Here is a 69,141-nt window from a genome sequence, read left to right on the forward strand (position 1 = left end):
AATTTGTGATGAACCATGGGATGTTCAGAATCATTCTCAGACATTTGTTCTGGATTCTCTGCAATTTCATAATATTTGTGTCTGTGGTGTGGCTCCATGCAGGAGAAGCATAGGTGATGACAGGGTGTATTACCATCTTGTAGATAAGTAACTTGGTTTGTATATCGAGTTTGCTTCTGCAATTGATCATGGGGTAAAGCTGAGCAATTACTTTAAATGTCTTCGAGACTCTGAGCTTAATATGTTTGCTGAATTGCAGATGTTTATCTAGTTGCACCCCAAGATTTTATTATTTTACTTATGTCTGCCATGGAATCTTAACTCTTAAGAGATCAATGTCCTCCTTTTTGTGAATCTTCTTTCTGGAAAATAGTACGGCAGAACTTTTTGGGGGATTTACTTGGATTCACCAGTCTTCCAACCACTTCTCCAATGTATTGATGTTAGTCTTCTGATTGCCAGTTGGGTCTGAAAGATCTTGCTAATATTGCAGTGTCATCTCCATATAGTGCAGCGATAGTTGTTCTCGGGTTTTGTGGAATGTCAGCTGTGTAGATTGAAAACAGAAGCGGGGCCAGAAGAGAGCCCTGAAGAACACTTCCCATGATTTTACGTTCGGTTGATATTATTTCATTGATTATGATTTCCATATATCTATCTTTGAAGTATGCATGGATTATTTTTGTTAACTTTATTGGGTTGTTAAATTTTATAACTTTATAAAGAAGGCCCTGATGCCACACTTTATCGAACGCCTTCTCAGCATCTATGAATACCGCAGCTGTATGGGGATTCCAGTTGAAGCCTTTTTTGTGGTATACTCTACTAGTTGCAGTATTTGTTGGACTATACTATGCCCCTTACAGAATCCAAATATGATGTTTGGGACAATACCAAGCTTATCTGCTTCAGCTTGAAACCTTGTGACAATAACTTTCTCGGTAATCTTTCTGAGGCTGGATAAAATATTGATTGGTCTTTGACTTTCGGGGATTAGAGGGTTTTTTCCCGGATTCTTCAGCGGCATGATAACGGCAGGTTTCCAAGCTATAGGGAATTGCCAGAATCTGAAATGGCATTAGTGAAGAGAGGAGAGGTACTTGCATCCCTAGTTTGAGCAAGATGGGATGCGGTCGAAAGATAATTCATTCATTGTTTCCACCTGGAATTGGTATTCATTGTTCTTGAGAATGGCAATGTATAATACATCCGATCTTCCTATAGGGCTGTAGTGGAAGGGCTCGACAGGACCAGCAACTATGGCTGTATTGAGAGCAGTGTAGTTGTGGAGAGTAAGGCCACTAGCATTGACAGTGGAGCTTGACCACTCGGTATGTTTAGCATTTAAATCTCCTTCTATGATAATCGAGTATGTAGAGCCAAGGATAGAGTGCAAATCTGATATTAATCTTAGTTTGCTGAATTATAAGCTGCGTAGATTTTCAGACTGCCGTTGGTAGTGTGGATCTCCACGCCGATCACTTCCAAGTTCTTAGTTTGTGGGTTGGTTATTACATAATGGTTCAAGTAGCTTTTAATATAGATTGCGGTTCCTCCTCCTCTGGTGTGGAGTCTATCGGTTTTGTATATAATGTAGCCTCTAACTCTTGTGCTGTTTACCTATCTGAGGTGTGTTTCGTTAAATAGAACTATGTCCGGATTGTATTTGAACATGAACTTTTGAAGTTTCAGAATCTTGTTGTTCAGTCCGTTATCATGCAAAGAGAGCTGCGGCAAGGGAAAAAGCGAGGGAAGTTGATGAGGATTATGAAGAACTGGAGAGAAACGGTGGTGAAGCTCAGTTGTTGAGAATAGAGAAAGCCAGAGATAAGGCCTCGAAAGACATAACATCAGTCAAGCAGATAAAGGATGCCTCAGGAGTCGTATTACAAGAGGAGGACAAAATCAGAGGAAGATGAAAAGAATATTTCCGTAAACTACTAACTGAGGAGAATCCGAGAGAGAGGTGTGAGGATGGAGAGGCAAACGAGAGACCGGTGCAAGACATAAGTAGAGAGGATGTGGATTGGGTACTGAGAAAAATGAAGAATGGAAAGGCTATGGGGGCAGAACAGATACCTGAGGAAGTGTGGAAAAGTTTGGGCAGTGAGGGCGTGGATATGTTATGGGATCCGATGAGGAAAATAGCCCAACAGGAAAAGATACCAGAGGAATGGAGGAAACGTATTTGTTTGGGTATATGCTTGCAGTGTTATTGATGGATATTATATACTATATTGGGAGATCTTTCCTTTGAGAGGTCGCTGATTAATATCGTGCATGTAAATGATGAACAGGTTGGGGAGAGTACAGCTCCCTGTGGCACTCCACGGGTAACTGGTAGCTATCTGCTTGTGTTTGACCCGATATGCGTGATATGCTTTCTATTTTGAGGGTAGTTTGTAAACTATCTGTGCAGAGGCTCATCTACTCCAGCATGTCCCAGCTTTTCTAATAAGGTTTGATGTGTGAGTGTATGCTTTAGTTAAATCGATAAAGACTACCATGGCAATTTTGTTTTTGTCTAAGGCGGTATTAATTACGTCCGTAAAGTTTTCTGAGAGAGATGTTGTTCCTTTATTTTTCTGAAAAGCGTATGGTATTTTGAGGATAATATGAAAGTTCTCTGTATATGCTATGAGTTTTTTTAGTACGATGCGTTCCATAATTTGATTGATACTTGGTAGTGTGGCTCTGGGTCTGTAACTGCTGATTAAATTTCTTTTTCCGTGTCTTTAAAATAGTTGTGTCTGTCCTGTTTTAAATATTTTATTTATTAATTTTAGTAGGATAGGGCCTAAGCTAGTTGCGTGTTGCTTGATAGCCTTAAGTCTTATACCATCTAATCCTGGTCCTTTGTTTGGTTTGATTTGATTTAACAGAGAGAGGTTCTGCGTTTTTTATGATTCGGAACCATGATGTCTGTTTTGATTGTGGTCCAAGTGGAGTATCACGTTTTGTCATTGGAGGAATATTTCTGTGCAGTTCTTGGATGGAGTCTGCAAAGTATTGGTTAAAGTCATTTGCTATTTGTTGGATAGATATTTTGTTTTTCATGAAGCTGCGTTTTATGGTTTCGGAGTGGGTGGTATTGTGAGCGCAATCTAGCATCTCATTGATCAGATGCCAGGATTCTTTCATATTGTTTCGTGCAGAGGTTAATTTGCATCTGTAGTAGTTTCTCTTTGCAGTTCTGACTTGTGTTTTAAGGCGATTCCTTGTTATCTTATATTCGGTTTTTAAAGCTGCGTTATTTGAATATCGCTTTATTTGTTTCCACAGAGCGTTCTTTCTGTATCTCTAGTATTACGTTTTTGTTATCCAAGGATTTTGTGTTGTTTTTGGACGAATTCTGACTTTCTTTGTAGCTTTCTTATATATTTCCTCCAGTGCGAGTTTAATGTTGTTGCATAAGATATCTGCTGAATCTGATGCCAGTGTTCCCAGTCGGTTTTTCTTATTTCGTGGTTGACTATTTCTTCGTCTATTATTGTTTTCCGTTGCTTTTCATCTGTGGGACATTGTATGTATATTTTCTTAGTGTTCAGGTTTAGAGCCGTGAAGTAATGGTCTACTACTTTGCAGTTTTTGACTGATGCAGTGTAACTGTTTGGTGCTGCTGGGATGTTTACATGATCTAGGCAGGAAGCAGTGATAGTATTTCTGAATATTTCTTCTCTACCACATGATGTTATTGTTGGTAATTATGGATAGCATGTCTAGGTATTGCCCAGGGTTATTCTCGATTTCGTTTGCGATATTTATGTTTATCTCCCCGATTATCATCAAGTATTTGGTTGAGCATATTTCTTGCCATGAAATCCAGCAACTGATTTCTTGCAAGAATTTTATCACGTTTAAGTTTGGTGGCCTGGAAATAGTATTTAGTAGTATGGGATGCTGTCGGTAGGTGTCTTTCTTTGTTTTTCTTGCTTGGTACATCAGATTCTGATTGAATGGTATTAAATACTCAGATAGAAAGATTGGGTATGCGTTTAAGTACCTGGCAACTATTTTTTCTCTCTCTGATGGCTTTTCTGAGATTGTCTCTTGTGGACGTGCTCGTCAGACGAACTATGACTGGTGTGGGTCATGGCAAGCCTTGTTTCTTGTTCTTCCTGGGAAACCGATTTACAGTCTGAATGTCATTATGCTGTAGGGGACGTCAATTGCATGGCCTAACTTTAAAACTACATCCCTGAGATTTTCTGTGCATGCAGTTTCAGGAAGACCGTTTATGACAAGATCTTCTTTATGTTATTGCTAATTTGAAAGTTCGTATTGTAGCTATAGGGAATTAAGTTCTGACGGAGTTCGGATGTCTCTTTCATCAATTAGTGTTGCCTGTCATTTAGTACATTAATGCTGATTTTAATGTCTTTTAGCGTTTGCAAAACTTCTCCGGCTGTTGAATTATTATATTTAACAAATTCCTCATTATCGTTAATTTATTTTGTTATTTGTTTGTTCTGTTTATCGAAGCGTTCTTGGACAGGATCTACTAAGATGGCTTTTATAGTCTTTCACCCTTTTTCCGGTAATAAATTTACGTAATTCAAATTATAAGACTCACCTCTATTTTTTTTATCTGTTCAATTCATCGTCTGATTGTGCCTCTGGTGTAATCGGATATGCCTGCGTTTCTTTGTTCTCTGTGCAGTATAGGCACTTCCTCTTGTCTTGCATTGGATTTGCGTTGCCATGTTGTTTCTGAAAGTCCAGAACATGTAAAGTGAAGATTCCTAAGATATTTCGTGCAGGTTATACAATTTCCGTGGGACGATAAATCCTTCAGGCATTTCATGACTCACCTTTCTTCCCTTGAGTAAGAAAGACGGCGACATCCTTAGTTCTTTGCTCGTTGGTGGCCACGGTGAACTCTGTCCATTTTTCAGCACTCAAAATTAGGATTCGACTTGGCCGATATACAAGGAAATTAAGTGGAAAAACAAACAAATGGATAGTTCCTATATACAAGTAAAACTATTCCTATATACAAGTAAAAGTAAAAGCAGTAAAACTATTATTAAATGAAAAAGAACAGATAAATAACTGGGTGGAATTCTTCTCAGAGAAATTTCAAGAAATGACTGATGGTGACCAGAGCCTTGAAATAAATGAACAAAATGCACCATTAGATATAAATTTGAACGAAATAACAAAAATAGAAATTACAAAAGCAATAGCTCAGATCAAAACATGTAACGCACCGGGAGCAGACAACATACCAGGGGATATACTAAAAGCAAATCCAAAACTTATAGAAGAGATATTATATCCCTTACTAAATAAGAAAATTGGAGAGGTATAACATTGCTGAGTGTTATAAGTAAAATACTAGCAAGGATAATACTAGAAAGAATCAAAATAGAAATAGAAAAATAACTAAGACCAGAACAGGCAGGAGTTAGAGCCAATAGATCATGCACCGAACACATTGCTACTTTAAAAATTATCATAGAACAATCATTAGAATTGCAGGCAAGTTAATATTTAAATTGTATCGATTTTGAACAAGCTTTCGACAGTATAAACAGATCTTCCCTATGGAAATTACTTTGAAATTATGGGCTCCCAGAAAAAATAAAAAGAATAATTTTTAAAAAATGTATGAAGATTTTGTATACTCTCCCCTACTATGTTTTTAATTATCATAGACTGGGTGATGAGAAAAGTATCTAATGGAAATACAGGAGTACAATGGTTACTTCAAAACCAACTTCATGATCTAGATTTTACAGATGATATCTGCTTACTTTCACAGAAGCACCAACATATAGGACAAAAAACAACAACACTTGTAGAAACAGCCAAAAAAAAGTTGATTTCAGGAAAAATAAAAATAAAACAATGTTGATGAATATAAATACAAAGCAAAATAAACAATAACAATAGAAGAAATACCGCTTAAAGAAGTAGAACAATTCATATACCTTGGTTCAATAGTATCAATAAAAGGAGGAACTACTGAAGATATAAGTAAAAGGAAACAGCTGGCTTATTCAACTTTCAACCAACTTAGAAATATTCCGAAAAACAAGAATTTGTCTATAAAAACTAAAATGAGAATATTTAACTCAAATGTAAAGGCAATACTAATGTATGGATCAGAAACTTGGATGTTAAACAAAAAGATAGTTAACAGTGCCTAGGTCTTCCTAAACAAGTGTTTAAGAATGATACTGGGAATATATTGGCCAAAATATATTGGCCAAAACAAATATCAAACGAAGAACTTTGGCAGAGAACAAACCAGAAACCCATGCTGCAACAGATACGTGAAAGGAAACGGAGATGGTTGGGGCATGTGTGGAGGAAATAAAATAAAATAATAGTAAAACAGGCTCTAGATTGGAACCCACAGAGTAAAAGAAGACGAGGAAGGCCAAGAGAAACATGGAAAAGAACAATACTGAAAGATTTTATTTAAGTTCAGGGATATTACATCCCATATTGTTTCATAGGCGAATAAGAAACTCAAAGAGTTTCATGCCAAATATAGAAACTATATTAAGTTCGGAGAGTCCAAGCGTAAGCAAATACCTGGATAGTCCATATGGTAGTGCAACATGGGGCAACTCATAGTAAGGGTGGAGCAAGTTCCCATTATGTGTAAATACCAAGAACAGTGATCGGAGCTTGCTCCGATCACTGTTCTTGGTATTTCTTGGCACCCATACTATGAGTTTCCCTCCATGTTGCACTACCATATGGACTATCCAGGTATTTGCTTATGCTTGGACTCGTCGAACTTTATATAGTTTCTATATTCGGCATGAAACTCTTTGAGTGTCTTATTTGGCTATGAAACAATATGGGATGTAATATCCCTGAACTTAAATAATTTCACGTCGCCGATTTGAAGCCTTTGGCTCTTCATATAATTAGTTAAATAATACAACACCTTCTTGGCAATTCTTATAGTGGGGTATGTAAGTTCTGTTCACTACAACTTGATATTAAGATCTCGATTTTTTTTTTAAGGAGACCATATCCATGGAGGGTAATGGATGGCAATGCTGTAGCCAATGAAGTTCTAACTGAGGCTCGGCTATTGCTCTTACCCTCCTACATTATCAGAGCTTTAATAGCTCAATAACACCTTATCCCTACACTGTTCTCTACAGATAACGGGGAAGATAAAAAGCATTCTTGCTTCGCCCCTTTAAGCCAGTCCTTATAAGGACTTGATATTAACTAGGTCTATCTACTCACTGATGAAACCCCCAATGAGGGTGAACCGGCGTGGGGCGGATCTGACTTTGAGTGGCTCCGGTTGGAGGTAGGTTTTTGCCTGTCTCTGAGTGGGGCTACCACTGAGATTATGGCTCTGCTTGGTGGTGGGGTTGGCTGCCACTAGGTAGAGCCAATGCTGAGTTCTTGATGATGATAGGGTTAGCCTGTCACTGAGTGGAACAATGCTGAGTTGGGCGATCTTTCGGGATCGTCTTATTTTTAGAGCCCGCTTCACCTATACAAAAAGGTTGAAACCAGTCTGGGTAGTGACCTTCTCTCATAATGTAGAACAGTAATACAGCTCCTAGGAGCTTCCTTCCTTTCCGAGTGATGGTACAGTATCCCTTTTACCCGGCGGTACGGCACCATCTCCCCCCCCCCCCCAATTTTATCCGGAACCGGCAGGCTGACGAATCAGGCCTATGACTGGGTTAGTATTCCTAACTGCAATCCGTGTGTGTTCACGAGACCGGTTTACCTGCTTGCGGGATGAAAAACCCCAGATAAACTGACGGAAAAACCCTGCTTTCCACGCCCAAGACCGGCTAACTTGGCTATGGCTGAGAAAGGTCCTTAAGTTCCTCTCGTCGTCGACGGGAATCGAACCTAGGACACTCCTTCCGCAGGCATATGTTTGCGAAGCGCAATGCCACCAGGCAAACCGAACGGACTTCTGGGAGCTGAGTTTCACATTATGAGTAAATACCAAGAACAATGATCGGTGCTTGCTCCACCCTTACTATGAGTTGCCCCATGTTGCACTACCATATGGACTATCCAGGTATTTGCTTACGCTTGGACTCGCCGAACTTTACATTGTTTCTATATTCTGCATGAAACTCTTTGAGTTTCTTATTCGGCTATGAAACAATATGGGATGTATCCCTGAACTTAAATAATTTCACGTCGCCGAATTGAAGCCTTTAGCCCTTCATATAATTAATACTGAAAGAAATAACAAATATTAATAAAAACTAGAAGCAAATAAAATCAAAAGCAAAAAACAGGGTCCAGTGGAAAATGGTGGTGGAAGACCTATGCTCCCAGGTGGAGTGAAGAAGATTAAGTAAAGTTGGCCGATATCGGTGAATTATATATCACTGTCTTTAGCGTGACGAGTAGAATTACTTTATGACCTTTAAATTAAAAACAGGAGTTAGAACCACTTTAAAACTATAAAAACGGGAGCAGCGATATCACCGTGGAGCGGTTCGTATGCCTATTACAATGCCATCTCCCATTAATAATAAGAAACAATTTTTTTTTAATTAAATTTTTGTTATTCTCCTTCATATATATATATATATATATATATCATCATCATCATCATCAAATTCCTACCATGTACCCTCAAGGGGTGTACAGGATATGATAGTACTACATGAAAACAATCACATCATTATTAATTTCCTATCTACAATTTTCCTCCAAATCAGTTTGTTACTTGTCAAGACTCCAACAGTATCAGATCTTATATTTCTATCATCTAAGGCACTTTGTACCGTATCAATCCACCTATATCTTGTTTTCCTCAGGGTCGTTTTGCTGCCAACCTGGCAGAGAACACTTATTTTGCTAATCTTTCCTCGCCCATTCTGTTTAAGTGACCATACCACCTGAGATTAGCTCTGCTAACGCATTCCTGGATGCTGATAATGTCAAGTTCTTTCCTAATATCCTCGTTTTTAATATGATATTGCCATTGATGCCATCTGTTCACGCCTATAATCTTTCTCAGGACTCTCATATCTGTGATCTCTAGTCTTTGGTCAAGTGTTTTACTTCTGACCCAGCTCTCAGATCCATAAGTTAAAACTGGTTTGAACACTGTCTTGTATACAGCTAATTTAGTGTTCCGACTAATTTCTCTCTTATTCCATATGAATTTATTCAATTGACTTCCTACCATACCAGCTTTGCTGATTCTGTTGTCTATTTCTATATTTAATTTACCATCTTCAGTAAAAATCGTGACTAAATAGCTGAAATGTTTTACTTGTTCCACAGGTTCTCCATTCACAACACAGTTTACATTTTCAATGATTCTGCCTATTTTCATTGTCTTTGTCTTTTTATTGCTGACCTTCATACCATATCTATTACAACAGCTATTCAATTTAGTCAGAGAATCTTGCAGACTTGTAGCGGATTTATTTAGAAGTATAACATCATCCGCATAAAGCAAAGAGCTGATATTAACATCTCCAATTTTGATATCATGTTTAATACCACTTTCCTTCATAATGTGATCCATATAGATAATGAATAACAGAGGGGATAATGTACATCCTTGTCTCACACCAGATTTAACATTAAACCATCATCCTGTACTTCTTTCAATTCTAACTGCTGACTTACAACTCAAATAAAGACTAAGTATTGCTTGATATAATGCCCCATTGACACCATATAACTGAATAGCTTCTCTCTTGGCATCTTGTCATATGCCTTTTCCAAATCAACAAAACTTAAATACAGATCTTGTTATATTCCCATGCTTTCTCGACTATTTGTCATAAAGTGAAGATCTCATCCTGACAGCCTCTATTTGGCCTGAATCCAGCTTGTTCTTCACCAAGCTTTTCTTCCACAATTCTTCTCAACCGTTTCTCAAGTATACTTGCATAGATCTTGCCAGGAACACTCAGTAGGGAAATACCTCTGTAATTCTCACATTCAGTTTTATTTCCCTTTTTATATATGGGTACGATTAGAGCTCTACTTCAATCATCAGGAATTCGTCCCTGTATCCAGGCTTTCTGAACTATGCAGTGCAGCCACTGTAAGACTCTTATACCACCATACTTCAGCATTTCTGGTCGAATATCATCTACTCCTGCTGCCTTTCCACATTTCAAGCCTTTGATGGCTTTTTCTACTTCAAGTATGGATATGTATTCCTGACTGCATGCCTGGTCAGTGTTTTTTACCACTGTGCTGTCATCACTGCTTGTTTCATTTAGCAACTTTTCAAAGTAATTACTCCATACTTCAAGGATATCTTTTTCTCCCGTTTTCATGTCACCTTTATCATCTCTAATTCCTTTTACAGCACTCTTTCCTCCATTCCTAAGCTTCTTCAACAACCTCCAGAATATTTTGCCACCTTCTTGATATTTATTTTCTATATTCTTGCCAAAGTCCTCCCATGACTTTTGTTTAGCTAGTTTTACACAGTGTTTAGCATTCTTGCATTTGTCTCTATATTCTCTAAGAGAACTAGCTGACTTATTTGCCAGGAACTTTTGATATGCTTTCTTCTTTTCCGTCACTGCCTCTTTAACTTCCTGTGTCTACCAGGGAGTTCTGATTTTTTTATCCTTACAGACAACCTCACCATATGCCTCTCTGGCAGATTCAATCAATGTTTTCTTCAGAGTTTGCAACTGAATCTCCAAGGTTTGATTCCTATTCTCAAACTCTTTCATTTTTTCTTCAATAATCTTTGTGTATTTTAGTCTACAGTTCACATCTGAGAGCTGCTCAACTTTTATTCGCTTTAAAACTTTCTTACATGTTATTCTTTTCAATATGATATTCAATTTTATCCTGCTCAAGACTAAATAGTGATCACTTCCAATTTCAAATCCTCTGTACCAGGGAGAAAACATCACTATCAACAATAACATAGTCAATGAGACTTTTCTTATTCCTAGCCTCTTCTCTCCATGTAAATTTGTGCACATTTTTATGTTGGAACATGGCGTTAATAATAACCAGTCCATGTTCTGAGCAGAAATCCAACAGATATTTACCATTATTATTAGTTTTGCTCTTTTCTCCAAATTTTCCCAAAATATTTTTGTATGTCTCACAATCATTTCCTACTCTACTATTTAGATCCCCAACAAGGACAAACTTTTCATTTTTCATTGTGTCAGTTGCTTTTTCTAAAGCCTGAAAAAATTCCTCCACTTCTACCTTAGTAGAACCTTCTGTGGGGCCATAGGCACAAATAAGTCTCATTGTCTAGTTACCAATTCTAATATTTGTCCACATTACTCTACTTGAGACTGACTGCCATTCAAGAAGATTAGCCTCGTATTTTGTGTTGAATACTATGGCTACTCCTTCTTTTGCTCGATTGTTTCACGCCCCAGCCGGCATGAAATTTTGTCATGTTGTACCATCATTTTTTATCTTGGTTTAACCAATAAGAATACAATTTGGTCGGCTAAATCCCAAATTGCTAGCCCATCCTCGCTCGTTCAGTATCCAAATAGATACCCAACAGGGTACACCACGAGAAGGTGAGGATTGGACATTAGGTCAGAAGCCCTGGTCGGTTCTCCGCATTCCTTTAAAGGCTATGTGGAGGTCTCCTCTCAGTTATACAGCTTTGTCCCTTAAACACCCCATATATATATATATATATATATATATATATATATATATATATATATATATATATATATATATATATATATATATATATATATATATATATATATATATATATATATATATATATATATATATATATATATATATATATATATTGCATTTTGTCATTTACATTTCAATTTTACAATTTATTTTTATTCACAATTCACATTAACAGTTACTTTTTTATTAGCATGCAATAGATAATGGTATATGGATTTATTTCATTTTCACAATAATAATTGAAATAAAAAAAAAAACGCCAGCAACAGTGAAGAATGAGATTTTATAATTTTACAACTTTACAATTCTGTACTAACCCTGTGTAAAATTCGGGGCATCACTTTACTTTCACTTTTCATTGCATCACCGTATAGTTATTCCATTGATATTATATATGGAGGAGAATATTTTTAGACATTTTCTTCATTTTAATCCTCCTTTATCAGTTTGGAGATTATGTTTGAGAGCCTCCCTCATTTCTTTCCATCCTAATGACTGTCGTTTAATGATGACATCCACACATACAGATTAAACAATATTTTTTGCAAACGCCTACTCGCCTATTTATTTAAATAGGAGAGGAACTCGGCTTGGTTAGAACACTTGATTTTCAGCTTACATGTTGTGGGTCCGAATTCCACCCTGGGCATCGATGTTTCTAATAACCTGCTCTGGACGAGCTTTATATAGTCCTTCAATTTATAATGATTGTCTTTTTTATTTAAAAAAAAACCCCTCCATCTTCTTGGTATACCTCTCTGCTTAAATCATACCAGTGCTATTCATCCACATATCCAAGCACATTTCTACACATTCTACCAATGGCCTTTTACTCAGTTGTTTAATGTCATATCGATGCAGCACCTTCACTTCCCTATCACCTTTCCCCTTTCCATTTTATCTCTGACACCACTTAACCATGCAAATCGTGTCTACAATCCCTCTAGACAATTTCCGCTACTTTTCAAATCATTTGTAATAAGCATTGCCGTCATTTCAACTATGCCCTCATTCTGTTATACAGTATTAGTTACGATTTCTAAACTATCACCATAGTTTTTTAAATATTTTTTTTCATATTGCAAATAGTGAAATCTCCAAACATGATTTTTAAGTGTTCTATTTGTATCACTTTACTTACTTTATTTATCTCTTTCTATTTTATCTATTTTTTATTTTATTATTTTCACTACAATTCCGATATCCTCTTTCAACCCGTGAACGTCACTTTACACACTGCAACTCGCATCTCGTCATCACAAGTTTCTACAAAATCTTAATTCCGCACTTCCATTCTTCACTCACTTTCTCTCATAATCTGCCTCAGGAATATACCATCTCTTCAATAAGATTAAAATTCTCATATATATCATATGCATGTATCTTCCTTAGTCTCACATTTTCGTAAAGACAGATGCATACCACAAAGTGACACAATGTATTGCCATCAATACATTCATTGAAATTTGTTCCGTGCAAAATAAAATTCTTTGAACTGCTTAATGCTGTCTCCGTAATGCTGCTAATTTGGTTGCTTTTCTTATTAGCTGTTGTAAATACACTGCGTTTCTTTATATTTAAATTAGTACCTTCGGCCCATCTGATGATTTTATACACCAAGACATCTAATCACTCTTCAAACAATTGAAATGTGCATAAGGTATAAATATAATGCCCATTGAAATTATACGAGGAACTTATATTGGTGTATTTCTGAAATCGTACATTTTTTATTATTGCTCTCTCTCTCTCTCTCTCTCTCTCTCTCTCTCTCTCTCTCTCTCTCTCTCTCTATATATATATATATATATATATATATATATATATATATATATATATATATATATATATATATATATATATATATATATATATATATACAATAAAATATTCACGGAATTCCGATTAGGATGAAAATTATATAATTCGTTTTCCTTCGGTAGAAAAATATAACCAATTTTAAAATCAAAGTCACCTGCAAACTATTTTTTCGTATTGGAATATTCATAGAATACACAGTTTTTTATCGATCTATCTACATATTATTTACAGGGAATATGAAAATATTGGTGCTTTACCATAATGCTGGATGTCAGTCAAATAATGAAGCTAGTTAACTAATACACTGATATTTCTGCTTCTTTAAGCAAGAACGAAATCCGCACACTAGAAGGATAAGTAGTCGCAAACCAGGTTGGTAAAAAAGATAACTGAAATATATATAAGTATGTGTGGTATTATCGGATTATAAAATCACATTTTCATGACTTTTGATTAACTAGAGAGATAATGAAAACTGGAAAGGAAACGATAAATTTTAATAATTACCTAAGATGTTATATTTTAATTATATAGCAGAAAAAATACCTGCAGCTAGCAACTGAGTCAGTTACTATTTGCAGGTATGCTTTTCAGGGATGAAAGCGTTTCGTCTCTTTGTATCCCTTTATTACACTAGCACAGTTATGTTTTCTTTGACGTACTAGAAACTCTGAGCTTTGCTTGTTTTAAAAAATAACAGTCATTCGTTGTTCATAAAAATTCTAACGATTTTTAAGAGGAAATGGTTTTCTTCAAAACAAAAAAAAATTATAAGCAACAATTTTAAATTATCTGAAGATTAACAAACGATTAACTCTCGATTAACAAACTTAATATAGAACCAAGTTACTTTCAATGGCATTTCCTTTGCACATTCTTTCACAACAAACAGCGAAATCCCATGCATTGCAATTGCTTTATTCTCATCAAGATTACTTAATATTATCCAGTCTTCTGGAGTATTAAGGGAATCTTGAGGGATTGTTCTCAAATTTTTCCTTCCTTAATCCATTCTCTCTCTTTATTACTATAAAAATCTTAACTAAATTATCATTTAATTGCATTTAACTAAAATATCATTTAATTTAATGATGAAGTTACACGGTAACTTTTCCTTCACCATTCCTATAGCATCTCAATCCAGTTTATTCTCTAACTAAACAAACACACGTAATAACCACAGTAATACGTTTTAATAAGTAAATATTTCATCCTAAATATCATAGGACATCCTCCGTGCAGTTAATTCAAACAATACTAAGAATAACATACAGTTAGGGCTCATGTTTACAATGGAATCCTAATATGCGTGCGGTAGCGTGTTATGGAATTAAATTAAAATATATCTGGAGAGAAAAAAAAATAAATTACATTAAAATAAGATAACATATATAAAAAATTATTTTACTCAAGTTTGTATGACAATTTCCCATACTTTAGGAATAGCAAGAACGCCATTACGGTTTAGATTTGGTCTGTGAAGTAGGGCTTCAGCACTTTCTTTATATAAAGGTCATGTTTATATAAAGATCTATGTAGAATTTTGGTATTTTTCCAATGGATCCTATGGTTTGGTTTTCAACTCGATGCTGTGTGAGTCCAGATTTCTGCGGTTTGATAAGACGGATTTGATCTTGATATTCCGAAATTTTGTGAACAGATCTACCTGTCTGTCCATAGTAAGACAGACAGACAGACAGCTTTCAATTCTGATGGTGGGATATTCAAGTCCGAAGGTTTGGCATCATAGATTATTTTGGGTATTTCAAAACGAAATCTATTGGCTTCAATACTAGAAAGATGGCCGATGTTTCTTTCAATGTTGTGCATAAAATATAAATATGGAAACCATTTAGGTGAAATGGTAAACTTATGACTTCTTGCTAGAACATTTAATTCATCTTCTCTTAGTGGACGGTTAGATAAATTGACAACCCATTTTTGGTCGGTAATTTGTTGGTATTATTCTTAGATCGATTTAACAAATTAAGGTATTTTTTATGTATAATATTAATTTTATCAAATGCTTTGATCCCGAATTTTTGAGACACTAATAATCACTTGTAGCAATTCTTGCTTTAACGTATTTGACAATTCTGCTTCTAATTCTGTAATTTTTAAATTATTTATTGCCAATTCATATTTCGAAACTCGTAACTGATTAAACAGTAAGGAATGGCTTGCTTTCGGATAGATGTTATGAGCCCCTGGTGATTTGATAACTTCCTTTAATTTAGCAAATGTTGGAATGAGTTTATTGCGTCTACACTTTCTTAAAAAAGAGATTCTGGCACGTAGCCTACCCTGTTTCAGTTGACGTTTGCCTAGTAAGTCCGTCTTCTGTGCTGTCAGTTCCCCGTGAAGGAATAAGACTTTATTATGCAATGAAATCTGACTAAACAAACGCACGTAATAACCACAGTAATAAGTTTTAGTAAGTAAATATAATTTTTATATATTTTATCTTACTGTAATGTAATCTATTTTTTTTCTCCAGATATATTTTAATTTAATTCTATAACACGCTGCTGCACGCATATTGGGATTCCATTGTAATCATGCGCCCTAACTGTATCTTATTCCTAGTATTGTTTGAATTAACTGTACTGACGATGTTCTAAGATACTTAGGATGAAATATTTACTTATTAAAACTTCTTACTGTTATTGCTTGTGTTTGTTTAGTCATGAATTTTCCACAGGTTTCATTATACAATAAAGTTTCTTCTCCGATCATTCGTTCTCATGCTAGTTGCATATCTTATTAACTCCATCGTATATTTCTTAACCTAATTCGTAAATCTTTTCGCATACTTCAACTTTTTAAAATATTTCATACTACACTTGTTGGCAAAACCATCTAGTATAAACTTTATATCTTTCATACAATTGTTTATTTATCCCGTGTTTTAATTTTTACATAATCTTATCGTATAAAATTCTTGGCCATAATCTATTCCTGTTCATCTATATGATATTTATTCGTAATACCTTTTTAATTTTAGGCATACTATGTTATCCTCATAATCAGCCATTGCTAACTGTCGTCCACTCAGTATTATCTTTTCCTTCAAGTTCATTTTCATCTAGTTCACCTTCACGCTTTCTGAGCCTTTCACAATCTTCTTACCTATATATCCAGATATACAGTGAATGGAAAGAAGTCAAGGGACACCTTCATCGCAAGATGCATCATGTCATGTAACGAGTCGCGTGCTTGTAGCCGGTATAAATTGGAGGAAGATGTTCCCAAATAAGGACAACCGAGTCAGTGCGAAATAGTTGCGAGAGGTGAACTGACGGAGTTCGAAAACGACGTTGTGATAGAATGTCATGTTGCAAGTCTATTCATTCTGCAAAATTCCCATGCTCCTTATTGGAGCCTTATATGTACTCCCCCGTAGGATTACTGCAGCCATCTTCGCGAAAGATAACGACACTCATACTATGGCGTCGTTATCTTTGCAAGCAGTGCATCTGCTACGTTCGACAAGTGCTGCTCTTCGTTCACAATTCCGAAGTCAGGATTACGTAATCAATATAATCAGTTTGTGATAGTGATTGTGATATCCTAATCGAGTTTCATATACGTTTCACACATAGCATTGAAAATATCTTATCTATGAGTACATCACATGATATAAAATCATGTGTTTACAGACATTTCAGAACCTCATAATCTAATGTTTGCATTTTTTATGTATGTGTGTTTGTGTGTACTCAAAATTTAATTTGTCGAATTATACTTCCTATATTGATGTATAAATATATACACTTCTTGGAAAGAAATCAACGGACACAACAGCTTGAAGAATAAAAAACCATAGCTTCTACGTTAATAAGATGAAGACCTCCATTCATTACGATGTTTGTAGCAATCCATGGGGCATACTTTCCATAATCTTACTATTGGGATCAATTGGAATTTTAGGCCATTCTTTCTGAAATCATATAATGCGATCTTGAACTGTTGTGAGGACGAGGTCTATTTGTCTCGTTCTAGATTATAGTTTATCTTAGAGATGTTGAATAAGGTTGAGATCAGAGTTTTGTGATTTGACGCTCCATAACATACTTTTCAGCTTCCACATTCCACTGATCCCTCCTTTTTTACCACTGTGCGCCTCGGTTGTGAATGTGTTTGTGCAGATTTTTGTTCCAGTCAATGCCTGGTACTCCTCATTCAATAAGCCTGCGGAGGAATTGCAGTTTTATATATTATCCTTCATAGCACACCGTGGTCACCTTTGATGAGTGTAGTGGGTTATCCGCTGTGGGAACAATTGCAGTTGACTCCATTCTCCTCCATCTCAATATGCTAGCAATGATTGTTGACCTGGGATGACCCGATTTTCAACAATTTACTGAACAGATGGGCCTGCATCATGGCGTCTTATCACAACGCCTCTTTCAAACTCCGTCAGTTCCCTTCTCACAGCGAATTCACCCGCTGTGAGAAGTGACTCGTTACACATCACGATGGACCTTTCCCATGGGAATATCCCTTGAATTCTTTCCAAGCAGTGCATTACTTTATACACTACCATTATTACTGAATTATCACACTTTTATCCTTACAAGCATTATGATATTGCTGTGTAATATTATTATATTTCACTAATGTATCAATTTTTGATACATTAGTGAAACATAATGTCTTTGTCATGTCATATCATATCTTTGTCCCATGTTTCGCGTTACCTGCACTTTAAATATGAATATTTTGCAAACGAACTTACTTCAAAACTCGAAAGGATTGAACTTAGTACTCTTGAAGTTAGTTTTTGTCTTATACTTCAGTAACTTCAAAGTAAGTTGACCTACAAAACGATACGCTCACACTAACTTCTCCAAAGTGTTTGACATTTCGGTTGTGTACTCGTAACTGAAATATTAAAAATTCTCCACGTATGAAAGGACAGCCTCTTGATGCTCTGTATTATTAATAGCTACCTAGAATTTTATATTACTTTCGAAATCTGCTGAGAAATTCTTAGCTAGTTAGGAACAAGTTACTTGTTCAGCATAACCGATATCAGATTACTTCTGATGTTGTGATGTGACATACGCATCATTGGTGTTTATCAAAAATAAGAAATACAAATGTTCATAGTTCTACGATGTGGATGAAATTTATAACAATTTTTATCCAGAAGAAATCATCGCAAGAATTCTGTACATTCTTAATTATTCTACAGAATTCTGTAATTTTGTACAAAATTATGAACAAAATCTTCTTTAACGGCTTCATTGCATACATTACTTAACAATATTTAGATAGATCGAAAGATTATTTTTTCCCTTAGTCTACAGACTACATGAAAAAAAAGTTAATCGATATAAATATGGACAATCAGGGAACTTAATAAAGCTTGCTAATTAGAAAAGGGCGATTCATAATACACTGTTCTTTCTGCTTTTTCACGAACGTACGTGAACTGTGCACCATCTGAATAAGTAACTGCGCACGAAAAATGGAAAACAGAAATCAGCATACCTTTAGGATGTATGAAACGATTTCGTCCAAAATGGAAATACTCCGATAAATTTAAATAATGGTCGAATACATTAAGTAGTATCCTTCTGAATTACATGCTAATATACAATATAAAGAACGGATACTCCTAATAGGAAGCTGTCGGAAGTTTTTTCTTCTTTTCATTATAACATTATGTTCCTTATGATGGGAATTACTTCGGTTATTTTATTCATTTTGTGGATTTCTAAAAGTCTCTCTCTTCATATCGAATATGCTAATTAAAATATTAAAATTCTGACACTTTGTAAGAAAATTAGTTACACACTTTTATATACGAATGTAATAAAGCACAAAAGTTATGCAATAGCATATAACCTTGAAGTTAATTCAAATTTCATTGACATTGCATAATTTATACATCAACTCGGGTATGTTATCGATCTGATAAAGATGAAATAAGATCCTTGATCTAATCGAACTTATCTATACTCTCGAACACGATATGTTTTAAATGAAAATTGTACGCTTCTATATAAATTTTGTTTAGAAATTAAAAAATATATATATTCTTTCGAATATTTTTTACTTTAATTCATGCATTTCGTGAATTAAGGTGAAAATATTATATTTATATTTAATATAAATATAATTTAATAAAAAAAAAATAATGAATTATATTTTTGTTTCAAATACTTCCACTACTAGGGGAGGTGTTTCATATACTCTTATCAGATAACTAACGATATAAATGAGTGAGAAAAATTGGAATTGCGTCGCGAGATTTACATTTTACTGGATCCAAGATGGCGTTCACAGGTTTGTTAGCATTAGCGGAGAACCTTTTTGGTAATATACCAATAAGCCTTGTAGTGATTGTTAGCATTCTATATGTGGTATATAAAGGTATACGGCGCAGAGGAAATCTTCCTCCTGGCCCCATGGGTCTTCCTCTATTAGGATATTATCCATTTCTAGGAAAATACTCGTTCCTAACCTTAATGAAACTAGCTAAGAAATACGGCAACGTATTTAGGTAGGTCCTGAGTTATTCGTAACCTAGTTATAGTAATTGTGAAATGAAAAAACGCTATTATTTTGTACATTTCTCACATTTTGTAATTATTCTGTTTCTTTGTGATTTTTATTACAATTAATGAATATTTACGAGATTTCATTATCGATATTTCTGTATCCAGTGGAGGTAACAATATCATAAGCAGAGAACTCAAAACAAAGGATCTAAAATTCTCGAAATTACAAAATATCGTAGTTGTTTTAATTTAAATTTGACTGTTTTGACTTGTATCTGATAATAATCATCCTAATTTTTATTGGTGAAATTCTCAAAGAAATTATGAAACTTTTGACAACAATTTTTGAAAACCATGATAATAAGACAGATATGATTTGAAAATAAATAAATAGATAATTAAAATGATTTATTGTTTTTAATAATAAATAATTATTCTTATTTTTATTATTAAAATAATAAATAAATGATTAAATAAATATATATATGTTTAAATTTTATTAAATAAAAAATAAAAACAAAAAACAATATTACATGAAACAGTTAATGTTTCATGACCATGGCTGGTAGATGATTCCTGTACTATTTATTAGAATTTACAATGAGCTGTATTATCAGTTAAATTCTAGAAATAAATTACAAATTTCTTAACGTTTATATTTTATAAAAACGTTTCTTAACAACAGCAGTATTTGATGCTCTGAATTTCATAGTTGTATGCATAGAAGACGACACTCACACACACAGTGACCAGGTTTTGTATGTCTATATGCTAGGGAAAAAATGCTAAACGAGTAACCATACCATTGTTTCTCTTTTCGAACATGTTCTGGTAGCAATTATAATGGGGATAGACTCTTGTGGTGACTATTGTGTATTAAATCATCAACTTAGTGAAAACACCTATTAGAATGAGACCCGTTAGGTTTACGCCACTAGACTTTATGTGCGTATAACGAATAAGCTTTTTTTTTTAAATTTGAATTTGTAAATCCCAGTTCCCTGTTTTGAAAAACGGTCAGATGTTTCCGCAATGTTCTTTCTGCCGTGTCTTTGATCAAATGAAAAGGAGTCAAATAGAAAGTATGACAACACTTTAAAATAATAATAATCGCTAAAATTGAAAATGAGATGTTAAAGATCCACAGTTATGCTTTGTTAATAATGATTTTTATTATAAAAAAGTTCGTCCTTTTTGTTAACTGGATGCATTATTTTATCGCTGTTTTCCCTATTTTGTGTAGACTGTTAAAACTTCAGCCCTATATTATATAAGACTGTGTTTTCTATAACTATTACATGAAAACTACTTTCGATAATAGTTTAGATATATCGGTGTTGATTGTAAAACTTTTCCTTCACTCAGAGTGTGGTTGACAGACAATGATCAAAAAGTTGTATATACGGGAACTTAATCTACATTATTTAAGGCAATCAGCGACCTATCATTGGCACCAATCCATTAGCACAAATAACAATGTAGGTACATTGTTATTCAGTGTTTATATTAATGATATTGGTAAGAGTTTGAAGTGAGTAGGCTGTTCAGTGATAATAATAAGATAGGCAGGATAGTCAGTAAATGCGACTGACATGAAACGATTATAGAATGAGTTGAATAGGATGGGAATTATGGGCGTGTGAAAAGGCGAGGAGTTGAAACGGCTATCTGATAGCAAGAGTCAAGTTATGCACGTGTATGTGATAAGATGTCCACTTTCAGTTAATAATTCTGTATTACTATCTCTTAATTACATGATTACCCACGAGACAGAAAAACAAAGAGAAATCATAAAGAAACACATCAAACTCAGTGATTATACGAATTCAAATAAAACCTTTGTAGTGATATCGAAAAAAGGAGTTTGAAATATTATTTGCAGTTTGTTCAAAGAATCCGAGTTCGATTTTGAAAGATCTTTCATAAGACAATTTACAACTGAAAATATTATGCTGGTTTCTTACGAAACTAGGAGGATTATTCTTGTTTACTCAAAAACGTAGGTTTAATTTTCACATATCCTTAAAACACCTGCAGAACACATAGATTTAGCTGATATAAGGCTTTCCGTTAGGCGAATAACTTTATTGGAGGGTGGGCGGGAAATGGAACAGAATCGACCGTGAGATGGGGTGATTAATACCCTTGGAGGGTAATGGATAGCAATTCTGTAGCCAATGAAGTTCTAACTGAGGCTTGGCTATTGCTGTTACCCTCCTGCCATGATCAGAGCTTTAATAGCTCAATTACACCTTATCCCTACACTGTCTTCTACAGATAACAGGGAAGATAAAAAGCATTGTTGCTTAGCCCCTTTAAGCCAGTCCTTATAAGGATGGATAACTTTATTGGCTAGCCCGAAAACCATCTCGCCAATTTATTTATTTATCCTTTTATAGGCAAAACATGGGGTTTCACGAAACTCAATGTCCGTGTTATTATACGTCCAGCTATTCGCAGTGCATTTGAGACAAAACTGTCAACCAAACCTTGATTCTTTTGTATAGCTTTTAAAATATGTAAATACTGAATATTTCTTAAAATATCCTTCTGTTTCTGCGTGTGCTAAATAAATCAGGCAGAATTTATTTTAAACATCACACTAAACATGAATACTATAAAATAATCAATAAAAGGAGATTATAATATCTCAGTTGAGCGAAAAATTTAATGAAATATTAAACTCATGTTTCATACGCAGACTTGTGCTAATTTGTCCCCTGTTTCTGTTCTATTAGCATCTATCTTGGAAACCGACATGTTGTTATTCTGGGAGACTTCGCAAGCACAAAAGAAGCTTTAAGCAAATGGCAGTTTTTGGAAAGACCATTACCATCTACATTTCATTTAGATCCAGAGGATAAAAGTAAGTGTAAACGTAGTGCATAAATTTTTATTAAAATCTTATAAATTCCTTATCTATCAGGCAGATGGCTAAACCTCTAACGTATATGGAACACGTTTAAAATAACTGGCAGTGTGTTTTAATTTATTCTGGAAAGAAAATCATACAGTAAAAATATTAGTGAGCAAATTAAAAATATAGTATCAAGATCATGCTTAATTTTTAGAATGTTTCTTGTGTTTAGAAATTTGGAGTTGTGAAACTGTTTAAAAATTCCTTTCGAATTCAAAATAAACTTTTCACAAAAGTCAAAAACAAAACTATATATTCATTTGTTGGCACAGGATCGTTAATAAAGTATATATGTAATGCAAGGGCAACAATGATAACTCAATTTTTTATTGATGTCACTTCTGCTGCTACGATTATCATTTGTAATCGTAGACTATTCTTTATGTGTAAATCATCTGATTGAAGTTTATTTTCAGAATCAGCAATCAATGCGTGCACGGCTGGGAACAATAGTGCACGGTGCAGAAACATTAGGTTAAACATTAGGTCTCTATTGTATCAATTCACGTTATCCTGTATCCTAGCGTTATCAGTCACAAATTATTAACTTTTCCTCATAATCTGCATTCTCACTTCGAGATACCATCTTCTTTCCATCGCACACTCCAACCGAATGGCTGCTTCTTTTAAAATTATCAGATTAAGTTTGATTCTTTCAAAATGAGCAGTCTCACATTTCATGTATGTCTTTTATCCCTTTAAGAATATGGGATGGGCAGTAAAATAGTGTCAGTTATTTACAGTTATAATTACGATTTTAATCATGGCAAATATTAACATGAACGAATTATAAATCTATTCAAATTATTAAATACTGATATGGTAAACCACGCAACTAATTTACCAATTTCTAGTATGTATATTTGTATTCAATACCAAAAAATTATAATATTGGAGAGGAGACTATTGTGAATTCAGCTGTGTTTACCAATGTAGAAAGAAACTTAGAAGTTTGGAAATATACTAGAGAACTAATGAGCATATAATCTTCAGCATTAGAGTTACTTGCAATACCCATAATCATGGAATCTACCCAATAATCTATATATTCGCGCTTTATTAGTGTTTTCAATAAATTTCGCTGATCTCATTGTTTCTTTACACTGCAGTATCTCATCAAAGTCAATCCAGGGACTATTAGTACGCAACAGTTCTTGTTGAATATTTCAGCAAGCCTATCTCAAAAGTTAATTTCATCATTAATTATTTTGTAAACTTTGTTGATATTGGATATATTGAATAATATTCAATCAAATCAACAAAGTTTATTTCTTAGTGGAACATCTCTCATAGAATATTTCTATCTTTAGGTATCGTTTCTATAAATGGACCAGAATGGCAACAGCAGCGTAGATTTTCTCTTCATATATTAAGGGACTTAGGTTTCGGCAAAGGACAAATGGAAGAGCATATAAAGGTAAGTTCTATAAGAGTACTGAATTTACTATGTAATACCATGTATATTGAATTTAATATGTAATAGGCTATTGTAAATAAAGCTGAAAGCATCACTGATCTTTAGTTGCTCAGAACTTATTTGAACAATAAATCCAGATGTATTACAGATCATTCGGCAAATAAATACCTAAAAATCATAAATTATAAAATTCCATTGTGTTTTGTCTCAACGATGTAAATTCAATATGGTCTTTTCTATCTTTGTCTTGGATTTCAAAATATAATATATATCAGTATTTTTTAATTATTTTAAACTTTTCAATATGCTTTTTGAACAAAAATTACTTTTTTGTTTAAAATAATCTGAGTCACATAACACACATTTTTAATTATTATTCTTATCATATTTCATTCACTAAATTGAAGTCAAGGAAACTAAAATTCACAACAATTTAAAAATTTCAAATAATTGATATGTTTTTGACGTGTCAAAATAATTACAAGTAGTACTGCAGTGTAATCTGTAAATGCGAATATTTGATTTCTTGTTGCCAACTAAAATTAATGTAATTAATTAATTACAATCAATACAAATGAATCAAATTAAAGTAAATGTCGCACAGACTAAGTAATAATATAGAAGCATGAAGGACTCCGTGTTATTTGTATAGCGTTAGGGTTTTTGCCAACTTTGTTTACTATATGGAGATTTTATTTGTGGGGTCGGTGATCTCTTCTAATAATTTTATTACATGAATTATGATTTACGAAAAGCAAAAAAAATGATTATGGTATCATGATTTTGAATGGAACTATGAATAGTTATGTCGTGTAGCATGTGTTACTTTATCGAGGGTTTAAAGAAGACGTTTATGGCTGTAGGTCTGTTTGTTCAGAGTGTTGTTTCTTTTATCCTGTTTGAAAATAGATGTAATTATAAGTTTTATTTGTTGGGAATTTAGTACTATTGTTAAATTTTGAGTGACTTTTCTTAGTCTTTTCAACGCATTGTCTTCTCCAGTAATTTGTTTAGAATGTTGGCCTTGTTGCTTGAGTAGCAGATCTGCTTTCCAGATAACAGACTTGCGCGTTCAAATCCTTCCAGAGGCATGGATATTTGTGATTGTCTTTAGGTAGGAGGTGAATATTAGAATGCTAGAAGCGTTACCCGATCATCTAAAAAATTAAAAATACAAAATCAAATTGTGAAATTGATAAAAATAGACAAAACCCTTAGCCCACCCTGCACAAAAAGAAGGAAATAAACGATGGTGGATGGGAGCAACATAAAAAAATGACTTTGTTTATTCAGAGTTTTCAGTTTCTCACCTCTTTTGTGATGATTTCTTTATTCTTGGAGTATAAAGGAATACAGAATACTCTTATAAAGGTATAGAACAATTTCTTTTAATCAGGCTCTTCCAGTTTGAATTATTTGATTTAATATTGCAGTGAGAGAGAAAGAGAATGTCATCTTTGTGCTCATTCCATGACTAAATCCGTCAACTAAACATTTTTCTAAGGAATTATGTCACCCAGATTCAACACCTCCCGCAATGCTATACCGTTTCGTAACATTACATGTATTCATAAGCATAATACCAAAGTTCAAAGTGGATAAAATATTATGATCGTATCAGACTTTCTTAAGGATATATAACCATAAGAATAGAATAAAAATTGCTATAATGTATGAATAAGAAAATATAAATATACTCTATAATATAAAATGATAAGCTTTTTTGTCACGTTTTTCGTCAAGTTATTTGAAACATTTTGAAACTCAGAGGCTACCCTGACTGTCGAGTCTTCAAAATTCGAGTCATCATAATTCAAGAACTGGCCTACGAGTCCGCAACTCGGGGGATGGGCGCCGGGGGGGGGAGGTTACCCCCCTTTCGAGTCTTCAAAATTCGGGTCATCAGAATTCAAGGAGACCGGTCTATCAGTCAGGAACTCGGGGGGGGGGGGAACCGTAGGGGGGGGAGGAGAGCCTCCTTTCGAGTCATCAAAATTCGAGTCATCAGAATTCAACTGGCCTACCAGTCCGTAACTCGGGGGGTTGGGCGCCGTAGGCACAGGGGGGGAACCCCTTTCGAGTTTTCAAAATTCCAGTCATCATAATTCAAGGAGGACCGGCCTACTAGTCTGGAACTCGGGGGGTTGGGCGCTGTATGCGCCAGGTGGGAGGCGGAACCTGCCTTTCGAGTCTTCAAAATCGAGTCATCAGTCAAGGAGAACCTGCCTACCAGTCCGGAAGTCGGGGGGATTGGGCACCGTAGGCGTCAGGGGGGGGTGGATCCCCCTAGCAAACTATAAAATATCTAACCCTGCCTGAATGTCATTATATGATTAACCTGAAAACTTTGACAGGTATGCATTATATTAAAACCTTAAGGTGTGCATTTTTTACTTTCTATTACTCGCATGTTGCCATGTCCACTACTTTTGTATATAGAAATCTAAAGAAACGCGAGGATTAGAAATATTATAATAAGTAAGCTTTTTAGTGATATACGGTGTGTAACTTCATATGCGTAACGCTTCATGAACATTAAAAGCTCTTTTTATCCGGCGAAATGGTTTATGTTTTTTATATTCCTATGCTGTGTTTGTGTTGGAGAGGAGGTGTTTTAAAAACAGAATTTGTGGATGCAGATATGCAATATATGCGAAAAATAATAATATAATTAAAGTTATATTTTATAACGCATACGAGAATTTCCTGTTAGTGAGATATACATAAATTACATTGTAGAAAAATTCTTTTTTAAAAAAATATCTAACATCTTATTATTCTATCTTTCAGGAAGAAATATCGGATTTTGTAAAAGCCCTTCATGAATGTAATGGCAAGCCCAGCGATTTTCATGATCTCATTCTTTCTAGCGTATCAAATAATATCGTATCAATGATATTTGGAGAGAGATATGAATACTCGGATCCGAAAAGAAAAAAATTAAATGATCTGTTGAATAAATTTGTGGATGTTGTTCCCATTTTCGACATACCTACATTTTTTCCATATTTAAGGCCTTTCATAATGCTGATGAAAAATTCCAAGGTGACGAAAATTTTTACAGATTTATATAACATGATGTGGTGAGTGGTGAATAACTCATTTCTTGAAGTTTTAATATCCGTATTTATATTTAAAAGCATAAAGAATGGCTTCTTCTTCTTCTTCTTCTCCTTCCTCTTCTTATTATTATTAATCCAGAGGAAGTTTGATGAAGGCCGTTTATCATTTTTCATGAATTCATTCACATCACTTATCACCTCCAATATTAGCTATTTCTAGCACCCATGGTTTTGTGAAAAATAAATAAAAAGTACACATCTTCCTATTTTGGCTGCCTTCATTATCAACTTTCAAAAATGTCTTCTCATCTGCTTCCTGTGGGTGAAAAAGGAAAATGTCCATCTACACGTGTTATGCCTTTTAGAAGTTTCTCTCTGTCATATCAATTTTTTCCTCCTCTTAGCTGCTGCCTATAATCTATAAATTTTTCGTTCGGTCTTAAAAATTTATATTCCATAATCGTGATATATATTTTAACAACTCCTCTCCACTGTATTTATATCAGCTGAGTTAAAATAAGATCTGCAAAGACGAGGTAAGGTGAGGTCTTATCAAGGCTTCATAAATAGAGAAAAGGAAACTACCCATAATGAAATAAAATCTTCCTTTCAGTATTACTGTTATCCAATGGATTGTTGTTACAGTCACTCACTGCTATATGAAACTTAAATCTCAGCTTCCTTTCCAGCATAACCTGCGCTCCTTCTAGACTGATCCAATATGATGTGGCATTAGAGATTTCACCACAAACAATTGCCTAACTTACCATTTACTAACGGAGATCTCGCTTTTTCAAATGCCCACTATTTCATTTTATGCTTATTGAAATCGTTCTTCAGATCCTTTGTGTGTCATATCACACATTACTCTACCTGTATTATGAGTGTCAGTAAACATCGTTCTTTTCCCGTTAATATGTGTCATTGTCATTAATATACTGGTTAATAGCAAAAAAAAACAAGATACTTGGAGTACACAAAATGTCCCCGCCTGTTAAAAGCAATGTTAGATAGGAGCAGTTGAGATAAACATCGCAGATGTTGTTGCATGAATGCAAATCATTCATCCAACAGCTCTGTTGCCTTTTGCTCTTCATACAACTGAATCACATACATAGAGTAGACATGGCATTGAGCTTCACATCGCATACTCCGGGTTACACGTCTTAGAAAATTAGAAAGAAGAATTCATTCTTCTTTCTAATTTTCTAAGACGTGTAACCCGGAAAATAGAAAGAAGAAGAAATTAGAATTCATGAAATTCAAACTACCTGCAATCACAGGTAGTTTGAATTTCATTTGACATTAACATCATTTGAAATCATTCCAAATGATGTTAATGTAAAGATTGAAATAACAGTGGACAGGAACTGATACGTGGAATTCATCACTGGTCACAATAGCGTTTGTAGAATCACATCGCCCCCACCACCATTTTAATTGTATTTTGATATCTCTCAGTGAGGCATCCTAATCAATCTAGACGTTTATAATCCATCTGGAAGTTATGCATCAGCCTTCCTTGCTGATTCCTATCGAAACCTTCATGAAATTCGAAAAGGCGTGGTGTATATATTCCACTTTTCTATTTTAACAATGACATTATTATCAAACTACTCAAACATGACAGTTCCTTAGTAAACCTACATTGTTTATTGCAAGGTACAGACATTCTGTCAAACTATTTCTGTATACGATCTCTTATCAATTTTTCGATATGCTTCATCACTACTCAGAAATACTGATAGGTTGATAGTTTGATACATCAGAATTTCTGCCACCCTTTTGCTAAGTGATTATGATACATTTTTCCCCTCACATGGAATTTTTCGTGTTCGGAGGATCTTATACATCCAGGTAAAATAAACATCCAGTTATGCTGAACATTTCATTTGCATAATACGTGCTGATAATCAACATCAGCTCGTAGATTAATACCTCATATGACGATAGGAATTAATCTACGCAACAGGTCTTTTATCTTTTCCTTTTCATACACTTGAGTTTTTTTGTCTAGTGCAGTGGTTCCCTAACTTATTTGGTTTACCTTTTCCAAAACAAATTAATCCCCCCCCCCTGGAAACTACTTTGTAAGGTCTTAACAGCTCTGCTTGATAGACATAAAAGAAAATCGTATGAACATAGGATTAGCAATTCTCGAGTTTTAAGCGAACAAACAGATAGATACAGAAACAAATTTACATTTCATTATACATCTAGTAGAGATTTTTGGAGTTTGAAAATAAGACACTTTGGAACTGAAAATTTAAAACTATTTATTGAATTCAACAAAAGAAACATAGCAGTAAACTTAGGACAAGTTGGAACTGAAATTTTGATAACACTATCAAAATTAAGAAAACAAACATAAATTGCACATATGTAAAAATCGCACATAAAATAGTAAATAATGATCAGTATCATTAAAAACAGTCCTAATGAGAGGGATGAGCCTGGTGTGCTGCTACCAGATTATTAATATTTGGCTTTATATTTGTCAGTACATTCTTAAATCACCGCAATCAGCTATTTGCAATCGGTTTCTTTTTTTAGATAAAAGATTTGTGACCGCACTGAACCCACGTTCCACTGAATATGATGGAAATGCGATTAAACACTTTTTTTTATTACAACCCGCAATTCAGGATAAAGTATGCTAACCTGCTTTTGTAGCCAGAACTGTTGGTACCCGTTGCTGAATTTTAATTTCAATTCCTCATTTGTTGTTACTTCTATCAGTTTTTCTTGTAATTGTAAAAATTCTTCTGTGTTTGTACTTGAAATTGGTTCCAAAACCCAATCGGGTATTTTCGTTTCAAGAATATTTCAAGATTAAATCATTGGTTGCAATCACAATGGAGAGCCTCCGAATGCTGACAATAAACTGAGTACGTCTTCATATTTTCCCACTGTTGATAGATTTTGAAACTTATCCTCGTCCTAAGTTTCGTTTGTTAAAGGACAAGTTTTGAAAGAATCGCAGAAATAACACTTTTTGTTTTAAATTCAGCTCATATGCTTGGAGTTGTAGACTTGTTTCATTAAGCAAGTCGATCAAATAAGCTACGTCACTTTTGATATTAATCAAGCTGGCTCGTAAAGAATTATCTCTGTTTTCTGAAAAACTGTAGCACTGAGTCAAAGAGTTTATAAAATCGATATACTGGAACAACCATTTTAACTGGAACAACTGTTTTATTGGAACAATAATAATTTACTTTGTGTGTAATCCGTGTAATTAAGGTACCGACTAGGTATCGAATATGCATAAAATTTTTATGCACTACATCAAGCTGCTAACTGCTTCTCACACAATTCAGAAACAATCTAAAACCGCTTTCGTACGTCTCACGTATTATTCAGTGAACAAGTGATAACATGCACATATTCCTGCTGATTCGTACTGGACTTGTAAAATCCCGATCACTTGAAAGTGCGCGCTGCCAGCACTTTGCTTGTTAAGACCTGTCGTCGACTTCAACGCTAATCGGCTGTAACTTGCATTTTGTACGTTTCCTTATAAAGCAACAATTACGGCTTTTACTTACGTCATACAACAGTTATATCATCAAAAATTTTGATAATAAAATTTTTTCAGCACCTAATTTTTGCGCTTTATGCTTCCACCGTCCCCTATTGCACATGAGGCTACTACCCCCCCCCCCCTCCTCCCGGATCATTCCAGGGCCCGCCAGCTTGGTACTGTCGACTTTGGGAACCACTGATCTAGTGTATAGATTGAGTTGTGCTAGTTAAGTTATCCGTATTGATGGCAATTATCACAAGAAAACTCCATTAGTTAAAAAATAATTTCTGAAATTTGAGTACGATATGCGTTGAGGGACATTTATCATTTCGCAATCATCCCTTGATTGGGAAATGATAGAATTATTATGAGTTGAACCTATCTTATACAATGGGGTGTTATTAGTTTCATAATATTTCTTTTATTCACCTGCAGCATAATTCTTTAGCCTGCCGTTGACTTACGGAACCCGTTCATTTTCAAATTCAGAATTTGTTTTCTATATAAAGCTTGATATTTGGCACTATATGCTCATCATTTCCTTTTTAAAAATCTTGTGATAAAGATTACACAGGACATCATTTCATACTGACCATATCTATTTATTCTTTGAAGTCTAGACATATGCGATATTGCGCCTTTTTCCTGCACTGTTGATATCCTTCACATCCAGCAACTGATACAATGGAACAGCCTAATATTCTTCTAGGTATCATAAATTCCTGCTTTTTAATTTAGCATGTAACGTTTATTTTTTGCATTTGAGTTTAGCCCATTTCCAGATCACACTCACTAGTGAGCAATGCAACAATGAGATATTATTTAATTGCAGTTCTCTCTGTTACTGTTATAATCCTGTTCGACACTCTCTAACCTTGAGTTCCAGTCTGCTAAAGGAAGATGTGAAAGCAACAGATCGATAAATTCAACTCAACTTCTTTCTTCTCATAACACTGCATTGCTCCCGCAGTCAATGCTCGGATAATTAAATTCAGCATAATTACACGTTTGCTGCCTATCAGGGTTCTTTTGAAGATTCCTTTCCAACAATGTTAAGTTTTTTAATTAAATTTTAAGTTAAGTAATAAAAATCTATAGTAGAAAATGGTGTTTAGATATTCTCTGAAGTTCACAAATATCAACATTTGATACGAAAGTTGTCTTGAGGGTTGTTTGGAGGAGGGGGGAATGCAATCTACATGCTGTTGTGTACGATGCTATTTGGAAAAGAAAATCAAACATATGCAGAAATAAAATGAAATCGCCCGTAGCTACTCTAAGATATTGTATAGCTTACTCTAAACAAGTGAACTAAATTTTTATTTTAACATACGTAAGGAGATCAATTACAATTTTTCTTTAGAAACTTCTTAAGAACCTCATGAGAGAGAAACTAACACCAAAAAATGTTTGTGTTGTTTCTAAAATATCTAATTTTTGTTTCTTTATGAAGTTTTGTATGAAAATTACTCATGTGGTTCAAGAACTTTTAACTTTTTTGCAGCGATGAAGTAGCGTCACATCGAAATTATTTGGATGAGGATGATGTTCGTGATTATATTGAAGGTTATCTTGTTGAAATGAAAAAAAGACAAAATGATCCAGATAATTCCTTTACAGGTCAGTTCCATATATACAATACTCATTTACATAGAATTTGATTTAGGTGTACAAAGTTTCTAAATCTGAAGAGAGAAAATCATATAAAATCATATCTTCTGATAGAAAAAAGTTGTTATTTCGAAATTAAGGAATAAACTCACAAAAATATTAAGTACCCTATATTAAGTTTTATTCATTTTTTTATGTTTTTTATGTGACTACCATCCCGGAAAAGTTTTAACTTATAGGATAATAGTACAATGGAAGTTATAAGAAATTTTTTGCTATTCTTTGTTAATTTTTTTTTCTTTCAATCCAATTCAGACTTCTAATAAACGATGTCGTTGTCTTATGAGGAACAGAAATTCACCTCCCATCTAATGACACACATACACACATATATATATATATATATATATATATAGATAGATAGATAGATTTTCGCGCGGTTAGCCTAGTGGTTGTGGCTTCGCAACGATATGCCTGTGAATGGAATGTCATAGGTTCGATTCCCGTCGGAGACGTGAGCAGCTGAAGGATCTTCCTCAGCCATAGCCGAGTTAGCGGTTCTTCAGCGTGGACAGTAGGGTTTTTCTCCAGTTTATCCTGGGATTTTTCATCCTACAAACAGGCAAATCGGACCCGTGAACATACAGGATACAACCATAGGATACAGTACGGCAAGGAAGGTAACGAGAAACCACCTTGCTCATAGTCACTTCTCTAGCATGGTAGCATAGCTGCCTCTACCATCCGTATGGATGAAAGGAAAATCATTATCATAATATAATATATTATTTTAAAAAAATAACAATCTTATTTACAGGATTAGCCGATTTTGGTTCTCCGCAGTCAGGCAGAGTAGTTACATACTCATTCTTGTGTATTGCATAGGAATAACAGTTGTTATAAGGTGAATTACATTTTTTCATACCATGAAAACAGTTTTTTGATATGGTACGGTATATTGTAAGAAGATAGCAGTTGCCATAGGAAAATATTACATATTTATCTGAATGTAACAGGTGATCATTATTCATACTGTTAAGCACAAAATAATTTCCTTCCTCTTCTCTTTGGGGGGAGGGGGAGGGATGTCACTTGTATGTTGGAAAGCGGACTATGATGCAGTCACAATGCACAGCCTGGAGTTGATTCCGTGGAATTCAGTCTTGGTGGATAAGATCTAATTTGTTGTTCTGCCTGTGTTGGTAGCGATGCTCATTTCAGTTCCAATCTCAACTTTTGTGTGAAGGATGCAAGGAGATGATCATCCGCCTCTCTCTGAAGCTATTGTGCTGTTTAGTATTGTATGTCGAAGATAAAGGCTGTGTATTACAGTTTTCGCAGTGATTAAGAGGTAGTTGCAGATCTAATGTTTATTTGACTCTGCATGAACGAGATTGAAATACTCCTCTTCCCTATGATGACTACCACAGGTTAAGGCTGCCCTTTCTTGAGACAAATGGATTAATAGGGTGTTGATTAAGCATTCTAAGTAGACACTGGTGGCCAAAATTGTGGAAATCTTTTTGAAAAAGTGTATTTCTGAGGTCTGATGGCTCATAACACCACGTACTTTTGAGTAATACCATAAAATGATATATCAATGGAAATTAATTTAAGGAAGAATGTACCGCAATAATTTTTATGAAGGATTTTTTTTTAGAACAGAAGTTATAAAGAAGAAAAGTGAAACACATAGAAAAAATGAGATATATAAAAATTCTCACAATGTGAGTTAATACTTAGTTGGGTAACCGTTAGCGTTAATTACGCCCTTACAATGCCTTCCCATGGAGTGAACCAAGCTTTTTAGTACTGCAACTGTTATAATGTGAAACCAAGATTGAATTATTGATTCTATTAATTGGGTTTTATTGGTGGGTTGCTTCTGACTAACAAGTTTCTTTAGTCGCTCCATAGATTTTCGATTGGGTTAAGGTCGCGGCTATTCCCAGACCATTCCAGCAGTGGAATATGATCATCTTCAAACCACTTTTTGCACACAGCAGCAACATGACATGGAGCTGAATCCTGTTGAAATATAAATGCTTCATTATCTTAGAAAAGATCATGTGCGGAAGGCTTCAGTTTGGGCTCAAGTATTTCATTTATGTATTTTTGGGCATATTCCCATTAATCACGCAAATTCTACCCACACCTTCAGGATGCAAATTTTCTCCGATTCTTCTCCTTACGTATTTTATTCCATCGCTACCAAACAGGGAGATTTTGGTCTCATCACTCCAAATAACACTGTCCCATTGTTCTGCTGACCACTTTACATAAGCTTTAGCCCAGTTTAATCGTTTTAACCTTTGTTTGAGAGATAAAAAATTGTTTTTTTCGTGGAATTGTAGCATTTAGACCAAATTCCTGCAGTCTGCGCCGAACAGTCCTTGCACTCAACTTCACATTGTATTGCGCCATTTCATCCTGTTTACACCCAGATGATTTTTTTCTTTCACGTAGGCACAGTCTCTTAATTCTTATATCATCACTTGCTGTTGTGTACCTTTTCCAGCCTTTACCAGTCTGGTTTTGTAGTGACTGAGTCTCCTTATACCTCTTCAAAAATTTAGAAATGCCACCTCTGGTTAAATTTCCATCACTTTTTCTTCTAATTTCTTCATAACTGTAGCCTTGTTCACTTAATAGTACTATTTTACATCGCATTCTGAGTGACCAGTCAACTCCTTGCGCCATTTCTTTAATTTTATTATGTTTTGCAAGCTCACTAAATGAAAGAACACAAAAAATAACCAACCAACTTGATAGCAATCACATAACACACTGACAAATGTCCTCCTCTCAGCTCCAATACATGGCATCAATAACTGAATCCTATTGTGACCTTATTGGCTCATTGCCAAAACAAGATGACAACTGATTGATTATCTATACAGTCATGCTCATTGGCTACATTCAAGTGAAGGAAAGCTACTTCATATCAACCTAAGCAAGTTGTGCTTCTTTTATCTGGTTGTTTGGCTATAAGGTTTCATAGAATAAAGATAACTGAACAAATTTTATTGCATTACAATCTTGATTAAATTATCTTTCCATTGATATATAGTTTTATGGTATTACAATAAAAGAAATGGTGTTATGAGCCATCAAACCTCAAAAATACACTTTTTCCAAATGGTTTCCACAATTTAGGCAACTAGTGGATATGCCGCACGGTTCCTGATCGGTAGCAGAACAGACATTTATCTGAAACATCCAAGTTAAATATTCGTAATATAGTTGGAGTGGGTAGAGCATTGTGCCTTATTCTATACTGAATATCTGCGTCGCGTTTAGTGGCTCTTGTGCGATATGGTAGGTCACAGTGAAATAGTGTTTGATGAGATGATGCAGGATTTCCAATGAAGCGCTCTGGTTCGACTGTTGTATTAGAGTGCTGCATATTTTGTTTATGTTGAAGGGTGTAAGTTTCTCCCATGCATTGTCAGTTTTTATCAGAAAGAAAGGCACCGAATCTTCTGAGTTAGGAGGGCTGAGCCACTCTTCCGTTATGCTATTAGACATAACAGCTTGAACGTAGTTTTACGGTGTGTATTTGCTCAGCCTGATTCCCGTATTCCAGCTTTGAGAACACCAAATGAAGCTCGCAGAAAGAATGTAACCGAAGATTCTCACGCCTCGCAAGCTCCATGGAGGAAAAAAATCTCTTTTTGAGTGATCGGGTTCCTTACCATTGTGTTGTGGAAGATGAGTTCTATATGGATTTCAGGAAGGGATGCTGTATTCACCATGTGTTGGAAGTTTAGGGTCTTCTATTTTCGAAGGGCATTTTTTTAGAAATTTTTTAGATTCACTGGCACGTACACTGTTGTCATCCTTACGGTTGTGGAGAAAAAGGGACCTCTAGTGGCAGAAGTGAAAATATATTCGCTAGTGCATTTTTGTACGATTTACTGTTGTAGGATGTTAAGGAGAAAGCGAGTGCCGAACGTTGCCATCCTGTTGTCAATGGAGAACAAGTGTTGTCCTCCTTCTTTGAGAGAAGTACATAGCTTGGAGTAGGAAAATCAGTTTGTTTTGTTTCATATCAATCGATTGTTGACTGTATTTTTTGATAAATTGCACTGGTGGGGTGAGAATCGTTAGTGTATGCCAAAAGACACTGGTGTCTATAGGGTCAACAATTATTGCTCTCCCTCGTGTGGAAGCAGAGACTCATATTGCTGCCCACTTTCCTAGTACTTGCTTGAAACATTTGATTAGTGTTTCTTAGTTGTTATCAACGTAAGAGGACGTGTTTCCTAAATAAATCCCCAGGTACTTCTTTTCTCTGGGGACCAGTGATCAGACATTGGGTAATCGGTTTGGCTTTATCGTTTGCCACACCACAGTCCTGTGGTGCTATGTACATTTAGTTTGGTTCCTGAGGCTGCTGGTATCGTTGGTATGCTGTGTGTGTATTGTAGTAATCCTCTTCTTCCGGGCTATAACAGTAAAATCATCAGCACATACTGTCAGGGTTAGCTTTTTTAAAAAAGTTTAGGACAGGATGCCCTAAGCAGCATGCTTACTCTATGCCATCGGTTCCCAACCGGTGGTACGCGTACCTCCGGAGGTACGTGCCGGACCGCCGTGGGGTACACGAAAAATGATCAGTAATTGCGTGAAATATAAGTAAAATAACTATTTTACATTAAGATAAGCACTGAAGAAAAGTGTCAGTATTTAAAAACAGCTATTTTAAAAACATGGGGTACAATTTATAGTAGGTTTAAAAGGAGTACATAAGTGCTAAAAGGTTGGAAACTACTGCTCTATGCAAAAAAGTCTCAATGGCAATTGTGTAGAGTGTGCCGGAAAGTGAGCAGCTTTGGTTAATACCTCTATTGTATGGTACAGAGTATGGTGAGTCTGTTGTTTATTTTCATGCAACAGTGTGCTTTAGCGTATATCATCTTAATAGATTGAATGATGCCTGAGCTAAAGCCGAAGGCATACATATACATATTTTTTTATATTAAACTTGATAAAATGTACATTGGAAGATAGATAACAAAAAGGATTATATAAGAATGTATATTACAGAGAAAAAAAAATGATATTCTTTTCAGATATACAAAAGAAATGATGGAAAAAGTATATTAGTGGTAGACAGGATGTGTCTTTCAGTAAGAGTCAATATTGCAGTTCAGTATCACTTTTAGTTATTTTTCAGCTGAAGTGTATTGTCATCGGCAATCCAGAAAAGGGTACCAGTTGGATTCCACTCCTCTATGAATTTTGCGACAGTTCCTGTTTCTTTGTGATAATCAAATTCCACCGAAAGTCTGCTTTGTAGTTTCCGACGTAGGCTACGCATGAGGGTTTGTTTCGATTCAGTGATGGATGGGTGCTGGTTATTTCTTGTGTGCTTAAGGTAGAAACTGTAAATGAGGGCCTTGGTGCGGATGAAGAGGAAATTGCAAATTCTGTGTTTGTTCTCTTCTGTATGGACTAAATTCCAGTAGTCTTCTTGGCTGTGTGCGTAGTTACAGGTGCTAGAGGCTGTATTCAGGGCGTAGGTGATCATCGCTTTGTTTGCAGGACAGGTTAGGTATGTGTGCCCCAAGGTGCCTGAAACTTCGCAGAAGAGACACTGATATTAGTAAGAGTTGGCAAGATGTTATGCCATAGCCTCCACTGTATGTCGGAATCTGGTTTGGCACACTTCGATTTATATGGAAGATCCCACTGAAAACTGGGTGGCATGTGCAGCTTAGTAATTGAGAGGGTTAAGGATGAATATACGAAGGGCGCAGTTGGAAGCACTGAGGGAAGAATTGGAAGTGAGGCTTCAGATGATGCAAGATGAAAGGTAAGCTCCCCGCAGTTTCTTGAAGAAATACGGATACTCTCAGGCGTAACGATATCTGGGAAGGCTTTTATAACAGCAACTTGCATCAGTTGATATTGCTTTTCAATTTTGGAGTTTTTTAATGGTAGCCATGTTAGTTTTCCAGTTTGGCGTCTGGGTCAGGAGGTCCCCCCTATGATTCTTACTCCTACCCAGTTTAATGTGGGGAAAAGAAAGGGCTGGCCAGTTGTAAGACTTGTTATGTTTCTGTTTGAAAACAGTGGTTCTGTTAGTACAACTGATTCTGTTGATCCTGTCAGTGTGTGACGAATTTCTGTATTTTTCCACCGCTGTAGAGCATCTTTGTAAAAATGAGGTAGTTTAGGAGGTGGTGGTACAGAACTGGCCATTCGGAGGATTGTTGAAAGTGTTAGTCCTCGGTGGATGATTTCATGATGTAACTGAAGATGGTTACATAAGAATGATTGGACTGAAATGTCTTTAGCAGAAAGATTATCCTGAAAGATGTGATCTTGTTTTCAAGGGAAATTAGGCCTTGACCTCCCTTATTGAGTGGATTGCAGAGCATGTTGTCCAGTCAGTATTGTTCCATAGGAAACGTTGCCTTTTTAATATGATGAAGAAAGTCTTCAGGAGGTGTTAGTACTTTGAGGGTATGCCATAGAACACTCGTAGCCATCTGGTTGATTATTAGGATTCTTCCTCTAAGTGAGACATTGAACGAATGCTGTTCCATTTTCCTAGTACTTGTTTAAATCGGTTGTGCACCTGTGTCCAGTTCAGTGTATTATCTATTTTGGTGTTGCCAAGGTGTACACCTAAATATATTTGTCCTTCATTTGACCAGGTACATTCAATCGGAGAATCAGTTCTGGCCTTCCATCTGCCTGACCAGAAATCAGTGGTTTTTGTAGAGTTTAATTTGGCCCCTGAAGCTTGTGCATATAGTCTGGTGCTTCATTGGTTACTTTCATTTCTTTGTTATTACGAATTATTACTGTGACGTCATCAGCATATGCTGAGAGGGTTATTTTTTGATGTGACTCTATTATGCTGGTTCGTTTGAGATGATGGTGTCCTGTACTCTTTTTAAGAAGGGTTCTATGGCCAGTGTGTACAACTGTCCAGAGAGAGAGAGAGAGAGAGAGAGGACAGCCTTGCTTGATCCCTCTGGAGTATGGTAAAGTGCAGGTAAGTCTGTTGTTAATTTTTAAACAGAAGAGTGCATCTCTGTAGAGCAATTGCACTGTTTCAATGATGAGAGGACCATATCCTAATGACATTAAGACTTCATAAAGGTACTCGAGCTCTACCCTGTCGAAAGCCATTTCCTGATTAAGGCTGATGAGTGTTACGTTTTCATGTTGACAGTTTGCGATGTGGATGAGATCTCTTATTAAATGGAGGTTATCATGTATTGATCTTCCTGGAACAGAGTACGTTTGATGTCGGCCTATAACTTCAGGCAGTGTTGGCTTTATTCGGTTTGCTATAATTTTGGAAAAGATTTTGCAATCGATATTAATTAGGGAGATTGGACGCTAGTTTCGGATATCCATGTGGTCTCCTTTCTTTGGTATCAATCATGCTAGTGAGGTCGTGACGGATTCTGGGAGCCCACTGAGGTAGGCTTCTTGCAGTGTTTTAAGGAGAAGTGGCCCGAATTGGTTCCAGAAGACTTGGAAAAACTCTGTTGTGAGACCATCAAGGTCGGGAGAGTTATTCTTTGGCAAGGATGTGCATGCAATTTTCAGTTCCTCTAGAGCAGTGGTCACCAAAATGGTCGATATCGACCCCTGGGGGGGTCGATATCGAACTTGGATTACCTCCATCCTGAATGACAACGCAATTAAGAGTGAATCGTGGGAACAGTGACATGAATAGGACCTGTAAGATGGAACAAGGTCATGGAAATAGTTATGGAGGCCAATCAAGTGGGCTACCAATAAACGGATGAGTGGTACCCGCCCAGCCGGCGCGGCGGGAGCGAGATTGAATACGTATAAGTAAATAAGAACCGCGCACGTGTTGATCACAGTCTCATTTTTGGGCATCGACATACAAGTGAGCGTTTAATGTTCTAAAATGCATCAACATACATATTATAATCCAATCGTTATCCATTCAAGAAATAAACTTCTCTATGTTGAAGAGTTCAGCAGGGCTGGCAGTAATACCAGTGATATTAATACCAGTAGTTTATTAATATCACTAGCAATACCAGTGATATTACTAGTGATAGTAATAGTAGTAGTAAAAGTAATATAATAATATATATTATATTATACATACAATAAACACTGTAACTATAAAAGAAACAATCTAAAAACTCACATAAACATCTTTTTTGCTTGTTCTGTTATAATTACGTAATAGTAAATAGAGGGGGTCGATAAAAAGTCAGGAAACTCTTGAAGGGGTCCGTCGACCCCTTCAAGAGTTCCCTTCAAAGTTTCAAAGAAGTTTGGTGACCCCTGCTCTAGAGTGATTGGGTTTTCTAAGTGATTCCGATCTTTTGCAGAGATTCTTTTTGTTTCTTTCAGTATTTCGTGAAAGGCGTGAAGGGATGTTCCTGTAGAGCTATATTCATTCTTGTAGTATTGTAGGATATTTCGTGTATAGATCGTCCAGAGATGGAATAGCTCTGATGCCTATCTATTATTTCGTTCAGAGCTGGTTTAAGTTTGATGGCTATGACTTTTGATATTATTTTGCAGTCGGTGTTTATGGTGGAGATAGGTCGCCAGTTTCCTCATTTTATCTCCTCTCCTTTCTTTGGAATAAGCTTAATAAAATATGTTGTCATAAGATAGATTGATATATAGATAACCTATATATAGATATATGTGAATGATCAATATAAATTCATAAATTTGTATATAAATACCAACAACATAAACAAACTCATTCTCTATATTCAATCATTCGTATTGATTTTTATTGAGAAGGTTTTATTTTATTTATCTTTCAGAAAAGATGCTGGTGGGAAATATTCAGACGCTCTTTTTAGCAGGAAGTGACACCACAGCGACAACTATCTTATGGTGTCTTTTAGTGATGGCAGCATATCCAGAAGTTCAACGTCTTGTTCAGGAAGAAATCGATTCGACGATAGGAAGAGAAAAGATGCCTTCTTACGAGGATCGTTTAATATTACCTTATACTTCTTCGACAATATTAGAAATAATGCGATGGAAAACCCTCGTTCCACTGAATCTCCTAAGAGCGTAAGTTGATTACGAACTAATTGAATAATTTACTGTCTATTATCTTTATCCTTTCTGATATTTCTTTTTATCCGCTAATTAAAGAAACAGAAAGATATTATAAAGAGCAGAAGATTAAATAGAATCTATTAAAAAAAATGTTAAGGAAATGTCTGAAGGAGGTGGAATTCATCTAATTTATACGCAATGGAACTTTTCTTGTTTAAAATATTATGAGTCCCCACGCTTTACTTCTTATCAGATCGGAGTATTATACGATGCTTACGAATGATTTGAAGAGGATTTTCTTATGATCATTATAAACCACTGATATTTCCTCCCCTAGAGTACGCTACAAATCTCTTTCTCTCTTGTAACAGCTTAAATTATATTTTATATCTTCAATGAATTCTTTATTTTCTTAAGTTAAAACATTTAACCTTCTGAACTGAACATTGAAACATGTCAGAGTTTCATTTTGTGATAAATATTTTGCGACTTCTTCGATGTGCAGTCAGGTTATTATAAACTAATCCTGAACGAAATTAAAAATCCGACTAAATTATAACTGGATTTCGTGTTTCTTCATTTAATAATTGATAAGCACTATCGTTCTGGGTTGTTGTTATATATGTGTGTTACTTACATGATATGATATTTTTAGGAATTAAAAGTGTCTGTTTACAAATTTCAGTCATAACACGGATATAACAGACGGGGATCAAGACCAGTGAATGCAAATGTGCAATTGGATTATCAGTAGAATTGAGGGGAGAAAACTTTTTTTTATTTTGAATATTATTTTCACATGAAACGAACTTTCCTATGAATGGAGAGGTCAATAAGCTAACGTTATTTGGCTACGAAACATCATCAATTGATTTTCGTAACCCAAAATGGAAGGGACAGTAATTGTGACAGTCTGTTGCTGATAATTGGATTATTATTATTTTTTTTCTTGAAAATTATTACTGTGAGCGTTACTCGCCTCAAATGAACCAGTAACTCTCATTCACCATCATTCTTAAAGAATAAGATACAAGCGTTAGATTAACCCTATTTTGCAATGCTAGTTGAACGCAGCTGTTTAAACAAGATGTTTTCTAATCGAAGAATAGGACTACCGAGTAGACCTCAACATCAGTTGACTTAAATCTCTTGATGTTTCTCTCTATATTCATTATTTTTCTTGTTTTGGAGGTAGTACTAATCACAATATGATTCTTGCAACACACACACACACACACACACACACACACACACACACACACACACACACACACACACACACACACACACACACACACACACACACACACACACACACACACACACACACACACACACACACACACACACACACACACACACACACACACACACTAAAACCTCATGTGATTTTTAGAGTAGTGTTTTGCAACGTATATCCTAACATTGTCTTTAATATTATTTATCGATGAGAATGACCAATCAGTAACACAAAGATAATTATTCTTAATTCCTATTTTAAGGAATTATCGGAGTTTAGAAACTTTTACAAAAATAATAAGACAGTTTCAATAAAAAAGACAGTCTATCTAGTATATTTAACACGTTTACGTTTTCGTCCCATTTATTTACAACATTTAGTGCTTCAGAAGACACAACAATTGGAGGCTACGACATTCCTAAAGGAACTATTGTTGTGGCCAACATATGGGCGTGTCATCATGATCCAAAGCTTTGGAAAAATCCAAGTGAATTTAAGCCAGACAGATTTTTAACACCAGATAGAAAATCTTTTGTGAAACCAGAATATTTCATTCCATTTGCGATGGGTAAGTAAGCTCTTGGAAAAGCACGTTATTTTACGAAACGCATGACATGTTAAATGTATATTTGGTTTAGGATTCTCTTTTAATATTTAATTATGTATTTATTTCAGTTATGAAATATGTTCTTTGTCGTCAGTAGTTAGTGGAATAGTAGTTACTAGGAAATGCTGCTACTAGTTATCAAAGAAACAGCCATTTCGGCAATAGTAATTATGTCGACACAGTGAAAGATGGTTGGTTCTCTTTAGAGGACAGGAATTAAAGCTACGAGATTACTCCCATGATTTACATCGCCGAAATTAATTGATATAACTCTTTCTTTGATGATTTCTATTAAATACTGACCGAGAGTTCACTTATGAATAATACAAGTCTCTATCTCTACGGCAGACTGCAAAAGAAAATAGCAAACAAAAATAATCCAGCAAAGGTGATGAATATAAACAAGCTAAATCATTATTTATTTCTTGATTTATTTTATGTGAATGGCATAAAAGTTTAAAATGCACAAATGGCAATAACACCGAATGCAAAAAAAAAAAAAAAAAAAGGAAAATGAAAGCGAGTTATCAATTAAGATGACGGAAATTTTGGTATCCTAATAGAGATAATATATACTACCGTAGGATTTACAGTGACAGAAATAGATATCTATACCTTTAAACGAAATATTTATTCACTTCATTAAATATTGGATATTTTGAAAAACAATAAAAAAAATCACAAATATATTATCAACTGGACATATAGATCTCATTATGACATATAGATAGTCATAGTCAATACATAACGATTTACTTCTAAGAAAAATACAATACATTCTCTTAAAATTTTATTGCCAACAAATTCGACCAAGCCATGGTACTAAAAAGAACTAGTTCACAAATTTTCCACAATAAGTTTATAAGTAATAAGATTCAACTTAAAACGATATACCTCTAAACATTGAGATTATACGATAAATACACTAATGTTAGAAGCTTACTACGTACATCGATACATATCAAAAGTCAAACTGAAAGATGCCCTCTCGTATCTATATTCCAAAACGAATCCCGGAAATGAGAGACAATATCTAGTTAACAGACGTTTCGTATAACACACTTTGAGCAATTACATCTGGCAATTCGGAAACTGGGCAATACATTATTCCATATAGGTATTATATCCACTCCATAAGAAACGTCTGTTTCTTATGGAGTGGATATTTCTTATGACTCCATTTCCTTGACAGAACCCAGCACGATCTAAATGCAGTAAACGATTATTTTTACAATAACTCATTTATAATAAACAATAATTTCACAAACTTTCCAGAAACACTTGCAAAATAAGATAACATTTGGCGCTATCTGGTAGACTGCTATTTTAAATGGACCGAAGTCACTGAATACTTTCAGAAGAAACTTCATATTATTGCCATTGTATTTAGTCATCAGAATTAGAGACGTTGCACAAAAGGATAATTTCCACAGCAGAAGAATCCCGGAAACGGGAGTTTCAATATGCAGTACACACGAACAACAAAAACTCTTTAAAGGAAAAACATCGACGTATTAATTTGCAGGCTAGGTTGGCAGAGTAGTTTGCGTACCCGTTCTTCCATCAACAGGCTACAGGTTCGGAAAATAGATGGGAATAGACATTTGTAATTGTGTTTAGGTGGAAAATGATTTTTATCACCCGGTGTGGGATTACCATCCCTCTTATCAGAGGCCAGAAGTGGTTTGAAAAGTTTCAAGTTTGGTCTCTAGTGGAGTGCTTCCGGACTATGTAAAAAATAAAATAAAATACATAAAGTTAAACAAAATTTATAAAAAGAAAATCCTTAAACAGTCTATCTATTTTGTGGCTCCGCCCACCGAGAAGGAATATCTTTTACCCACTCAACCTACGAAATGTAATGTAAGTTCATAAAGTAAATCTTTAGTGGGCGGAGCAACATAAGAAAATGCTTACCAGATGCTTTAATCATCCCAGAGAGAAAAGAGAGAAGCAAATACGTAAGCCAGTTTTAAATCATGTATTCCGATAAATCTGTTTTACAAAAGAGTTTTTGTGTTTAATGCATCATGCATATTTCAAAGGAAAACGTAAGTTTAGAGAAACGTATATCATAAAAAGAATCCTTGCAACCTGTCACTTTTAATGTGATCTAGATTCTGGAACACTTCGTCTTGATGATATATTGGAACAGAGCGAAAGATATTTAGAGAGGTGTAAACAACAGCTGCCAATGATCCCAATCATAAAGCTTTGAAAACCTACAATGCTAACAGAATGACAATGAGTTTAGACGAAAACAGTCATCATAAAATACAGTACATTTAATCATACATACACGCGTGCCTTGGAAGACAATGCTTATGTTCTCACAAAATTCCAACAGTACCTAAACAATTCAATGAAGAACTGTATTTAGAGAAAGAGAAACATGTTTAGAGAAAGATGAGGAATAGGCATCCTTGGATTTCATTTCCCCTCAGGCGTAATCAGCTCAGTCACCTAGACAGCTGACTATGAGATGATGGGTGTTGTATGTCGTACTTCACCCTCCCCTCCTCTCTCTCTCTCTCTCTCTCTCAATTTCTTTTCCATAATCCGGTGGCATTAACTTATTACTTTGACCTGACTAGGCTGAGAGATGGAAATTTGCTGTCAGTTCAACATCAAACATTTAGTTAGGAATGAAAGAGCTCCGTTTACTATTTTTTATGGAATTATAAAGGTGTAGAAGGATTATTTTTTGTCTCCTTGACTGACACATCACCGATTCATATTACATAAGTGCAATTGTAATTTCCTTAAATAACTGGTTACAAATCAAATGAAAATACTTTTCAGAATATTGTAATACACTTCATTACTGAACTTTCAAAAAATGTATATATGTAAATATAAATATATAGGTATCCGGAGAGTTCATCGAAAACAGTTAATTGAAAGACAATCCATCGAAAGGGCATTTCATCGAATGAATAATTCATCGAAAATGCAATTCTTCGAAAAAACATTTCACCGAAAATTTTTAATTTTCAAAAATGTTATGAGAAAAGTGATCCATGTATAACAATAACTGAACCGTGCAGAGTGAGATAGCAATGCTACTTTAATAGGGAATAATTATAGAACAATATGGTTCTTATAGTCTTTCTTGTCCGATAACTGTTTCATGTCTGTTCATGGGTCTGATTTGCCTGTTTCCTGGAGGAAAAGTCCAGTCATCTCCATATTATGCCTGCTAACTTACCTTCAGCTGAACAGGACTGATAAAAGTTATGCGCGTCGTAAATGGGATTCCAACTACCCAGGTCTTTCTAACTAAACGGCTTCGTTTATACCAGACTGAACTAGCCTCCATTATTATTATTGCTATTAGTAGTAATATGCGACTTCAATACAACAATTATTATGGGATGAATTTTACTCAGATTCGCTATTTGAAGCTTTTGCAAGAAAATGTCTAACCGTTCCAGTTTTCAGTTCAGCTATATTCAGGGCAACAAAGAAATAACGTGTCCAAATAATGTACTGTATTACAATAACTCTCTGGCTTAGCGGAATTAGCAGAAGTTGGTACAAGAAGCTGTCTGTATGATTAATTTTTTGTTCTAAATGGATCACTTTTATCACAACATTTTCGAAAAAAAAAGGTTTCGAAATGATATTAGCAATTCCGCTTTGGCTGGATGCAATTTAATGAAATTTTAGTTAAAATTTTCGGTGAATTGTTTTTTCGATGAATTGTCTTTCGATTAACTGTTACGATGAATTCATGGAACCAAATATATAATTTGTAAAATAAAACTTAAACTTAACTTTAAACTGAAAATGGTGAGGGGTCACATTTCATTTTACATTATAATGACTAATGATAGTCTTAGAATACTCGAGATCTGCGAGCTCCACGTTTTCGTTGAATGATGACTAAACATGCAACGTCATACCGTGTTTGTTTGTCGTTACTCTGATGCGAATTATTTAATATTTCTAATGACTCATCCGGTGATCTGAGGAAGGAGATGTAGTCAGTGTAGGCTATATTTGTATGCTGCGTTTCAGTTGATTTTTTTCTCTGTTATTTACACTATTTGATTTATATTTTCGTTTATCTGCACGTGTTCTGACTTGGATGTGTACAATGTGTTATAAACGAATCTCTATACGCAGATATCTAAACCTATCCATTCAAGACTAAAAAAGTAGCGAATGGGGAGATATTGAAGGTCGTAGGAACCTTCACGTCTTCTTTGGTGTGGAGAAAGCAAATTTTATTCCTTGTTTAAGCAATATTTTTTAAATCTTATCCATGACAGATACAATAGCCATACCCATCCTCTAATTCTCTTTTATCTGTCGTTCTCTGTGTATATTATTTGAGAATGTTCAAGAAACTGAAAAAAAATATCACGTATCGTGGGGAACATTATAAAGAAAATCATCACTCCGAAAATTGAAAATTGAAAAAAGAAATCCACTACTCCTTTAGAATGTTGACCATCATTTTAACTAGGATATTTTTGAAGGATAAGAATGAAGGATTTAGTAATTTTCTTATTTTCTTCTTATTGGTAGATATGTTTATGACCTTTCTCAAAGAAGTTTTATAATACTAATTTCTTCTATCACAACTAGTGGTTTTGAGACATTCCATGGCAATATATTCTTATGTGTGTTCGTTTTAAGAGACCATCCCGGAATCCTTCGGGATGGTCTCTTTAAAAATAGTTGGAGATCTGTGTTTTTCAAATCTTTCAATGAAGCTAATGTTATTTTAAAAGTTGTTATGATGACAGAAAAAAAGTGTCATGTAGTTGTTTTGCTGATACTAGTCATGTGATCAACACATCATCCACACATGATTATGGTACGTAATTCACTGTTCGTCTTTTTCCAGGACGTGATTTTCAGAGTATTGCATTTTTTTGTCACCTTCCTGATGAATTGTACTATAAAGTACTCAAAACTAGTAAATGTTTAAAATCAATAATATAATTTGTCAAAAAATGGACTCCATGTGGAAATTGTACTAGACTTTAACCATATCATCCATTATTTGACACTTAAATTGCCTTTGTATTTTAAATTTCGTTAGTATTGATGTTCATTTTCAAATCCAATTTTACCCTATTTATATTTTAGGTAAACGAAATTGTCCAGGCGAGAAAATGGCGAATGTTGAAACATTCCTATATTTCACAACGATTTTGCAACATTTTGATGTTAGGTCACCAGATGGAAGAAGCACTGTTGATCTAGAAGGAACTCATATGGTATCAATACATCCGAATTGCCAGAACCTGCATTTCATGAGAAGAAAGTAACATATAATAAGATAAAATCAAAGGGAAAACCGAAAGGAATATATTGACATAGCAGAATAGAAAGAGAAAAAGAAAAATCAACAAAAGAAAGAAAGAAACTAAGAAGAACAAAACGTAATTTATTGTGCTTCTTCTCTTCTTCTTCTTCTTATTATTATTATTAATAATATTATTATTATTGTCATTGTTACCGTATTTTTCGCATTATAAGATGCACAGTTTTGTTGGGCGCATCATATTTTTCATGTCGAATTTTTGAAAATATATATATTCTTCGCAGTTTAAAAAACGAATTATGCATCAAATGTTTTATAAATATTAACTTTCTATTTTAAATTTTAATGCATGTATTATGCATTTATTAGATTCAAAAACAATTATTCTCCAATATCATCAAATCATTAAAAATCGAACATATATAAACAAAATAATTTTTTATAAATTTCATTAATCTGTTTTCAAATTCATCTTCATCTTCACTCTGAAAATGTTTGAACTTTTTACTTCATCCGAACCCGAGTCACCGCTATCTTGAAATAATCAGTCACCCTCCACACAATCAAGAGAATTACTAATGCCACACGTTTGTGTTTTGCAGAATTTGCTTATATTAAGTGCTACTCTTGTTTCCTCCAAGTCATGCCATTTATTTTTCTTTTGGCGGAGATTCCAAAGTGCCGCTCTGCTGCCTTATTGCCATCCTTTTTTGCGTAGTCAATCACACGACGCTTAAACGTTGTCGTATTACTATGTCTGTGCTTCGTAGAATCCATGGGTTATAAAAAAAATTAAATATAATAATGTATTGACTACTAGTTTAAATTCGTGACTGTTAGCAATCGTGCAACGATTCAAAATGATCACGCATTACCAACAAGCGATGACTCAACTTAAGATGCACCGGTTTATAAGACCGATTCGGCTTATAGGATGCATCCCAATTTTCAGATAAATTTTAAGTACCAAAACAGCGCGTCTTATAAGGCGAAAAATATGACATTATTTTGTAAGTTATTTCTACACATGTAGTGAAGTTCAACGTAAACTGTTTGGAAGGTGTATTCAAGAAATGAAATAAAATAACTGTTAATTGCTTAGTTACTAATTCTGCAATACACATTACACACAATATACACAAATCTCAAAGAACAAAAATCTCAAAGAACAGTAGTAACTCTTCTTTCAGATTTTTTATTACTTTTATTTATGTATATTTAATTGATATCAGATAGGTGATATCCTGTTGAAAAATTAATTAAATGAAATGTGATGTGTGAAGGATATGCTCTATATTAAGTGCTACTCTTGTTTCCTCCAAGTGCCATTGATGATAGCCGATGACCTGCAACAGAGTGTAGAAGATCAACTGCAGGCCAGTAAAAATTGCAAAATTTCTCTCTCTCTCTCTCACTGGCGTGAGACAGAGAGAGAGGTCCAGCAGAACAAAGCATACAGTTGGATGCTGCTTGTAGACCACGGGATGTAAAGGATGATAGGGATAGGCATCGGCAAATAAGCTAAATGGATATAGGACCATTAATTATTATGGGGAAATTCAGCTATGGAAACATAGACTGGAAAGAACTGAATAAATTCAGTTACTAAGCAGTAATCACTTGAGGCATCATGTGATGGAATGTGCTAGCAGTTTGTGTGAACTAGATCTAATAAATGCATCTGAGAATTTTTCTGTAATCAATATCATAATATTGCCACCAATGGATGGGAGAGATCATATTGTCCTGACCTGGAAGGTGACTATATGTGTGGAGAATTCTGTTAATTAGAGGTGTATGTGAAATTCCAGTAATGGTAATTATCACAAGTTTAGGAGGGTGCTTGGATCAGTGTTATGGCATGCCGAACTGCAAGGACTGAGTGTTGATGGTGCACGTAAAGTGTAAAAGGAATGCTTTAGGCAAGTAACAGCAGAATTGCTGTCTATAGATGTCATGGCTGGTTGGGGTGTTAAATTTGTGTGAAGATAGTAGTTTTACTGTTCTGTGTGGTTTGAATGTTGGAGATTGGATGTTGGATGGTTTTTTTAGGTGAGCCATTCGGCGAGTCCACAAAGTATTGGAGTCTTTTATGAAGCTTTGTTATGTGGTTTCAGAGCTGGTGGTGTTGGAGAACAATCTAGCAATTGGGTGATCAGATGGCAGATTTGTTGCCCGTTATTTTATGAGGAAGTTAATTTGTCTCTGTAGTGGTTTCATTTTGCATTTCTTATTTACGTTCTAAGGCGATTCCTTGTTATCTTATATTCTGATTTGTAAGTTGCGTTATTTGAATATCGCTTTAATTGTTGAACAGAATATCCTTTCTGTGCAAAAGGATACATAGATAGAAGAAAATAACACGCCAAAATATTCGCATAATTGAGAGAAAGACAAGAGAGAGAGAGAGAGAGAGAGAGAGAGAGAAACCAAGAGAAAAAGGAAAGAAAGAAAACTAAGAACAAAATCGTAATTCATTGTTCTTATGCTTATTATTAATTTTGTACTTTCTTTACACATACATTATAATTCAAAGTAAACTATTTGCAATGTGCATGTAAAAATGAAATAAAATTAAATAAAATAACTGTAACTGGTGTACTTACTAATTTCCAATACACATTCCACACAATACTCACAGTAGCTAAAGGCTTCGAGATTTCTAAGAATTTCAACAGAAATTTAAGAAATGGGTGTACAAAAATATGCATTTTATTTGTTAATTTTTATTTATTTGTATTTAGTTGATTTCATCAAAAAAAAATCAGCTAACGCCTATGTTGTTCCCGTATAGGGAGTAGGCGGGACATTTTACCCTATCTAACTTTTGGAGACTGAGTGGGCAGTTCAATCTCCACTGGTAACCAATCAGAGAGATAGCTAGCCCAGGGCTATCACTGATTCATCGGTACGCAGTGAAGAATGCGGCAAGCTAGTGCCGCCATCTTGTGGTCTCTAACCCTAACACAATATCTTTAATTCTACGGTTGATTTTCTTGAGTTTACGGGACGTAAAACCCAAGTTTCGGGGAGAAAAAAACCGCCAGCCCGTGCCAGAGATCGACTAACTCGGAAACCGGACGAAAAAAGGCTTAGAAAAATTCCTCTAGTTATTGACTAGATTTGAACCACCAAATCCTTTCTTCGTGCGATCAAACACTGTAGAGTGAAAACGCCACTTCTCCTGAGCTACACAGGCTCACTTCAGTTAGTTGATATCTTGTAGAAATATTAATTAAATTATATGTCCATTTTAAGGGTACATGCAGCGGGATGCTTTTGTAGATTAGGACATGTAAAGGAGGAGGATAAAGATAATATTATTAGATCTTGAATAAAGACCTTTCATCAAAAGGATCATTCATTCAAGATTTAACAAGAATACAATAATAACCAAGAAATACTTGTACTGTTAGTAAAGAAACAAATTGTTAATAGAGAACATAATTGATTTACCTTAAAGTGAAGTAAAAAAGGTGGAATTTGTCTCTCTTGATAGAAATATTGTTTCAAGCACTTACTAGTGCTTGAAAACAATAGTAAGAAACAAATACTCTATGGAAAATATATGTCAATGCAAACAAAAGTCCAAAGGTTGTGTGTCAGTTACCCACGATAAGTGTAACGCCCGAAGCGAAGGCATTCGTGGAAAGCGAATTGAACTCGCGTTCCCCGAAAAGAGAACTCTTGAGGAGAAGAGTTGTGACTATACAACTTAAGGGCCAATAGGAAGGCAGCATGAGAAAACTTCTGCAACGAAAAGAGGGCGCAATAAGGGATAATAAATGCGGGTGTCAAGCCTAGTTTTTTTCTGTTCCTGTTTTCATTCGTACCCACGATGCTGACCAGTGGAAGGGAATTCTATGGCATCGGACTGCAACTTTCTCCCCATTGCTGACTAGCGAGAATCGGGCGAGCTGTACGCGAGATGACGGCGTCCACTGACTCAGGCCATCGGTAGAAGTGCTTCCAGAATGAGACAATGGAAATTTCCTCCAGGGAGACGGGTAGTCTGACGATAATGACCAGCGAGACGAGAGTTTGCCCAGCAGAGTGCAGAAAATGGGTGTACGTGACGAGCGAAGTGACCTCCACGTGGACGCAAACCACTGAAGCAGATTTAGTATAGGTATTGCGATAAGCTTTTTATATGTTTAAACCTAATTGTAAAACTCACTAGATCTTTAATAAACATGTTTTACTATGTAAGCCTGAGTTTTGCTAGAGCATGAGACTAATTTACCTATGCATAAGGGTAAGGTATAGAATAATTAGAAAGGATAAGGCCATGACTGCAAACTGAGATCTCTACAGATGCTTTATATATTTAACGAATTTAGGTAGCTGCTAGAACTTCTGGGAAAGTTTTTCTGAGCAAGAATTCTTCTGTCCTAAGACTATGACTGGCGCAGCTGGAACATACAAATTTGTCAGAGTTCGAAAAGGAGACGGTCCCAGAGAGATAGATTGGAGATCTCATTCTTAGTTGGCACAAGAGGGGATAATAGTAACATAGATCTAAAGAAAAAACACGACGTAACAGTATGCATCGGCAAATAAGCTCAATGAGTGAAGGACGGTTAATTTTATGGGGGACTTCACTATAGGAATGTAGATTATAAGAAAGAGAGGACACATACTAAGTTGACAATTACCAAGTAGTAATTACATGAGGCAGAATGTCATGGAATGTGCTAGGGGGTTGGGATTATTTGGGTGTATATCCATATATATTTAAATTATGCGTATACATTTGCACTACATGTAAATAGTACTGCTACTACTACTACTACTACTAATAATAATAATTTTAACACTTTATTATGTCTTAAAGAAATATATGTTTTAATAAATACATAAATTACATACAAATAATATAAAAGTTAATCAATAATACTACATTTCCTTTCATGTGACTAAACAATAAATTCTAATTGATATCATTATAATATACATGATATGCGATATAATAGCATGATTAATGTATTATTAGTAATAATAATAATAATAATATCACAATAATAATTTACTATTGTAGTTCGCAGTTACACATGGAAGTGTGATTGTATAGTGAAGTTTACATTTTTTTTCAGGTTGACAAAATATGATCATACGGAATATGTACAACATATACAATTAACACATAGTATATTCTGTTTAGTACAGACATATGGTAAATAATTTTTTTTAAAAATTTCAATTTGCAGTTTATTTTAATTCAAAATTTACATTTGGAGCTTTTTTTTTGTTAGCCACAGGGAACGATGAATACGTTCATTTTACTTTTTCCCCAATTTTTTTAAAAAAGTCATAATTTTTAATAACAATAACAATAATACTATTATTAATTGATCTTTGACAATAGTTACACTTATTTAATACCATGATACAAAAATAATAAGAAATAAAGATAATAACAAAAGTCTCATTGACTATGTTATTGTTGATAGTGATGTATTCTCCCTGGTGTAGGACACCAGAGTGTACAGAGGATTTGACATTGGAAGCGATCACTATTTAGTCTTGAGCAGGATAAAATTGAATTTCATATTGAAAAGAATAACATGTAAGAAAGTTTTAAAGCGAATAAAAGTTGAGCAACTCTCAGATGTGAACTGTTGACTAAAATACACAAAGATTATTGAAGAAAAAATGAAAGAGTTTGAGAACAGGAACCAAACCTTGGAGATTCAGTGGCAAGCCTTGAAGAAAACCCTGATTGATTCAGCCAGAGAGGCATGTGGTGAGGTAGTCTGCAAGGATAGAAAAATTAGAACTTCATGGTGGACACAGGAAGTTAAAGAGGCAGTGAAGGAAAAGAAGAAAGCATATCAAAAGTTCCTGGCAAATAAGTCAATTTTTGCTCTTAGAGAATACAGAGACAAATGTAAGAAAGCGAAACACTGTGTAAAACTAGCTAAACAAAAGTCAAGGGATGACTTTAGCAGGAACACAGAAAATAAATATCAAGAAGATAGTAAGATATTCTGGAGGTTGAAGAAGCTTTGAAATGGATAAAAGAGTGCTATAAAGGAGTTAGAGATGATAAAGGTCACATGAAAACAGGAGAAAAAATATCCTTGAAGTATGGAGTAATTATTTCGAAAAATTGCTAAATGATATAAGCAGTGAGAGCACAGTGGTAAAAAAACACTCAGCATGCATACAGTCAGGAATACATATCCATACTTCAAGTAGAAGAAGCCATCAAAGGCTTGAAATGTGGAAAGGCAGCAGGAGTAGATGACATTCGACCAGAAATGCTGAAGTATGGTGGTATAAACAGTGGCTGCACTGCATAGTTCAGAAAGCCTGCACAGAGGGACGAATTCCCGATGATTGGAGTAGAGCTCTAATAGTATCCATATATAAAAAGGGAAATAAAACTGAATGTGAGAATTACAGAGGTATTTCCCTACTAAGTGTTCCTGCCAAGATCTGCAAGTATACTTGAGAAACGGTTGAGAAGAATTGTGGAAGAAAAGCTTAGTGAAAAACAAGCTGGATTCAGGCCAAATAGAGGCAGTCAGGATCAGATGTTCACTTTATTACAAATAGTTGAAAAATCATGGGAATATAACAAACATTTGTATTTAAATTTTGTCTATCTGGAAAAGGCATATGATACGGTGCCAAGAGAAAAGCTGTTCAATACGCTGCAGTTATATGGTGTCAATGGGGCATTACATCAAGCAATACTTAGTCTTTATATGAGTTGTAAGTCAGCAATCAGAATTGAAGAAAGTACAGGAAGTTGGTTTAATGTTAAATCTGGTGTGAGACAAGGATGTACATTATCCCCTCTGTTATTCATTATGTATATGGATCACATTATGAAGGAAAGTGGTAATAAACATGATATCAGAAATGGAGCTGTTAATGTCAGCTCTTTGCTTTATTCGGACGATGTTATACTTCTAAATAAATCCTCTACAAGTTTGCAAGATTCCCTGACTAAATTGAATAACTGTTGTAATAGATATGGTATGAAAGTCAGCATTAAAAAAACAAAGACAATGAAAATAGGTAGAATTGTTGAAAATGTCAACTGTAAACGGAGAAGCTGTGTAACAAGTAAAACATTTCAGCTACTTAGGCACGATTTTTACTGAAGATGGTAAATTAAATATGGAAATAGACAACAGAATCAACAATGCTGGTATAGTAGGCAGTCAATTGAATAAATTCATATAGAATAAGAAAGAAATTAGTTGGAACACTAAATTAGCTGTATACAAGACAGTGTTCAAACCAGTTTTAACTTATGGATCTGAGAGCTGGGTCAGAAGTAAAACACTTGACCAAAGACTAGAGACCGCAAATATGAGAGTCCTGAGAAAGATTAGAGGCATGAACAGATGGCATCAATGGCAATATCATATTAAAAACGAGGATATTAGGAAAGAACTTGACATTGTCTGCCTCCAGAAATACGTTAGCAGAGCTAATCTCAGCTGGTATGGTCACGTAAACAGAATTGGCGAGGAAAGATTAGCAAAACCAGTTTTCTCTGCCAGGTTATCAGGAAAACGACCCAGAGGAAGACCAAGATATCGGTGGATTAATACGGTAAAAAGTGCTTTAGGCGATAGAAATATAAGATCTGATAATGTTGGAGTCTTGACAAGTAACATACTTATTTGGAGGAAAATTGTAGATAGGAAGTTAGTAATGATGTAAATTTTTCATGTAGTACTATCATATTTTTAAACCCCTTGAGGGTATATGTTAGGAATTTGATGATGGTGATGATAATGATACAAAGATATCATTGCTAACTTTTATTTATTTACTTTTTATTTTATTTTTTTAATGTTGAGCCCATACACGAGAGGTTGGTTGATCAACCTATAGTACTATAGTACCGTGTTGGAAAAGAAGGAACTTGTTCACATTTCATTTAAATGACTGTATATTGTATTCCTTGGGGAACACAAAAGGAGGCAAGACTGTTCCTTAGTATAGCAGTTGCAAGTATGAAGGAGGAGGAGGAGGAAAAGAAACTTGATCTATAGGTTTCAAGGTGCACTTGTGAAGGAATTTTCAGCAGCAGCTGCTGCACATGTTCCGACGAGCTTAGTACTAAATGGGGGAATTATTGATGCTATTTCAGATCAACATTTCTCGTGGCAATATTTGTAGAATATACATATTGCAGAAACCAATCTTCTGTGCGAAAGTGGGGATTGAGTTGGTAAGGGTTGGGTCATTAATAAGTCTGATTGCTCTCCTCTGTATTGAGTGAAGCCTTTTGAGAGAGCTTTTGGGGACCCCACTATACATGTGAGTTCAGTATTCGACAGCTGGGCAGATCTGTGATTTGTATAAGGTTAATAGTTGTTTAGGGGTGAAGTAACATTTTGAGCGAAGGAGAAATTCTAGTCTTTTAGAAGCTGAGGATGCAATGGTTGTGATGTGTTTGTGCCAGAAGTGGCTTGATGTCTGAGTAATTTCAAGGAGAAATCTCAAATTGTCTGGAAATTTGGGTGTTGTCAAAAATAATACTGGGAGTGAATGGTTTTTTTTATGAGAAATAAGACAGTACTGGGTTTTATTAGCATTGCAATTCACTAGGTTATCTGAAACCAATTGGAGGATGGTTGGAAGACCAGAATTGAGGGCAGTGACGTTTGGTGTTCTGTAGGTTGAGATGAGTTGTGTAGAGTAAGGTTCATCAAATGAAAGGGAGGAGTGCAATATGCTGTCATCTGCAAAACTGTGTATTGGGTTGGAGGTCAATTGAAGTAGGTCATTGATATATATAGAGCAGGGAGACGGTTGGTGAGAGGACAGAACCTTCTGAAAACCCGGCATTAGTTGAATAGTGAGAGAATAAGGAACGATCCTGCACCACACAGTGTGCGTCCAGACAGAAATCTGGCAATCCAACTACAGAAGTCTTGAGACAGACCAAACAATGGCAGCTTGCTTAGTAAACCCGTTTGCCAGGCCCAGTCAAATGTCTTGGAGATATCGAGTGCAACTACTTGACAAAAAATAAAAGACTGTTTAATCATATGTGTTATAGAACTATTTGAAAAACATACGGCACATTTTACTGAAAAATTCAACCAATATGAGGAATTTATTAACTTTTATAACAGTTCGGTAGAAAATGCAGTGCAATACGTAGGCAACCTAAAAAAAGTGTTAGTGTTAACGGAGGAACAGCATGACACAATTAAAGAGACAACTGAACTCCAGTAAGAACTAAATTCATTAAAACAACATATTGAAACACTAAAACATATTTACAATAAAGCAACTTCTGTAATTAAGTTATAGAAAAACAGTGAAATGTTACCAATACAAATAGGCATCCTGCAAGGTGACACCATATCTCCCAAATTATTTACAGCTGCACTAGAGGAAGTCTTTAGAAGCCTTGATTGGGAAAGAAAAGGAATAAACATAAATGGAGAAAGGCTGCATTTCTACTATACAAGAAAACTAAAAACAAATCCCCAGTTCATAGGGATAAGGGAACTGCAAAATATTCCTTATAAAGACACAAGTAGTAGGGTGATCACTTTGAACAAGATCAAGATCAAGATAAGGTAAGTAATCGTGACGCGGGTGTGTGTTGTTATGAGATGTAGATAGGTGACGTCATTTGTTAGTTGTAAATAAGTGACATTATTGTTTTGAATGGAAAGGAAGATATATTAGTGAATAAGGAATCGTGTCGTGATTGGTGGGACACTTCTAACAAGACCACAATGCATTAAACGAACCAAAAACACATGGTATTTTTGGTTCGTTTCGTGACGATATTTCGTGACATAAGAATCGTGACGTTATGTGTTTGGAAATTTCTGGGAAACATACGTCTCTCTGTGATATCACATGGTGTTTTGGTTTGGCTATGGAATTGTGGGCGATGTTTTTGAGATAAGATATCTTCTAATTTTCCCAGGGTAACACACATCCGTCATTGTCGTCATGTTTTGTTTGGTTGAATATAGATGGGTGTAGTAATTTCCAATACATTATAGGGTATTTCTTTCTGGTTTAAGGGTAGGAATTCTTAGAGTAAGTCGTGATGGAGGCAGTCTTTCGCGCTTTTCTGAATAATTTTATTATATACTGGTGTCCCTTATACATACCCTTTTTTTTCTCCCATACCTCATCCGTATTTTCTTCTATATTCATATTCTAATTCAAATTCATATTTTATTCATAATTCATCTGAATATTTTGATTTGTCTAAATTAAGATTTTAAAGTTCAATAAATAAACAAATCGTGTGTAAATTCACGGCGATTTCGAAAGTGATCTTACTTAAACATAGATAACACATCATGTTTGTTCTTCTAAGTTTACATATTTATTTCGCAGATATTATTTACAACAATATGCAGAAATAGGAATTTACAGATATTACGAATGCATAAAAACTATTCAGTATTAGAATTACGCTTACCGAAACAAAGCAGTATTGATTAGGGATTGGGTTCGAGGTTATATGGTGAGTGGTCGGTGTAATTTAGCGCTCGTGTAAAATTGGTGATTTTTGTTTTTTTTTGCGAGTTTTTCCTTAGAAAATTGGTTTTATAGTATATTAGAACGATTTTCGTGTTTTTAGAGTATTTTGTGTGTCTTTATAACATATTTTATTGGGGCTGTCGCCACTAGAGGGATTTGTAGTGTGTAGTGTTAGTGAACGCTCCAGATAAGATAAGTATTGTTTTCAGTTATCGTTGATAAATTTGTTTAATATTGCATAGTTTTGTTTGCCTTGCGTCTCTTAGTGCATCTTTTTGTGTGTTTTTGATGTGTTATAATTTAAAATTTGATAAAATACGTTGCAAGTAAGTATGGCTCAGTACGAAGGAAAATGGCGGCCAGTAATGATGGTTCTCCATCTTTATCAAAGAACGGTAGTATAAAAGAGAAGATTCAGTGTACTAGCTGCGAAATGTACGCTGTGCGGAGTGCGGTCGGAGTGTGGTTAGAGGATAATAAAGGAGTGAATGTGTGTATAAAATGTAGGGAGAATGAGAAATTGAAGAGTATTTCGGATCGTGAGTATGATATTTTTGTCAAACTTCAGAATGAAGGAAATAGGGATATGACAAGAAACGGCGAGGTTGTACCAGAGAATTGTGAGAGTGTAAATGTAGAAAGTGTGAATGATAGTAGTAATGGTTTTACTGAGAATAAAAAAGAGGAGATAGATGCAATGAGTGAGATCGCGTTGTTGAATAGTGTGATACAAAGGGCAAAACAGCAGCTAGAGCGTATGAGCAAAAGTCGACTGAATAAACCAGCCAATAATAAATAGTATGACAGGAAAAGTAGACGTATGAGTGCGAACATGAACAAAATGAAGGATAGAGTGCTGTATGGAGACTCGTTAGTACGAGGTGTGATAGTAGAGGATTTGACAAAATCGTACCAACCTGGTGCGACCATAAAGGATGTAACTGAGTCTATTAGACAGCAAAAGGAAAGGGTGAAAGAAATGATTGTTGCAGCAGGTACGAATGATTTGACAGGAGACAAAATGGAAATGATAGGACCTGAATGAATTGTTTGAGGTAGCAAAAGAAAAGAGTGAGAGAGTTAGAATGATTAGTCTTTTGCCACAGTATGACAGTGAAATGTTTAAAAGGACGGCCATAATTGCGAATGACTTTATGTGTGGGTTATGTATGCTGAGTGGTGTGGAATTTGAGGACGTGTGGAGTGAGTTCGATGGGTGAAAGGATCTATATAAGATGGATGGATTGCATTTGAATGGTTACGCTGTAAGAAGACTTGAGAAAGTGTTGCTGAATGTGGTGGATGTGCAAATTCAGGTAAACTAGATTTGTTAGGGGGGGAGTAGAGATACAGTCCTTATGGAGGCAGTTGAATGTAAGAATGAATATAATATGCCAGAGCAAATAAGGACAACAAATCAGAGTGGGATAGTTAATATAAGGCAGCAAGGTAGGGTTGGGGCTAATGGGGGTCTTAAATTCACGTACACTAATGCTAGGAGTATTAGGAACAAGAAGGAAGAGTTTTTGGCAATGGTTGGCACTTCCAGACCACAGGTTATTGGTATTAGAGAAACATGGCTGACTGTAGATGATATAGTCAGTGGGATTGAATGTGATGGGTATTGTGTGTTCAGGAATGACAGGGAGAATAAAATGGGGGGAGGAGTATTGTTGATGATAGCTGATGAGCTGCAGACAAGGAGAATAGAAGTTGAATTGCAGGATAGAGAAAAGAGCACATTTGAGGCCATTTGGTGTGAGATTGTGGCTAGCAGAACTAAATATACAATTGGGTGCTGCTATAGACCAGGGTGATTATTATGGGAGATTTCAACTATGGTCGCATTCATTGGAGTGGGAGAGGACACACAGGAGGAAGGAATTGGATTTTAAGTGGTTATTAAGGGATAACTATCTGCGACAGCATGTAATGGAAAATACTAGGGGTCAGAGAGTGCTTGACCTAGTAATTACATCTGAGGATTTGGCTGTAATAAATATGACCACATTGCCACCAATCAGTGAGAGTGATCATAGGGTCTTGACTTGGGAGGAGGCTAAAGGTGTGGAATTTTCAATTAAGACAGGGTACATGTGGAATTATCGGGCTGGAAAGTATGACAAACTTAGGAGTTTGATTGGTTAAGTGCCATGGCATGTACAACTGCAAGGACTAGAAGTTGATAGTGCATGGGAGGTAGTTAAGAAATGTTTGCCTGAAGCAATGGCTGACTGTATACCTAGAGTCCGAATAATAAATCAAGTAGGGGTTAAATGGATGAATAACACCATTAAGCTTGAGCTGCAAAAAAAGAAACAACTATGGAGGGAATTTAAGGAGAAAGGTGACCAGCAGGCACATGAATGGTATAAAGTGCAGGCCAGAAGGGTAACGAGTGTGGTAAGAAAATCACATAAGGATTACGAAAGAACATTGGCCATGAACTAAAGAGAATCCTAAACAGTATTTTAGATATGTAGCAAGTAAAAGGGAAAAATTTACATTGCAGAATGATTTTAAAGAATCACGATGGTAGGGTGGTAACTGAATCAGTTGATATAGTTGAGTTACTGAGTGAGCACTTTGCAAGAATATATCATCCAGGTGGTGACATTGCAGAAACGAATAAACCAGTAGATTATACGGGAATTGTGGTGAATGAAGTGGAGGTGAGTAGTCTATTGCATAACCTCAATGTCAATACATCTGTGGGATTGGATGGTATGCCAGCTCGTGTAGTACGAGAAGCAGCTAAAGAATTGTCAGTGCCCTTGACCATTTTGTTTAATTTGAGTCTCGAGACTGGGTTAGTCCCGAGGGAGTGGAAAGAGGGGAAAATAGTTCCACTGCATAAAGGTGGTTCCAAGACTGCTGTTGTAAATTGCCGACCGATTAGCATATCAGAAATCATTGTCAAGGTCTTACAAAAATTAGTCAAGAAAAGAACACAGGTTGGATAGATGAAAATGGGATATTGTATGGGGGACAACATGGTTTTGTTAAGGGTGGATCATGCCTCACTAACTTGCTCACGTTTTATAACACAGTGACGGCTGAACTGGATAGGGGGTAACGAGTTTACAGTAATACTACTGGACCTTGCCAAGGCTTTTCATTGGATACCACATGGAACCCTAATCAGTAAACTGGAGCAGATGGAGATAGATATAGGGTTGGTGAGATGGATAGCATTGTTGTTGAAGGAGAGATACCAGAGAGTGGTTTATTCAGGAGTGGAGTCTAAAAGACGGCTTGTGACTAATGGAGTGCCGTAGGGCTCTGTTCTTGGACCATTGCTTTTCAATTTGTTCATCAATGATATAGGAAAGGATTTGAGAGGAAGTGTTCACTTGTTTGCTGATGATGCAAAGTTGGGTAGAGCAACTATGAGTGCACAGGATGTCAAAATGTTACAGGATGATTTGGATAGTTTGGAGGACTGGGCTAGGAAAAATGGGTGTCAATTTAATGTGGCAAAGTATAAGGTTATGCACTTTGGTGTGAAAAGAATAGCGGCATTATATCACATTGGTGGAGCCATACTCCAGGAGATTGAAGAAGCCAAGGATTAGGGAGTGTTGGTGGATAGAGAATTGAAGTTTAGTGGGCACATTGCAAAAGTGACTAAAACAGCTCACCAAATCACTTGGCTTCTGAAAAATACTTTAACATGCAGAGACAAACAAGTTGTTATTCCTCTGTATCAAGCCTTGATAAGAGCACATCTGGACTACTGTGCCTAGTTATGGGCACCAGGGTTTCTTTGTGATGGGGAGGATAGTATAGAGGATCCAGAGACGAGTGACCAAGATGATAGCAGGTCTGTGGAAGATATTTTTGGAAAATATGACTTGAGGTGGGAAGACTAGGGGCCATGCATGGAAGCTGGGTAAGAGCATGGTTGACAAGGGTGTTAGAGCTAGGGTTTTTACTTGGAGAGTGGTGAATGAGTGGATGAAGCTTCCAGAGTCTGTTGTGGGTGCTACGACTGTGAATGAGTTCAAGGCAAGGTATGATAGATACTATGTGAATGTTGAATAGTTGTTCTTGACATGATGTTAGGGCCTCCCTCGATGAGTCTGTTGACTCTTTGGAGTTGCCCAGAATAATAATAATAATAATAATAATAATAATAATAATAATAATAATAATAATTGAAATTACAATTATCAGTCGTTATATTTAAGTTAAAAAAAATTAAATTACATTTCTTTCTAGGATGGGAACATCTTGGTACTATGCTTTTCTGAATAATTTTATTATATGCTGGTGAGTCTACAGTATTTTAAAATAAATAAATTAAAATAAACGGACAGTTAAATGGATTACAAAACCTTTTGTATGTATTCTAGTAATTCTAATAATAATTTAAAATTACTTACAGCTTTCCAGAATGGCTCTTCTAAATATGAATATCCCCCCCCAAAAAATATTCCAAAATAGTTGAATTTTATATCCACACAACACAAACACTTACTCTCTCTATATATCTATCTATCTATCTATCTCTGTAAAACAACCAAATTCTAACAGTTTGGATTTTCGATTATGTGAACGAATTGTTTTCAGATAACTCAAATAATGTCAATAGGTAGTATCTGGCAATTTTTAAAATAATCAATACAAGGATATTAATTTTCAACACTTTCCCCCCCATTCCTGGCATTAATTTCACAGTTGTGATTTTTTTAAATAATTAAACAGAATTGCATTAAGGTATAAAGTTGTGGATTTAAATATCAAGTTCTAATCAGAAAAACTGAGTAAAAAATTCACTGTGGAAAAACACAACAACAAAAGCACACATCTTTGTTCATTTAAGTTTACAATTGCATATTTTATTGTTGCAGAAATACTATTTACAAGTATATTCACTGACAAAAATTCGAAAAATGCAATTACCTAAAAATATTTCATAATGTTTAGTTTAGACTCTTAAGATTTTCCAAAGAGTTCAATGAATAACATTTTTGTTTCTCACTGTTTGTTGATTACATTACATCAAAATAGCTGGTCATGCAAAAGAATTTTTAAAGCAGATACCATGATAACCACACTTCCATATATTTGATATTGTGTCAGCTTTGAAATGATGCCATGCCTCCCTAAACATTCTGTGTATTCTTTTGTCAGCAAATATACACAAACAATTTTTGTAAAATGTTTGTAAATGTCCCAAAATAAAGAATCTTTATCGAATTGGATAAAACCTTGAAAATCTAATTTTACCATTGATGAATTTAAATGATTAGCGATAATATTCCCCATAATATGAATAGATTGTAATTCAGTTTCCAAAAATAGTAAATGATTATACATTTTGTCATACATTTTTGGTGAAAATCTCTCAGCTTCTTCACAACTAATAGAAAAAACTTTACTTCCATCAGCTCCTGTATCATCAAGTATTAGTTCCCCATCTTGGCATTTCAGAATATAACACTCACTGAGGTCCATTTCATAGTCAACTCTTCTTTGCAAGTAGCCGATGATATCAGACCACTTCCTGCATAACTTTTCCCAAGTGGTCCTGGATAAATACATTAAAATGTATGTGTCTTCTAAAATAATAATTGGTTTCGATCCCTTTAGAGCTAGGTGAAGAGTTTTGTCTCATGCTATTTTCTTGAAGAAAGAAAATTTCAATGACTTTGTGGCTCACCCATTGTTTACTTTACTTTACTGGACACAAAACACCACAACACAATAGCTGCACTGATAAATGAATTTGCCATAACTGCAAAGACACTTGACTCATTTGATTTTCCTTATAGTACTGTTTACCTGATGCTTACCCTCACTGTTCCTTCCAAAATGAAACTTTCATGCAGATGATTCATGGACATGTTTCTACATGCTGTTGGATATGATGTTGATGTCAGATTATCTTACTTTGAGACATCACAGGGCAAATCGTAACTCCGTGGCTCGATGGGTATTCTATATTATTTGTCCTTATTATGTTAAGTATTTTATCCTCAAAAAGTGTTTTAGATGTTAGGCCATGTGACTATTTCTCTAAATCATATGTCCGAAATTTGGGATGGGAAAAAATAGCATGAGGTGGTGGAACTGAAATGTATATCAGTATCAGTTGGAGGTGATATAACTAAAAGATATTTGCAAAAGATGAGCTCGCTCATCTCCACTAGGCTGAGCAGACATCTTTTGGAGGAGAGGGAGGAGAATAGGGGTGATGGGGTTAGGTGGGGGACCATTTCAGGGAAGAAATCTGTCAACCTCTTGATGAACTTTTCACTTCCACCACCTAATGCTATTTTTTCCCAACCCAACAATTTCGGACATATCAGTGAGAGAACTAGTCACATGGTCTAACATCAAAAGCACTTTTTGAGGATAAAATACTTAACATAATAAGGACAAATAATATAGAATACCCTTCGAACCACAGAGATAAGATTTGCCCTATGATCTCTCAAAGTAAGATAATCTCACAACAACATCATATCCAACAGCATGTACAAACATGTGAGTGAATCATCTGCCCAAAACTTTCGTTTTGGAAGGAACAGTAAGGGTTAAGGGTCAGGTAAACAGTACTATAAAGAAAAACAAACAAATGAAGTGTCTATGCAGTTACAGCAATTCGATCATCCCGTGCAGCTATCATATTGTGTTGCAGTGATTGGTATCCAGGAAAGTAAAGTAAAATAATGGTGAGCCACAAAAGTCATTGAAATTTTCTTTTTTCAGGAAAATAGCATGAGGCAAAACTCTTCACCTAGCTCTAAAAGGATGGAAACCGATTATTATTTCAGAACACATGTACATTGTGATGTATTTATCCAGCACCACTTGGTAAAAGTTATGCAGGAAGTTGTCTGATATCATCGGCTACTTGCAAAGAAGAGTTGAGTATGAAATGGACCTCGGTGAGTGTTATATTCTGAAATGCCAAGATGGGGAACTAATACTTGATGTTACAGGAGCTGATGGAAGTAAAGTTTTTTCTATTGGTTATGAAGAAGCTGAGAGATTTTCACCAAAAATGTACTACATTGATAATCATGGGGAAAATTATCGCTAATCATTTAAATTCATCAATGGTAAAATTAGACTTTTAAGATTTTATCCAATTCAATAAAGATTCTTTATTTGGGACATTTACGAACATTTTACAAAAACTGTTTGTGTATATTTCCTGACAAACGAAAATACAGAATATTTACGGAGGCATAGTGTGATTTCCAGACTGACACAATATCAAATGTATGGAAATGTGGTTACTATGGTATCTGATTTAAAAATTATTTTGTGTGACCATATATTTTGATGTAATGTTAGCAACAAACAGCAAGTAACAAAAATTTTACTCATTGAACCCTTTGGAAAATGTTAAGAGTCTAAACTAAATATTGTTTAATATTTTTAGGTAATTACATGTTTCGAATTTTTTTCAGCGAATACACTTGTAAATAGTATTTTAGCAAAATAAAATATGCATTTAAAAACTTAAATGAACATAAATGTGTGCTTTTGTTGTTGTGTTTTTCAACAGTGAATTTTTTACTCAATTATTCTGATTAGAACTTGATATTTAAATCCATAACTTTAAACCTTAATGCAATTCTGTTTAATTATTTTAAAAAATAATTTAAAAAAAAGTGTTGAAAACTAATATCCTTGTACTGATTATTTTAGAAATTACTTAATGCTACCTATTGACATTATTTGAGTTATCTGAAAACAATTCGTTCACATAATCGAAAATCCGAACTGTTAGAATGTGGTTGTTTTACAGAGAGAGAGAGAGAGAGAGAGAGAGCCAATTAACCCAAAATGTGACTTTAACTCTTAAAGTTTGATATAGAAAAAATGTTTGTACTCTCCAGATAACACATATACAAATTTTACCTTTTCCCACACAAAGTAAGATAAAAACACACCAACAGTATATCCAGTAGCATATGAAAACATGTTGTTGAGTCATCTGCACAAAAGGTTCATTTCTGTAGGAATGGTCAGGGTAGGGTATGGCAAGTGTAAACCATACTTTAAGAAAATACCATACAGGTGAGTGTCTTTGGACTTAAGGTAATTGTTCATTCACTGCAGCTGCTGTTTTGTGCTGTGGATGAACAATTACCTTAATGGTATTTATTCATCTTATTTATGATACTATAAAAATAATGGGTGAGCCACCAATTCTTTGAAAGTTTCTTTGTGAAAAGTTCTAATTGTATACAATTTTATAACAGAAAGTTAACATTAAATATAAGATCAGAGCTAATAATGAGTGAAATTATAATAATAATAATAATAATAAATAACTATTTATTTGTGGGCATGTGAAGTAATCTAAGAAGAAGAAGAAGAATGAAGGAAAACGATTATTAAAATTCGACAGTGGGTGAAAAATACGAATTTTCAGTTATCATTGGGATAATTGATTGCCAATTTCTTTACAGTAAGAGTTCAAATTTATTTTTTAAAGAAATTTGTATTTCTGATGGAATTATTGTAAAATATGCATTGACAAAATCACCTTGTAATTGGAAAGAATTATCTGAAAGAGTTAAAAAACAGAATTTTCGGTTAATAAAATATAACCATCAGCTGAATTGGGAAATTGGGAAAATATCATCTAAGAAATTAGATGATAGAATCAACATGTAAATATCTAATATTACTTGCCAAAGGAAGAGAAAAATCAAAAACATTAACAAGGTTAATAGGGAGGCCTGTTCTTGATTTAAATGAAATTGGATGCCGAAAATATGAAAACATAACGTGTAATTTTAAATGCTTTTGGAAACATAATGAAAGATTCTGAGCTTTTAATAATTCTCAGCAGCATATGTATTGGTTTCAAAAAAATAAATATGTAAATAAATAAATAAAAAACAACACCCCATAATTTTACTATAGTAATAAATTCCCAACGAACACCAAATGAAAAATTAATTTTCAGATGAGAGTTACTTTGTCAAAAACCACATGATGGCAATTCCACAAGCATGGGAAGAACCTTTGAAGTATTTTTCATTTACTTTATTTTCTATATTTTTAGATTCAGGAAATAAAATTTGTAAATAATATTTTATTCAAATAAAATGTGTAAATTTAAATCAACAAATTGAGTGTCATTGATGCGTTATACAAATTTAAGGAGGATAACATTTTTTTTCCTTGTGAAATTTCATGCCACAAAAAAATAACCAGAGACATTTTTTTGATTCATTAAACTAAAAGTCTTATTTGTTCATGCAAGCCCTCAAATATTTCAAAAAACTGTCAAATTTTGGAAGCAAAAGGAATAATCGGGTATTAAATTAATGGACAGAATTTTAGGGGTGAAGATTTCACCTGAAAAGTTACAATACTGTAAGAATTTGGCTAATTTACAGAGCCATTTTTAATAATATTACAGTCAAATAAAAGGTAACATAGAAATTAACAATATTACAAAGATAATATTTATTTGAAATAATAAGAAATAACTATTTATTTGTTGTGCAGGAAAAGAAATTTCTAAATGAAAACATAAGGGCAAGTTCGAAACCCTGATTGTTGCAAATATCAGTTACTTAAAATAACTAACGCTAAAGAAAAAAATAAATAAAATAAATAAATTTCAGTTACTGAAATAGGTTAAGAGCACAAGGAATTGCAGATAAAATTAATAGTCAATATTGGTTTTAAAAATTTAAATATAAGCATTAATTTACTACACCAATAATTTCCCATGGGAATGAAGAATGAATAATATTAGGATATATGTCATCACAATCACGTGAATGCAAATCACTTAGTCATATGTAAGTATTTGAGAAACAATCAAACTTGAGAAAATGCTATCTTTTTAGAAATACCGCAAATTACGGATGTGACTCATGTCATCTTCATGAAAGACCTGTTTGAAGAAACCGTTCGCTGGGGGGATATTGCTCATGAGAATAACATAGCATCTATGGGCCAAAATCTAAAGGAAGAAGTACTCAACTATTTCAGGTTAAAGGGTTTACATAAATTTCGCTCTTTGTGGTTTT

The 69,141-nt window shown here is 34.8% G+C and overlaps 1 protein-coding gene across 1 annotated transcript; it reads left to right on the forward strand.

Annotated features, from left to right (window-relative positions):
* Positions 1 to 19,719: 19,719 nt before the first annotated feature.
* Positions 19,720 to 48,902, forward strand: LOC150101502 (cytochrome P450 2J2-like). The gene is made up of 8 exons (XM_090400718.1): positions 19,720 to 19,954; positions 22,691 to 22,818; positions 24,180 to 24,286; positions 27,077 to 27,369; positions 32,379 to 32,494; positions 41,275 to 41,530; positions 43,139 to 43,326; positions 48,466 to 48,902. The coding sequence occupies exons 1-8, from the start codon at positions 19,725 to 19,727 to the stop codon at positions 48,645 to 48,647; spliced, it is 1,500 nt and encodes a 499-aa protein (XP_090256844.1). The 5' UTR covers positions 19,720 to 19,724; the 3' UTR covers positions 48,648 to 48,902.
* Positions 48,903 to 69,141: the final 20,239 nt, after the last annotated feature.

Source organism: Typopeltis vanoorti, chromosome 11 (assembly GCF_054136105.1).
Source record: "Typopeltis vanoorti isolate ZY-2024b chromosome 11, IOZ_Tvanoo_1.0, whole genome shotgun sequence".
Taxonomy (NCBI): Eukaryota; Metazoa; Arthropoda; class Arachnida; order Uropygi; family Thelyphonidae; genus Typopeltis; species Typopeltis vanoorti.

What these genes read in the sequence shown, in the direction of transcription:
- LOC150101502 (XM_090400718.1), top strand. Translation starts at nt 19,725, where the DNA reads ATGGCGTTCACAGGTTTGTTAGCATTAGCGGAGAACCTTTTTGGTAAT. An exon ending in GATTTATATAACATGATGTG is followed by an intron (nt 27,370 to 32,378) that starts GTGAGTGGTGAA and finishes ACTTTTTTGCAG; the next exon opens with CGATGAAGTAGCGTCACATC. An exon ending in CCACTGAATCTCCTAAGAGC is followed by an intron (nt 41,531 to 43,138) that starts GTAAGTTGATTA and finishes TACAACATTTAG; the next exon opens with TGCTTCAGAAGACACAACAA.